This window comes from Schistocerca nitens, chromosome 4, assembly GCF_023898315.1.
Source record: "Schistocerca nitens isolate TAMUIC-IGC-003100 chromosome 4, iqSchNite1.1, whole genome shotgun sequence".
Taxonomy (NCBI): domain Eukaryota; kingdom Metazoa; phylum Arthropoda; class Insecta; order Orthoptera; family Acrididae; genus Schistocerca; species Schistocerca nitens.
In genome coordinates this window covers 659,440,457-659,512,545 of record NC_064617.1, presented here as the reverse complement: position 1 = coordinate 659,512,545, position 72,089 = coordinate 659,440,457, and the positions used below count along the sequence as shown (strand labels likewise).

General features: G+C 42.9%; 1 protein-coding gene across 1 annotated transcript; it reads left to right on the top strand.

The window, feature by feature from the left end:
• The first annotated feature begins 45,974 nt into the window (after window positions 1-45,974).
• LOC126252493 (uncharacterized) lies at window positions 45,975-62,519 on the top strand. Its single transcript, XM_049953389.1, has 3 exons — window positions 45,975-46,611; window positions 53,808-54,247; window positions 61,294-62,519. The coding sequence occupies exons 1-2, from the start codon at window positions 45,975-45,977 to the stop codon at window positions 54,212-54,214; spliced, it is 1,044 nt and encodes a 347-aa protein (XP_049809346.1). The 3' UTR covers window positions 54,215-54,247; window positions 61,294-62,519.
• The last annotated feature ends 9,570 nt before the right edge of the window (window positions 62,520-72,089 follow it).

The window sequence follows — 72,089 nt, the reverse complement described above, 5'->3', positions numbered from 1 at the left end:
AAAAATTTCAAAGTTCGTTTTCTGGAGACTTCATCAGAGTAGCACCGAACTGCTTTGGGAAATTGATGTGTGTTCTGAACTTCAGATACTATAAATATAAAAAATTACAAAAAATTGATTCCCGTGTGATATGGTTGTTAGTGTTGGATGACATGATTTGAAGCCTTTTCGTATCTGGCGAGCGGCTCTTTTACGAGCCGAAAATTGTTGGAACCTATTTCTTTCTATCGTCTATATTTTCACCCGTATCAGATATTGCTGTTAATTATGATACTTCCTGTATGCTAAATGTGTCGTTTCAGTTTAGTGACACAGACACACATCATTCAACATCCAACTAGAGGCGAAAACGAGAGAAATGTGCCGACGCATATTCGAGAAAACAAGGCGAAAGGGGACCGTTAGTCCCAAAAAATTTCTCTCGGGCGGACCAGTGTGGTGGCAGGTGCTAAAAGTGTTTGCCGAGAGCGGCGAGGTGGGCAAGTGTTAGAAAGCTGGGAGACCGCTGACCTAGTAACTGCGGCAACCCGCGGGTCACACAGCGGGACGCACGCAGTAAAGACGTCGCGCAATTGGGTGGACGCCGCTGCCCGGGACCGCGACCGGACACACTGCGCCGCGCCGAGCCGCGCCGCGCCGATAGCCTGGAATGCTGGAATGCTGGAAGGCTGTCTGCTCGCGGCGGCCCTAGGGTCCTGGACCTGGGGTCGCTGGCGTCACCCGTGCGGTGGGCGTGCGTGTGGTGTCCACCACTACCATTCCCGTTGCCTAAACAGTTATTATTACTGCTTCTTACCTGGATGCAGAACACTGTATGACGAACATCACTAGACTCCGAGAATACGCCGATTAAAATTTACTGACACTGTGCCTCTTGGCCTGTGGGCAGCTGTCTCAAAACAGGAGGAGCGAAGATCGGGGTTCACATCCAGACGACGGCGAGTTTGTGTTGATAGCATTAGATAGTCGCATTAGATAGCCTTGCAACAGTTAATCGGTTTCGACTACTGTGAATCAGTACCTCCTAGTAGAAGTAAAACGTCGCATAGTCATCTAACACCAATCTTTGCCACTTGACATTAACTCAAAAATGGTCGTCATATGATGACTGTTTCACGTTTTACACTTCATCAAGAGATTTTGGTTGTCATGATAACTTATACGGGTGGAACCAGTAAACTGTTACGAGTCCGCCCAATCCGATAAACAGTTCTGACTACAAAGGTATTTTCCAAAATGAAACGTGTGTTCCGTTGGCATAGAGATCATTAATCAAAACAATAGCCATATTAGCTTAGGGTACCTCAAGAAACGGCTTTGTTGAAAGCAGCATCCCACAGTGTACCTCCAGCAAGTCAGAGAAACCAATGAAAATCTGAATCATGATTATCGGATTGAGATTAGAACACCACCCGTCCAGAATACGAATCCAGGGCAAGGTAGCAACTGCATCACCTGGTCATATTCAATCAAAGTACGGTGCGAATAATCTCACATCGCTGGACTTTGTCAATCATAACATCACGGCAGTGACATTCCACATAACTATTGACAGTCATGTAGTAGGTATTACACGCTAGCCGTCAAACTGTGATTGCATTCCGGTGACGAACGCATTTCTTGTAATTATTCGAACAGCGAGATGACGGTAGGTGCTGCCGTGCACTTAAAGTTTAACATTTCGGGTTGTATCAGACGCGGATTGCCAGTCATCTCATTAGAATCTGTATGAGTTTTGCGTTATCACTGACGATAGCTTCTCTGAATGGTAACAGGTGTGATGACGTCATTGGCTCAGCTACATTGACTTTAGCGTCCTACATACACTCTCTGCACAGTTTTCGTAGTCCTACACTGACAACTCTTACAGTCAGCGCATAGTGGCATATACCATTACAGGTGACAGACTTAATACTTACGAATATGAGAAGTATTTTTATGTTGTCGGAAGATCAGTTAGCGGTTTGGGAAAACGTGTTGTTGAAAAAGAGCTTGTGACTGATATAATTTTTGGTCACTTTTTATCAACAATGATTGGAGAATCGTAAAATCAGAGGCGTGGCTTTCATAGACCTCTCCACCGTCTACGGAACGGTTTATCTCAGATCCCTTCCGAATGACCGCGAACTTCATATACGATGAGGACTGAGTGGTGACCGTCCTGGGTCACGCGTCTGAAGAAGCTGTAACGAAGTTCGCTGAAGCCTATGGATGCTCGCACAGTGTCATGGCACTAACCCCACAGAAACCCATATAGAGAAGGCGCTAAGGAAGCCAATGGAGCACTGTCTCAACACCAAATTCTTGGATATTATCCTAGACAGGACACTGACATATTGGCAGCACGGTGGTACCCAGTGACAGTAATCACATCCTCCCTAAAATTGTAGATTCAAATTAAAGAGCATAACGCTGACAGTCTCCGTTGTACAGGAGAGTATTCCTCTCCCTCTAGTACAACATCGCCTACGATGACGAAGTTGATTCCAGACTCACTGATACATGCAGACACATCATGTGCTATGCGTAACTTACTCTCACGAGATATGCCACCTAGTAATAATCGCTCCACCGACAATTCGGTGAAAGGCAGCTGCCTACAATGCGAGACTTAACAACACCCACTATACGGCATTAGACCGTGCACCTAGAGGCTAAAATCATAACTTTCTCATAAACCTGAGGACTAAATCTAGTAATGTCTCACCTGGGAAATTATGGTGAGCTGAAGAGAAGCCAACACATGTATTGCTACTTTGATTGCACCATACAGTGGAATCTCGATGACCCCACGTCCGGTGTTGTGAGCGTAATTGACGTCACCCGCTTCTGGGTTAGATAGCCTGGTTCCGTTCTGTGCATATTTAGTTTTCTTAACATTGTTTACAAAACATATTGTAGACGCTATGAGTGTACTCGTTTGCTCCGTTCCCGTAACATGTACTCCATTTTTTTAATTATGTAACCTAATACAAACAATTATTAAACAAAATTGGCGAACACTATTACTTTCATCAGCTCGCCACTAATTGGTTTCTACTACCATTATTCATATTCAGATAAACAAGAATACGAAATAACTGTACATAGGAACATTACTTTCCTATGGGTTATTTCTCGTTTTACGCGGTTCATGTGTTTTGAGTAGTTATTAATGAATAATCTAATTATAGCACGTTTAGAATTCCATATTAAGCACAACTAACTAATGATCTGTCTCATGCATCTGCAGAAGTGTAGGGTATACCATCAGCAATTGGGTCATGCTTAGTTTTCCATTGCCCTCTGCTGAGTAACAGTGTTTCCTGTTCGCGCTATTAAAAAAAATCTACAAATTCTAGTCCCCTGTATTACTTTGTAAATCTCCTACTCTCGAACTATCTCCACTTATATTAATGATTTTTCACCTTTCACGTGGCTACGTGTGGTTTCTACATCGCTTTGTCCCGACAGATTTGTTACAAGTAATCGATATTCTTCTTCAGAAAAATTTTCTTTCGATATGTATCTGACTTGACATTAAAGCGTAATGTGCTCTTATCTGCTTAGAATTATTAAATTTTTCGTCGAACTGCTTCTACAAACCATCATAGCAATAATCTATCCCATACTTCTTCCTTGAATAATCATATCTGAGTATGGTTTTTTATATATAAATGTAGACAGTGACTGTTAATGTTGCAGATTTCTGAGACAAGGACTACCTAGTGTTAATAAACAATACTATACATTTATAAGAGTATCAAGTACAAGCTAACCTTGAGGTACTGCTTCTCCTGGGATATTTGTTAAAGCTTCGACGTTCCCAAACGCATAACTTGCATTTATTACGTGGTTAGAGTGTGTAGCCCATTCTTCTTTAATTTCATAAGTTTACTGTTCCTTGTCGTTTGGAATGGTTGCCTTTAATGTTTTGGAGGGGATACATCAAGACAGTTGAAGAAAATCATTCTCAGCTTCACCTGTAGATTTTTGTTACATACAAATGTTTGCCATTCAAATTTTCAAGGATTTCTGATTTCTTGCAAAACTTTCTGCTCTTACCATCCTTTCCCATTTTCCTAATATAATCACAGTTACCTATTTTATCTTTATATTCGGCGAGCTTCATCCGTAGAAGGTACACAAAAATATGGAAAGTTTACATACCGAACCACAATTCTTTGTTTGAAAGTTACAGTCACTTAGAAGTGAAGTATGTGGGAGGCTGGTAATGATGGAAGACACTGTTCTACAAAACAGCCTTCAAGTTCAATATTTAGACTCGCTCCTGCGTGGCAAGGGAAGATACCAGACATCGTCTGCTTACTATGAAACACAAGAGTCGACAAAACCACTTCAATGAAATGAAATATTAATGTTTTCCAAAAGTTGTGTAATCTGGGAGATTCATCTCCTGTACCATCGGCGGAATGTGGTCCTTAAAAACGGTAACATTAATCTTGATTAGACCTTGCAAATGGGACTGCCGGATTTCCATGACATTAAAGCCCAGATTATGACGCAAGCCACCTCCGCCCCACTCCGAACATGCTTTACTTACGCTACAAACAGTTCGCACCAAAAGCTTGGTTCCTGATGCCTACAAATATAACAGCTGACAGTTTTCCAGGTCATCTGCGGTCTTAAAACTGCAGCTACTAAAAAAGCACATTTTTCTGTAGTTCCCTCCTCAACAGATTTGAAACACTAAAATATAATTCAAATTTACGGGATGAAATTTTCACCCGCGTTGGAGTGTGCACTGATATGAAACTTTCTGACAAATTAAAACTGTGTTCCGGACTGAGATTCGAAATCTGGGTCTTTGCCTCTTGAAGGGCAAGTGCTCTATCAACTTTTTTCTATGTTTTTTCTTTCATTTTTTTACCTGACACAAAAAAATGAGTCATGACGGGGAGGGCAGGAGGGCGAAGCGGTCGGGGGTCGTAATCTGAGGCCTGGCCACGAAGTCCCTAGCCCTCACCCCCACGACGAATGTTACGGGGAAGGAATTAGCCAAGGTAACGAGAGCTATAGATTTTTAATTTTTTGTTGTTCAGTTTTTATTTTATTTTGTTATTTTTTTTTAGTATGCCTTGACCAGACAAGAATGGGTCAGCGTATCAGGCCGTTCCTAGGACGGTGGCGGAGCCATATGGTGGATCGCGATATCAAGGGCAGACAGACAAAGGGACTAAAATCTGAATCCAGGAAAAAAGAAAAAGTAATAAAAAAATAAGAAAATAAGATGCATTCGGCCACACCATTCCATAATGCCCGAACACATGTCAAGAACGTGGGAGGTTGGACACTCCACAAGTAATGTGGGGGTGGGGAGGGGGGGGAGGTCGAGGTTGTTGATCACACTGCGCACATAGTTGGCAAAGGGACGACATATGTGGTTGAATGTTCGAACATACTGTGAGATTCCAGCATATGGCACCAAAAATCAAGTGTGGACTATGAGTGATCACGGGAAAGCTAGGTAATCTCTTGACCTGGGAACCAAGTGATAGCGTAGTGTGTAGATGGGGGAAAATGGGAATTGTGTGGGAGAAGTAGGAGATTGGGATGGATCGTAGTAGGCAGGGCGCGGAGATAGCAGGCCAGTATGCGTTATAATAGGAACCACACGTTGTGTTTGGCAGTGTGTGTACGGCATAGACAACTTGTGCAAAGTGGCGATGCAACCAGGCAGATACGGTGTATTCGTTGGTTGTTGGGAAGCTTGGTACCAAAACGTCCTGATGTCAGTCGGAAGGAAAGGTGCATGGGCAGTCTTCCACACCATCGACCATTGGACGTAATGCTGTTGTGCCTCCAGCGCGTCGCAGGAGGTTGTGTATGAACAACAATTTATAAAAATTCTTCTCCCACGGCGGGCGCGTTTATGGACGAGAGTCGGGTACATCTACATCTACATCCATACTCCGCAAGCCACCTGTTGGTGTGTGGCGGATGGTACCTTGAGTACCTCTATCGGTTCTTCCTTCTACTCCAGTCTCGTATTGTTCGTGGAAAGAAGGATTGTCGGTATGCTTCTGTGTGGGCTCTAATCTCTCTGATTTTATCCTCATGGTCTCTTCGCGAGATATACGTAGGAGGGAGCAATATACTGCTTGACTCTTCGGTGAAGGTATGTTCGCGAAACTTTAACAAAAGCCCGTACCGAGCTACTGAGCGTCTCTCCTGCAGAGTCTTCCACTGGAGTTTATCTATCATCTCCGTAACGCTTTCGCGATTACTAAATGATCCTGTAACAAAGCGCGCTGCTCTCCGTTGGATCCTCTCTATCTCTTCTATCAACCCTATCTGGCACGGATCCCACACTGCTGAGCAGTATTCAAGCAGTGGGCGAACAAGCGTACTGTAACCTACTTCCTTTGTTTTCGGATTGCATTTCCTTAGGATTCTTCCAATGAATCTCAGTCTGGCATCTGCTTCACCGACGATCAACTTTATATGATCATTCCATTTTAAATCATTCCTAATGCGTACTCCCAGATAATTTATGGATTTAACTGCTTCCAGTTGCTGACCTGCTATTTTGTAGCTAAATGATAAGGGATCTATCTTTCTATGTATTCGCAGCACATTACACTTGTCTACATTCAGATTCAATTGCCATTCTCTGAACCATGCGTCAATTCGCTGCAGATCCTCCTGCATTTCAGTACAATTTTCAATTGTTACAACCTCTCGATACACCACAGCATCATCTGCAAAAAGCCTCAGTGAACTTCCGATGTCATCCACCAGGTCATTTATGTATATTGTGAACAGCAACGGTCCCGTGACACTCCCCTGCGGCACACCTGAAATCACTCTTACTTCGGAAGACTTCTCTCCATTGAGAATGACATGCTGCGTTCTGTTATCTAGGAACTCTTCAATCCAATCACACAATTGGTCTGATACTCCATATGCTCTTACTTTGTTCATTAAACGACTGTGGGGAACTGTATCGAACGCCTTGCGGAAGTCAAGAAACACGGAATCCACCTGTGAACCCGTGTCTATGGCCATCTGAGTCTCGTGGACGAATAGCGCGAGCTGGGTTTCACACGACCGTCTTTATCGAAACCCATGCTGATTCCTACAGAGTAGATTTCTAGTCTCCACAAAAGTCATTATACTCGAACAAAATACGTGTTCCAAAATTCTACAACTGATCGACGTTAGAGATATAAGTCTATAATTCTCACATCTGTTCGATGTCCCTTCTTGAAAACGGGGATGACCTGTGCCATTTTCCAATCCTTTGGAACGCTACGCTCTTCTAGAGACCTACTGTACACCGCTGCAAGAAGAGGGGACAAGTTCCTTCGCGTACTCAGTGTAAAATCGAACTGGTATCCCATCAGGTCCAGCGGCCTTTCCTCTTTTGAGCGATTTTAATTGTCTTTCTATCCCTCTGTCGTCTATTTCGATATCTACCATTTTGTCATCTGTGCGACAATCTAGAGAAGGAAGTACAGTGCAGTCTTCCTCTGTGAAACAGCTTTCGAAAAAGACATTTAGTATTTCGGCCTTTAGTCTGTCATCCTCTGTTTCAGTACCATTTTGGTCACAGAGTGTCTGGACATTTTGTTTTGATCCACCTACCTCTTTGACATAAGACCAAAATTTCTTAGGATTTTCTGCCAAGTCAGTACATAGAACTTTACTTTCGAATTCATTGAACGCCTCTCGCATAGCCCTCCTCACATTACATTTCGCTTCGCGTAATTTTTCTTTGCCTGCAAGGCTTTGGCTATGTTTATGTTTGCTGTGAAGTTCCCTTTGCTTCCGCAGCAGTTTTCTAACTCGGTTGTTGTAAGTAAGTTTGAGAAAATGCGTGGAAATGTGAGACAGCGCAGGAGCGATGTGCGCTACATTGACTGGTGGGGTAGTTAAGTCTGGCATGATGAATTCCAAGATGCTTTGCGTAAGGAGTGGTGAAGGTTACCGTCGGCCTCTCAGTATGGTGAATATATACGTAATTCCGTGACCGTGGCCCCAACACGGATAAGAACGCGACCTCCTTTTGAACACGGTGCTAACTGAAATGAAGTACCCAAGGGCCTGTTCGAGTTGACGTTCAGGATCAATGACAGAGGGAGTACTTGGGCGGCTTGGATCAATTTAGGCGCCACTATTTGTTTGCATAAGACACAGTTGGTTCAGACGGAGCTGGAGCTTGTGGCGGACTCCAGCAAACGACGGACTGAGCCATCTGAACACGACTGAAGACCTGACCTCACAGTGTGACTTCCGCCAGTATCTCGCCTCCTACCTTCCAGACTTCACAGAAATTTTATTTCAAATTTAATTTGTGGAAGTTTCCTTGACATTATCTCGATAAAATGAACACATGTAGGTATCATTTGGCTAATCTAGGTCTGTTTAGGAAATGTGAATACCTGGGTTGTCCAGAAGCGGCCATGGGACCACTCTGACGCTATCGATAATACTCTCGTCATTTGTGAGATCATACGCCGGGTTTTGTCGCCACCATAAATCCTATACTACTACCAAATAGTTGTTGCAAGAAAGATAATTTTGATTCCCTTAGGCGGTGTTCTTTCCTGAAAAGTTGTCATTACTTAATATGGCAATGGTAAAATAGTGTATGAATTACTCAGTAAAATAAGGTACAGCAAAAGACATTAAAAATACGATATGAGCAAGAACCTATAGGGGTTAATAAGAATGAAGGCCGAGAGAAGTTCCGGGAAGACTGGGAAGTCATCTACCTGCCCTACTGTTGAATCAGTCCATCAAATAAGGAGTGACGAAATTAAGTGAACGTTTCAGGAATGATATTAAATGCAGGATTAAAGGATGTGAACAATAAGATTGTCTAATTACTTAGCTATCCCCAGTGAAAGATCTACAGGGACTGTTGAATGGAATGAACAGTCTAATGAACGTGGAATATAAACTGAAAGTAAACCAAAGAAAGACGAAAGTAATGATGAGTACTAGACACTAAATTAGTGATACACTTAACATCAAAATTGGGAACTATGTGGCAAAATAGGTAAACGAATCATGCTACCTTGAAACCAACATAAAGCGTGACGGAAGAAGGCAGAGGAAAAAATAAGCAGTGCAACGTACGTGATGCAAAGCATTCATCGCTGTAAGAGGGGTCTGCTACTGTCAAAAATTGGTCTTAATTTGAGAAATAAATTTAAAGAAGAGAACCGAAGCATTTGAGATTTGATGTTACACAAGGGCAGTGAACATTGAGTGGACTGTGAGGAGGTACGTCTGAAATATTGCTTTAGGTAAAGGACATGTTTTTCTTTTTTTAAATTTTAAGTAAGAACCTGTTTTTCGCGCGTATGTGGGTTTTATTTAATTTCAGTACATGTTTTGTTAAAATCTTTCCATTCAAGAACCAAATAACTTAATTCTAAGGAAATCAGCGATGTGATATCAGACTGTGAATGAAATAAAACACATTTTTCGCTTGTCTTTTGTAAGAGCGCACCTCTGTTTGTTTTTCAAACATCTTTTGCTCGGACTGCAGGCGCGTATTGTAGTTATTCGATGTTAGCTGTCTATATTCTTAGAATTAAATATGAAACTTATATGAAAACCGTTTCGTTATTATTCTTACCGAAGGTTCTCCCATTGCTGATATTTACATGTTTGTGTGAAAATTAAAATTATTCCGTATCGGTTTGGCTGAAATAACAAAGTCGGCAGACCATTATGAAAGGACGTAACGGCGGAACGCGCATTGCGATCAGTCATTATTCTGATACTGCTTTTAGCAAATTTCGGTCCTCAGATTTGACGCAGAACATTTTAGAGCTTCTTGCGCCTATTACGTGCAATAAATTATTGACAGTGATTAGGTCATTCGTCTCTGATCAGTGATTCCATCGGGCCTCGATCCCTTCCGATACAAGTCCCACTACAGATGGATGGCGGGTCACGAAAAGCAGGTCACATATTTGATAGTAACACATCTAAAACTGAACAATTTACGAGGTCATAGCAAGCACTATAGCGGTGCATTATTGTTGAAGGATTCCATTATGTCTACATCTGTTAAATTAAATTGATCACAACATTCATGACCATTAAGTCGAATCCACGTGCCGTAATAATATGAGATTAACACGTCACTTCGCAAAATAGACGAGGAAAGCAGTCTGAGGGCAGGATCATATACGCTGGGGCATGGGGGAAATAGCTTCCATGGCTTTAGAAAGAGCCCTAGAGGCCTAAAACTTCAGGAGCAGCAGAGATTCTAACAAGAAATCATGGACGGTTAAGTGCTACTCGGAGATGAAGAGGCTGTCAAAGATGTGTAATAGTGACTGGTCACTTCAAACCCGTCAGGAGAGTGCTGATTTAAAAAAAAGTTTCGTAATTACCTAAGAGTCACTTAGTCAAGAAATGGATTAGGTTCTCGACGCGATGATTTATAACTGAAGCAGTGTGTGGAGATGGGTTGACAGGTTTGCAAATTTTCGTTGACTGAAACGAAACTCTGGAGCGGAAGTAAACATGACAGATAAAAGATGTCAGCTGCCAGTCATTTCTGCGAACGTGAACGCGGTGAGACAATGGGCACGTCTCGCATTCCGCCGGAGTCAGCGGTTGGCGTTCATTCGGTGCCGGTCTGCGTCTCGCCTTTGACCCTCGGCCCACTAGTCACAGCCGGAGCTGTTCAGGCGGCATACTTGCGGGAAAAACTCGTCTTTGTCCTCGAAACGGACGCCAACCCAAATCTGAAACGGTCCCTGTTACGTGGGCTCGAACTATGGACGAATACTGATTCATCAGTGCCCCGTTAGGGGCTCACGTCACGCAAGTTTGCTATAGAACATTGGTCTTCTATTTCTTTGCATTATTGCTTCAGAATCGAAATAAATGAAAACACCGTTTTCCAAGAAATTTTAAAGCCTCACTATAATCCGTGCTATAATGAACTGCTACGTCGTAAAGAAAAATTAATTAGCTTGACCTTTGACCTTCACACGGATAAGACAGGTACTGCGTTTAAACTCTTTTGATTTTTTGCCTAGACGCATAGATTTTAAAATTTTTTCTCTGTCTAATATAAAAACCTGTGAAAGAAATTGACTACAGATGAAATTTGTTTTCTTCGTGGCTGCTGCAGGGAGATAACGGGTAAGGTACAGGATGAGTTGGCGGTCAGAGGTTTCCGTTCCTCTGGTTCTCAGGGAACGCCAGGCGAAGTCGGAGAAAACTGATACAACTCGCGATGAAAACTCCGTCTCTCGTGGCAGCTAAAGTACTCACAGTCGCCGTAAGATTTTCTGGAAACACTTTCGGGATGAGAAGGTTGAACAACAGTAGCAGTATGACATCTTATCTTCTAACAAACTGGTCGCTTAGGGAACGTCTTTAACACGCAAGCTGACTGTGAAATATTTCGCGTTGTTCGGACCGTGATAGTAGCAGATTCGCCCAGTATGGTTAATTTGCTAGGAAGTCACACTGCACTAGATTGCTATGCACACTAATCGTTTTATTAAGATCCGGGGACCCACCATCGAATAAAAGTCGCAGACGATATTTACCTTCTTTTTCACTAATTAAATTTTCTATCCTTGATAATTGTTACTACAAGTTGTATCTCATCTGCACTTCAAATTAAGTCTATATGCAAACTTATCTGCCCCCCCCCCCCCCCCGGTCCAAAAAAAAGAAAGAAAAAAAAACAATGTCCCCATCGGCATTCCTTATCTCCAACAATAACAAAAAGCATAGATGCTCTCTTTTCACAGCAAAGAGCGTTGTAGTCTCAATTACGGTAGCGCATCATCGCTGGTACTCGCAGCCGGAATGTTACAATAATGTTCACGTAGGGACATTACAGTAATGGGATTGAAGTAATATATTAACCGAAAACTAGCTGTAACGACTTAATTGATGGTTCAGCTAACGGAAGATTGAACCCAACGCCAACAGAACAACTTATTCTCTTTACACATAGATAGGCTCGCAAGCGCCATCTTAAACGAGAAGGTTGCAAGCAGCAACTCTGGGGACAAACTACAATGGCGAAGGACAACGCAAGGTGTCTGGGGATCACCCTAGACAAATATATGTCATGGCAGCCACATGCAAAGGACATCACGACAAAAGCCAAAACGAGACTAAACCCACTCCGCCTACTTAGAGGCCAGATGAATCCCAGGACACTAAATGATTTAGTCTACCAAAATACAGAAGTACAACCATTAAGGAAAAGCTGACACAAACTAACCGCCAAAACTGGAGCCAACCGATTGCAGAACACAACAGCAACAACAGAGCTTCTGCAAAAAAATTACACAGTCCTAAGTTACCCTAAAACAAAACAGTCCTGTTCATCTACAATAATTAAAACTAGCATATAGGCAATAGATACTAAAACAGCAACAAATTTTACCAACTCCGACATACAAGAAGACATGATAAAACACCTTCTAGGGGACGAACCTGAAGAGGAAGACGACTCTTAAAAACGAGAACGCAAAAACGTTGACCACACACCGAACAGACGCTGAAGAAGACAAATAACACAGACATAAGGAACGGAAAACTCAATAAATCCTTGCTGAGGTTTAGGGAGGTTTCCCTCAGCACTCGGGCAGATGCCAGGATCTTCTCACCCTCCCACGCTACAGATAGCGATCAGATATGAGTAGATTACTCGGACTAACAGTAGAAAAATCGTATCCCTATTCCAAATAAAAAGCGTCAAAACAGCATACCATAAGTTTATATGAGGCACCAAAGAGCAATAGGCTCTCCATGTGCCCGCCTCTCCCGTTCTGGGAGGGGAATGAAAAAAAAAAAAAAAAACAAGAAACAAGTAAATGCCCAGATATTGACAACACATAGTGTACTACAAGAGAGAACTGCGCTACTGTCGATCAGGGGCTACAACTTTCTATGCAGAGGGTACCCGCCATCGAGGGAGCCACGAATAAAAAACTACTAATTTATGTACTATGGAAGTTATTAACTAGTTTTGCAGAAACAGGTAAGCTTTAAATTTCAATAAAACAGCAATAAAGTTCCATTCTATTTCCTGTTAACAAAGAGCCTCCGCTTGCAATTAATGTTAATACCAAAAATAATCAATAAATTATAACCATCATAGGGCGTGCAGATTAATGAACTCCTAACCAGAAAATCATATAACATTTAGATTAGACCAATTTCGGCGTTAGAATAACTCGCAGACTTAAGAAGATAGAAATCATGGGTTAAAATATGTTGCAGAATTTCGTTCAGTCTAGTCACGTAGTACAATACTATGGGTTACCTCCTCAGTTCGCATAAAGGCCGCAAGGTGCAAACCAAAGTAATGGGAATTGTATGTGGGTTTCAAATACAGGGCAATTCAAATGATTGCGCCCAAATTGGAGTAGCTTATAGAGGAGCCTGGATACAGCAACTTTACAATAGAAACTTGTGGTCTTAGAAATAATCGTGAGCTGGCGAAAGCTTTTGAATGTCAGAAACAAGAAGGAAAATCAATGCAGACGCGCCTCAAGTTCAGCAAAAACAATGCACTGTTTATTCAACAATTTTGTGCTTTATGAAAGGGGTGACCACCATGTTCAGTACAGACATAACATCTTTGTAGCAAATTTTGGTGTACTCTTACCAAGTACACAAGGCTTCGCCAGAACCTCAACAGACGCTGCAGGTATATTGGCGACAAGTGTTTCTTCGTAAGGAACTGCTATCCTGTGAGGGAGACTTTTGTTTTGGAAAAAAAGGAACAACACCATGAGGCGAGCGATGTGACCATGCTATAGGACTTCCGTTCTGATTAAACACCTGAGATATGTAACACCGTCTTCATTGCGTGCTTGTAGAGTTAAGTGTAGGTTTTTTTTTTTTTTTTTTTTTTTTTTGCATCCAACCACACTTACAGAAAAAAAAGTGTGTTACCTTTGCCGAACTGCCTGAACATGGCTTCTAATGTCGTGCGAATAATTCTGTGCCTAAGATAGGTACGTATACCGATGAGTATTTCCACAAGAAAGCAATACACAGAAATAAATTATAAGTGAACAGTCGATAAGCCAATGATTCAGAGGACATATATATCTCACTATGGCAGTGAAAGTGACAAAGGTCAAAAAATCCCAACGTGCACAACAAACGTCACATCTGTATCTCATAATTTTTCCACTCCAGGGCAGTTGTGTTAGTTTTGTTGTAGGCTAGTTGATGATTCGTCACGGCAAAAACAGAGTTACCTCAGCGAAGCCACTGTCGGTTGTGCTTGGGCCATTCAAAAAGAGCGGCACATTATGAGTTGTGAAACTTTTCATGTATAACGTAAGTTGAATGTCATTTTTAATGTTATTGATTATTACAATGTCTGTGTTTAACCAGTGTAGAAGGACATCACAATGTCCTTCAGACATACATGCATGTCTAATGGAACAGACACTGTTTTGACGATTTGATGTGTTGTAAATATTGCTCAATTTCGTGCATTGAACCGCACACGAAATATAATGGCAATTTCTGCTAAAAGATGTGCTCATACTGACTCCCTTTTGTTGGTGAAATATATTCCTACATTATATAAGCCCATTTATGATTCTATGTTTCCGTAAATTATATTGCTTAAATTGTAAATATTTGATGTTCCTTACGAAATTGCATTACTTTTCATAAATTAGAACTTTGTAATTTGTATTTTTCTAATACAATAATTTCACCTTGTTTTTCATCTTTCATTTTAAATTATGGTACTAATCTTGCCTGATGGAGTTTCGAATGTCGTATTACAGCGAGTAAAAAAAGTATTATTTTTGGTGGAAAAGTGGCAAAAGTGAGTGGTCCTAACAAAAATAAAACAGATTTTAGAAAACAAAAAAATTGATAACACCTCACATTCAAGAGAACAGAACTATATGTCCATATTACTGTTGTACAGACCATAATGGAATTTACTATAAAAATTATTTAGTTGAAATTTAAAGGAAGATAATACTATTTCAATATAAGTTTTATTGGCTTATCTAAGTCGATTTTACTCAAGTATTGCCTTTTTGAGTTGAGTCACTATTATTGCCGGGGTGTGATGTGTGTCTGTTGTTATCATCTAGCGAGAAAAAGGTTTTTTTTCTGTACTAATGTCAGTACAAAATTACTGAATTATTGTACTAATATTGTTGTTTTCGTACTTAATAAACAAAAACATTTACTATCAAGAAATGCATCGGTGTACGCCAGAGCCGGCCGCGGTGGTCTAGCGGTTCTGGCGCTGCAGTCCGGAACCGCGGGACTGCTACGGTCGCAGGTTCGAATCCTGCCTCGGGCATGGGTGTGTGTGATGTCCTTAGGTTAGTTAGGTTTAAGTAGTTCTAAGTTCTAGGGGACTTATGACCTAAGATGTTGAGTCCCATAGTGCTCAGAGCCATTTGAACCATTTTTGGTGTACGCCAATCTTACAATTACAGTCATTGTGTTGAAATCAACCATCCATAACAAATAAACTCGGCGCAGGTAAAGAATAAAAAGAGTAGTAACGTTTTGGGGATTTCCAACAGCAAACTTCCTGCTACATAAAATTACGGGAGAAAATTCACAACAACTTTCTGTTCTTTCCCACGCATCAGTTGCATGCGCAGGAAGTAACTCATGTTTGCGGAAGCAGTACAGTTGAAAATCCGTACCGTGACGAATACTGTGACCTATAAGATAGCTTCCAGCTGGACTCGTGGCTTGATAGACAATTCTAGCATAATATCCGGAACACAGGTACCAGAGGAAACAAAACTGGGAAAAGAAGCCAGACGCATTTCTCCGTCATTGGCAGAATACACTAACGGCCATTCTTCCTCACGCAATCCCCTAAACTAGGCCGGTAACGCTTCATAATCGCTCGTGTGCGTGATCCAAGTAGTCGCTCCAACGCCTACGCTAGTTGTGCTACGCTTGCTGGAATCGCATTATTACTGCTTTTAAGTGGTGAATTCAGTGATAATGGTGAGGAGGCGAGAATTTCGTAACTAATTGGCGTAGAATGACGGCTCCAATTACATTTTGTGCTATTTATAGGTTTTGATTAACGTAACTGTACTGTTATGTTAACCTCATCGGTAATTGGGGAAAAGATATCAACGTTTGAACATCTGAGTAAATTAACTAGGAACAGTGACATAAATATCCGTTATTTGATTTAGATTACAGCAGGACGTTTACTTTATTCCGGCACGCCAAGTTAGAAGCCATATTTCCTGTTCCTTCCTGGCTCCTTTGAGGCTGCACAAGAGATTCCGTAGACGACAGGTTTTTGAAACAATGTATGTGAAGAAAAAACTATGTTTTCTTGTTACGAAATCAGGAGTAGTTAACACTTACATCAGTTTTTGTAATAACTGTTAAATGTTCAGCTTCGTAAGAGCTGCACAGATATTAGCCTATTATCACGTTAGGACACAAACGCCTCTTTTTAAGTTATTTGTGTGATGAAGCAATTTGATGATGAACAAATATTCGAAACCGGTAAACAGGGAACAATAAAATGTGTTACACAAGAAAGTCTTATATTAGCGCTTGTTAGATATTTCTATAACATATAATACCACCACAATATCCTCACAACAGCAACTACTGACAGAATTAGCATTATCTTAATCTTTCCATTTCTTATCCTAAACGTAATTAAGGAAAATGGCAGCCATTCTAGTCATCGTTAATTTCTTTCTTTCTGTAACAATACCTAAACAAAGCTATGGCCAACGGTAGAAAATAAAACTTCGAGTCTACATCGAAGAGTGGTTTTCCAAGTCTAACGACTATCTCTGTGAAGTGGAAGGCGTTTCTGGCACAGTGGATACACTGTGACAAAATCGGTAGCACGATTTATAAGCCGATCTCATAATGGGGAGAGCTTAGCTACAGGTCCCATCTTGATTTCTAATTTTGTCTTATGTACGGATTCAAAGTCGTTTTATGAGAAAACAAGCATAAGGGATGCATTTAACCCCCCCCCCCCTCCGTTTTACATATGTACTATCATGCTCAATTGCGTTTTGCCCCATTTGTAGATAGCGCACATAACAAAGCAGTTTTACAAGTCCTGTAATCTCTTTCCTGTACAGTCGTTTGACTGTACAGAAGTCATCACAAGAGACCACAAGATGGAACTGCTAATTAACACCAACATATTGTATATATTAGGATATGTGTTATTAGAGATGAGACAGTCCCTAACGCTTGGAAAATCAATGTTATTAGTGAGTGACATTTCAAGAGTATTACCACACTCACTAGTATCTGAGACGACTAATACCAGTAATCTGTCACATACATCATTCAGTAGTGTTTAGTAAAAACTAAATGTTTCTGCGAAGAAGAGATTTTGAAAGAATTTATGGACTTCCATAGTTCTTTGACGATTCGGAGTAGTTTTGCTCTCTCAGAGGTTTTCCAGCCACCAACTGCCGTCGTTCGTGTGGCGAGTGGTTTTTCTCGAGCTTGTGAATAAACCAACCAGTAGGAAAACCTGCGATTAACAACAGCAAGCACTCTATGGAAACCTCATCGTCAACATCATATCACTATCAATTTAACTGTACTCCTAATGGTACGTGGATCCTTGTGCAGTTCGAAAGACACCTATTGCTCTTGTTATCTAGCCTAAAGAGAGGCTAAATAATTAAGGAACTTGTGCGTATCTGTGAACTTTCAACGTAATCCCGAATTTTTTAGTAGCACCTGTAGCCACTGCTAACCAAGCAACTCTTCCGTGTCCGGCCGTGACACTATAAAGGCAACGATCGTCATTGCTGTCGAGGCATAAAGGGGCGTGAGGTGTCCAAGTTTACTAGTATCAGCTAGTCTGAACTTGAGAATAAATTGTGCAAATATTTGTGCCGCACTGGGAATTCTTTCAAGTACGTTCTGTCACTGTTGACTACCCACGAATCATATTTAACATAGTTTAATGCCCAAGCAACAAACTGTGCTCGTGTTCAACATTGGAATGCCATGATTTAAAATTTAGTGATGGACGGGGATTCTAAAGTAATACTTACTGAGATCCTTATCTAAGAACAATTACATGTTGGAGTTGAAATTTTTCACCACTAGCAAGATGTTCGAACGTAAACTGACAGTATCAATTTTTTTCGCATCTGGCGCAACCTTTGTTTCCTAGCTACAAATAGACATCAAATATCGACTTTTTTAGTCAGCACTATCGAGATGAGCATGTGCTAGTGCTTGAAATGAACAATATTTCAGTGCCGCACCAGGATTAGAAGACTGACATTTGCCTCTTCTGGAGTTTTTAATCTTGGGGAAACCAACGAAATTATGGAACTATATTGTCCCTAGAGGGTGAAATCCCGCGAAAGGGGAGATCCGAATTCGAATCTCAGAGCAACAATGAAATGTTGTGGCGTCTCAAGTTGAAAAAAAATTAGAAATATATGCCCTGTGATATTAACTGATGACTGGTTCATTAAACAAATCAAAATTTACAATGTCCGAATGCCGACTAAGAAACTACAGTTTCTTTTAATTTGCCCCATGAACCATGGACCTTGCCATTGGTGAGGAGGCTTGCGTGCCTCAACGATACAGATAGCCGTACCGTAGGTGCAACCACGACGGAGGGGTATCTGTTGAGAGGCCAGACAAACGTGTGGTTCCTGAAGAGGGGCAGCAGCCTTTTCAGTAGTTGCAGGGGCAACAGTCTAGATGATTGACCTGGCCCTGTAACACTAACCAAAACGGCCTTGCTGTCGTGGTGATGCGAACGGCTGCAAGCAAGGGGAAACTACAGCCGTAATTTTTCCCGAGGGCATGCAACTTTACTGTATCGGATCTCCGGGAGGGGACTACTCAAGAGGACGTCGTTATCAGGAGAAGGAAAACTGGCATTCTACGGATCTGAGCGTGTAATGTCAGATCCCTTAATCGAGCAGGTAGGTTAGAAAATTTAAAAAGGGAAATGGATAGGTTAAAGTTAGATATAGTGAGAATTAGTGAAGTTAGATGGCAGGAGGAACAAGACTTTTGGTCAGGTGAATACAGGGTAATGCAGGAGTAGGTTTAATAATGAATAAAAAAAATAGGAGTGCGGGTAAGCTACTGCAAACAGCATAGTCATCCCATCATTGTGGCCAAGACAGACACGAAGCCCACGCCTACTACAGTAGTACAAGTTTATATGCCAACTAGCTCTGCAGATGATGAAGAAATTGATGAAATGAATGATGAGATAAAAGAAATTATTCAGGTGGTGAAGAGAGACGAAAATTTAAGTCATGGGTGACTGGAATTCGACAGTAGGAAAAGGAAGAGAAGGAAAGGTAGTATGTGAATACGGATTGGGGCTAAGAAATGAAAGAGGAAGCCGCCTGGTAGAATTCTGCACAAAGCATAACTTAATCATAGCTAACACTTAGCTCAAGAATCATAAAAGAAGGTTGTATACATGGAATAACCCTAGAGCTACTAGAAGGTTTCAGATAGATTATATAATGGTAAGACAGATATTTAGGAACCAGATTCTAAATTGTAAGACATTTCCAGGGGCAGATGTGGACTCTGACCACAATCTTTTGGTTATGAACTGTAGATTAAAACTGAAGAAACTGCAAAAATGAGGGAATTTAAGGCGATGGGACCTGGAAAAAGTGAAAGAATCAGAGGTTGTACAGAGTTTCAGGGAGAGCATAAGTAAACAATTGTCATAAATTGGGGAAAGAAATACTGTAGAAGAGGAATGGGTAGCTTTGAGGAATGAAATAGTGATGGCAGCAGAGCGTCAAGTAGGTAAAAAGACGAGGGCTAGTATAAATCTTTGGGTAACAGAAGAGATACTGAATGTAACTGATGAAAGGAGAAAATACAAAAATGCCGTAAATGAAGCAGGCAAAAAGGAATACAAACGTCTCAAAAATGAGATTGACAGGAAGTGCAAAATGGCTAAGCAGGGATGGCTAGAGGACAAATGTAAGGATGCAGAGGCTTATCTCTCGAGGGGTAAGATAGATACTGCCTACAGGAAAATAAAAGAGACCTATGGAGAAAAGAGAACCACTTGTATGAATATCAAGAGCTCAGATGGAAACCAAGTTCTAAGCAAAGAAGGGAAAGCAGAAAGGTGGAAGGGGTACATAGAGTGTCTATACAGGGGCGATGTTCTTGAGGACAATATTATGGAAATGGAAGGGGATGTAGATGAAGATGAAATGGGAGATATGACACTGCGTGAAGAGTTTGACAGAGAACTGAAAGACCTAAGTCGAAACAAGGCCCCTGGAGTAGACAACATTCCATTAGAACTACTGACGGCCTTGGGATAGCCAGTCCTGACAAAACTGTACCATCTGGTGAGCAAGATGTATGAGACACGCGGAATTCCCTCAGACTTCAAGAAGAATATAATACATAGTTCCAATCCCAAAGAAAGCAGGTGTTGACAGATGTGAAAATTACCGAACTATCAATTTAATAAGTTACAGCTGTAAAATACAAACACAAATTCTTTACAGACGAATGGAAAAACTGGTAGAAGCCGACCTCGGGGAAGATCAGTTTGGATTCCGTAGAAGTGTTGGCACACGTAATGCAATACTGACCCTACGAATTGTCTTAGAAGAAAGATTAAGGAATTGCAAACCTACGTTTGTAGCATTTGTAGACTTAGAGAAAGCTTTTGACAATGTTGACTGGAATACTCTCTTTCAAATTCTGAAGGTGGCAGGGGTAAAATACAGGGAGTGAAAGGCTATTTACAATTTGTACAGAAATCAGATGGCAGTTATAAGAGTCGAGGGGCATGAAAGGGAAGCAGTGGTTGGGAAGGGAGTGAGACAGGGTTCTAACTTCTCCCCGATGCTATTCAATCTGTATATTGAGCAAGCAGTTAAGGAAACAAAAGATAAGGTCGGAGTAGGTATTAAAATCCATGGAGAAGAAATAAAAACTTTGAGGTTCGTCGATGACATTGTAATTCTGTCAGACACAGCAAAAGACTTGGAAGAGCACTTGAACGAAATGGACAGTGTCTTGAAAGGACGATATAGGATGAACATCAACTAAAGCAAAACGAGGGTAATGGAATGAAGTCGAATTAAGTAGGGTGATGCTGAGGGAATTAGATTAGGAAATTAGACACTTAAAGTAGTAAAGGAGTTTTGATATTTGGGGAGCAAAATAACAGATGATGGTCGAAGTAGAGAGGATATAAAATGTAGACTGGCAATGGCAAGGAAAGCGTTTCTGAAGAAGAGAAATTTGTTAACGTAGAGTATAGATTTAAGTGTCAGGAAGTCGTTTCTGAAAGTATTTGTATGGAGTGTAGCCATGTATGGAAGTGAAACATGGACGATAAATAGTTTAGACAAGAAGAGAATAGAAGCTTTCGAAATGTGGTGCTACAGAAGAATGCTGAAGATTAGATGGGCAGATCACATAACTAATGAGGAGGTATTGAATAGAATTGGGGAGAAGAGGAGTTTGTGACACAACTTGACTAGAAGAAGGGATCGGTTGGTAGGACATGTTCTGAGGCATTAAGGATCACCAATTTAGTAATGTCGGGCAGCGTGGAGGGTAAAAATCGTAGAGGGAGACCAAGAGATCAGTACACTAAGCAGATTCAGAAGGAAGTAGGCTGCAGTAGGTACTGGGAGATGAAGAAGCTTGCACAGGATAGAGTAGCATGGAGACCACAACAACAACACAGTTTCTATTTGCCACTTTTTCCGCCTTTCTCGTGGCCTAACCTCAACCAGCACCAGCCGCTAGCGAGGGACGTCATGTTTAGTACGGATTTCGAATCACAGGGCAATCCGACGTTCTTCACTTAGTTTTACGAGAGGTGAATGAGCTCAGTTTGTGTGTGTAACAAATGGGTTCTTGCAGCGGGAATAGATACCATGTCTGTCGCATACAAGACAAGTATGAACCTGCCAGACCACAGATGTCCACATTTGCGAGGTAGTTATTGAGTTGTAATGGAAGGTGCAACGCTTAGTATGAGAGTGGCCTCCCTGGAGGCGGATTCAAGCCTCTTGAATACATTGATTTCCTGGCTTTGTTATACTCTTGTTCGAAACTATCGTCATTCACCGGCTGCTTCTACTGCTCATGCCTAATGCATTCACAAATCGGACAATCGAATTATGTTTTATATTGTATTGAAATAGGCGTCAAAACAATTTATATCCGGCTTTAACCGATGATTCAATGTGGTTAACTGCTGACACTAATATTGAAAAGAGCTTGCATATTAGACGTGGTGAAGGAAAACCATGTCTCTGTTTATTAACAGGTAATTATCAGCGAGGCTCTGATACGGAAATTATTCTGGTCATAGCTCCGTTTCGAAACCGTTTTGCAATTTTGAATATTTCAACAGATTTCTTAGTTCGAAAAAAAAGCCATTTCAAAGTAGAGGTTAGCAGATAATTCGATTATTACCATCATCATTAAAATTACTTTCTTTCAGCCTGTGGTACTAAGTTCTTTCCATTTCTAGGGAATACTTTTGAAGTTAACTGCAGACTTCTGCAAAGATTCATTGATCACACCTACACTACACTAGCAATAAACCTCTAAAACTGTCATTTCTGCCTGTTTGTCTCTTTGAACAAGCTAATCCCCACAACTGCTAGAAGAATGTTCGTTGGCTTTTCACAGGTAACTTGAGCGTATCTTGGTGCACGTAGAGGATTTATTTAACCAAAGGGGAACACGGTAAAGAAGATACCGTAATTTAAAGTTTTGTCCACAATAGTGTGCTCATCTTGATGTTGGGATTTTGAATAATCACTGGATAACACCAAAGAACCTACGGAAAGCGCTGCAACATTTTTTTTTAATCAGTAACGGATGTGCTTTTGGGAGTTTATGTCAGCGCCAACTCCGCAATCTAATCTTTGCGAATACAACTAACAGGGAATTTACTTGGCTGTGACATACAGATTTTCTGATTTCACTTTGTGTATTAAAAACTTAATGCATCTGCCTTGCCGCAGTGGTAACTTCGTTTACTGTCAGATCACCGAAGTTAAACGCTGTCGGGCTTAGCTAGGACCATGATGAGGGACCGCCCGGCCTGCCGAGTGCTGTTGGCAACCGAGGTTCACCCAGTCCTTGTGAGGGCTGTCGAGGAGCTACTTGACTGACAAGTAGCGGCTCTGGTCACGAAAACTGACAACGGCCGGGAGAGCGGTGTGCTGACCACATGCCCCTCCATACCCGCATCCAGTGACACCTATCGGCTTAGGGTAACACAGCTCACGGTCGGTGCCGTTCGGGCTTCCAACGCACCTTCGGACGGGGTTTATTTTAGTTTATTTATCTTTCCTAGGAAAGGTTTTTCACCTCAGCAGTAAAGTGTGTTCGGATGTTCACGTCAGTGACAAAATTAATTTCCGCACCATCATTTTTACGAGTAGAAAATAACATTCAATTTTTCGCAATGTGGATTAAAGACTTAATATTTCTTTGTTTCTTTCGATAGGTTTTATTTACATTCTTTGCTAGGAAATAAAAATTTATTAAGTTTTGGGTGCCTGCTCATTATATTATGGTTTCGTTTTGTTCACAAAGGAAACGGTCGATACGTTGTGAATACACCAGAGCGGCTAAAAGACTGAGAACTGCGCGGTCTCAAGGATTCAATCAAGATCGTGAGGTGAGACTTGCTGTGGCTCGAGAACAAGCTTTAACTCGCTCTATGGATAGCCCTTCCGAAAGCGGGACATGACGTACGCTTGATCGAGAGTTTCATGCATTAACTCGTTCCTCAGAAACCTCCACTAACAAGTACTTACTTCTCTGCCACGTAACATCACAGAAGAGGAAATTTTGATTCGAACTGTTATAAGCGAATGAGCTTTAAACAATAGATCCCCCCATAGTCCTAAAAATTCATTTCTCTTTAAACGTGTACAATTCCCGGTAAATTTATGCTATGCCAGCACCATAAACAAAGCAAAAGGTCAGAAGCCGCGTGTTGCAGACGTGAACGTTAGTTAAAATGGTTCAAATGGCTCTCAGCACTATGGGACCTAACTTCTGCGGTCATCAGTCCCCTAAAACTTAGAACTAGTTAAACCTAACTAACCTAAAGACATCACACACATCAATGCCCGAGGCAGAATTCGAACCTGCGGCCGTACAGATCGCGCGGATCCAGACTGAAGCGCCTACAACTGCTCGGCCACTCCGGCCGGCGTGGACGTTAATGTCAATTGCTTTCTTGCATGGCCAGCTTTAAATGGCTCTCCCACGTCTTAGTGAAACAAACAAGCTCTTCTCTCATGGAACCTTTATCAGACAAAAATAAATTTCAAGCGTACGAAGTCTTGGTCTCAGCTACAAATAAATACCTGGGAAATAATATTTTAGTCTTCTAGTTGAAACTAAATTTATTGATGAAGACGTTATTTGATAACAAAAGCCGCTTTGACGTCTTCATTTATTTGCTCTTAGCAAAGACACTTGTCAAAGGTTGAAACTGACGCTATACGCGAATCTAAAAGCCAGAAGATGATAATGTCTTCCATTTAACATCATCGTCATTCTTTCGAGGTAACTTGTTCGACCTGATCAACGTCATCTACTTCAAGTAGTATAAAGAGGGAAAAGATGCAAAAGAGCAGATGTTTTAGTGGCAGTAAACCCAAATTCTGTCATTCCACCTGGGCCAAGGTAAAACTTCCAGTAACTAGCTTAAACTGAGTGTGCACTTCAACAATGTAGAAAAACATTGCACAGCTGGAAACTACACATTCGACTCAGCGGTCTTGATTCAATCGCTAACCAGAAACTCTAACTACTGAACACCAGTATCAAGTCTCAGTAATAAGATTTAGTAACGACTGTAATTTCCAGTCTTCTTTAAAGCAAGGAAATACGCATTTCACTTATTGGACTCCATAATTACGCTATAACAGTAATTTTGTCTGATAGCACTATGGAAGTACCATGCCTAATAGTTATCATTAGTTGTCTTTGTGTATCTGAGGATATCATTAGTTAAAACCATGTTTCCATGTTTAACACATGAGTTTATTGTAATCCTAAGAAATTGTGAACGATTATCAACCGAAGCTAAAGCTCACCTTCAGGCAGAGACGTATTTATAATACCGCATTTAGTGGAGACAGTTTTTCCCTGCCTAGATCCAGCGAGCGTTCGAAGCCACGTACAGAAATGTACACAATACTGTTGAACCCTACAACAATGGACAAAAACTTCCAGTTCCTTTGTTTTTAAGGGTATGTGTAATGTCCTTTCCTATTTTAATGTTATGACAGCCATCAAGGCGAGAAATGAGACTAATCCATTGACACCAACTACTACGAATGTCAAGACGGTCATCACCATTTGAATCATTTCACAACTTTGACTGAAACAATATGTTTTCTAATCCATTTCATCGTAGTGAAATTTTCATAGTAAGTGCATAATTCAGTTCAGTGCAATATTGAGTACATTTTAATCGTAGTAGTAGATTATATGATTCAAAATTCTCATGCCAAGTCCTCCACAAGCAATTGTATCATAAGTAACCTTGATGTTTTACGACACTTGCGTTAGCAATTTTCAATTACTCATCCCCACCCTCTCCGCGCGCGCACACACAAACGCACACACACACACACACACACACACTCTTCGCATCTCCACCAAAAGCAGTTGTGGTAATATCTAGTAGAATTTAAAAATTACGCTAAACAAAACGAAAGCTACAGCATACACCGTAAATCGAAAGTCGCCGCTCCGACACGCATTTATTCGTTCAGACACAGACATCCAGCCTGGAACTCAATCACGAAAATGCTTTTGCAGTTGACTGCCTTTAGTGGAGCGCCAGAATGTCAAATGACGACTGTAAATGTAGATATATAATTTTAATATACAGATGAAATGCAGTTTAATCAGTGCATTTCGACGCAGCCTTAGCGCCATTTATCACCAGATCACCACCAGACACAGCACTGGATACCTCTAGTCCCCGAAATGATAACGTTTCCTCTAGCAACTCCTGCATCCTGCAGTGGCCGGTTTGTGTAGACTGCCAGGTATAGATAAGTGAAGATGGTCTTGTTTATTTCTTACTAACGAATCGTTTCGACGGTAGCAGCTGCGAGGGTGCTCTACGGCCCTGTGTTTTGTGTGACACTAGTATTTCAAATATCTTCAGAGTGTTTACAAGTTAAATTTAGATTGACAAAGTGATTCGCGCTATGTTTCTTCATCTATCGTACGTAGGATTATGAGAAAGTAACGCACAATAATTTTTTTCTCCCCTGGTATAGCAGCTGGAATGTCGAAATTCCATGAGGACATAGTTTGAAGTTTGCGCTACAGATGATCTTTTGTTTTCATGTGCCGCTCTAGCGGAAGATGCCTGAAATTACGAAACGAACATGGCGCGTTTGTTACTATCGTCAGTTTCTGTAGAGCAGTGAACTGTAGTTCGATATTTGTGGACCAAGTGACATAAAACCGAGCGAAATTCACAGGGACGTGCATGAGGTATATGGGGGGACGACTGTCTGGACAATAGGAATGTCTCCGGGTGGTTATTCGCGACGCTCCGGGCAGCCGGTTACAACTGCAACCCAGCAGTGTGTTGCAGCCATTGACGCAGCAATTTTGAACGACCGGCGTGTGCAACTGTGAACCTTTATGCAGCATGCGAAAATTTTCTGTGGTGCGCTGTACGATATTGTTCATGACACGTTGAAAGTGCTCGCTCGGTGCATAAGAACCTGACGGACAACCATAAGGGCCAGCGAATGATCGCAAGCTTGGACCGCTTAACTCGTTACACCGCAGAAACGCGTGACTTTATGAAAGAAATCGTCACTGATGATGAATCGTGGGCGTACGACTACAAGCCCGAAACCATGCAGGGCTCTGTCCAGTGGAAATATGCTGGTACCACACTACGAAAAAGTGACTCAATCTGCTAGGATAGTGCTTGTGACGGTGTTCGGGGATATTCATGGTGTGTTATTGGTGGACGCTGCTGAACAAACACAGGACCACTGCGAATGCTGCAGCCTATTTAAAACTTGGTTAAGTTCTGCCACGCCCTTCGTGACAGAGACCACAACATTAATGCTGACGGTTTCAAACTTCATCATGACAGTGCTTCCCCCCCCCCCCCCCCCCCCCAACCCCCCATGTCTCTGCTCTGTGAGAAAATCGCCAAATTTGGGTAAGAGATACTCCAGTTCTCCAGTATCCACCTTAGTCAGGATCTTGCTCCAACGGACTTTTATCTGTTTGGTCCCTTAAAGAATTTCTTGGGCGTCCAACGCTTTTCGACAGATGCAGAAGTGAAATCGGTAGTTCGCAGATGGCTATAGTCCAACCAAACGGACTTCTATGAACATGGTATATTATAATTAGTGCCAACTTGGGAGAAATGTTTTGAGAACATTGGTGACTATGTAGAAAAGTAGGTAACAGATATATGTACATCTGTGTTTCTATTTTTATTACCTATTAAACTTTTGGGTAGTAAAATTATTGTGCGTTACATTCCGATCTTCCCTCGTATGTGTTTATGCACAGATGTGATCTCACAGACCAAATCACACTACTCGGTCATATCACTGTTTGTGGGTGCTCTGTCGGAACGGGATGGAATCCCGTCAGTATTGCTAATTTTGTTCGTTGTAAATAATACGAGGTGTGGCTAGAAAAAAACCGGACTAGTACTGGTGAAACAATAAAACGAATGCAATAAGGCTGAAGGTCGCGTGGCCTGTCACGCGACTCTCGCTCCGCCTACTGCTCGAGTTTCATCTGCATCCTGCACTCAGTCTGCCCGTGGCGTCTGTTTTAAGTAGTTGACGTTTTCTCTGTGCGTCGGAAAATGTTGACTGTACAGAAAGAACAGCGTGTTAACATCAAATTTTGTTTCAAACTAGGAAAATCTGCAAGTGAAACGTTTGTAATGTTACAACAAGTGTACGGCGATGATTGTTTATCGCGAACACAAGTGTTTGAGTGGTTTAAACGATTTAAAGATGGCCGCGAAGACACCAGTGATGACACTCGCACTGGCAGACCATTGTCAGCAAAAACTGATGCAAACATTGAAAAAATCGGTAAACTTGTTCGACAAGATCGCCGTTTAACAATCAGAGCAGTGTCTGAGTTAACAGGAGTTGACAAGGAAAGTGTTAGGCAGTTTCTTCATGAAAGTTTCAACATGAACAAAGTGTGTTCAAAAATGGTTCCAAAGTGTCTCACAATTGAACAGAAGGAACGCCGAAGAATGATTTGTTCTGACATCCTGGAAAACATTGAAAGTGATCCCACCTTCTTACAAAATGTTATTACTTGCGATGAATCGTGGTTTTTTACTTACGATCCCGAAACTAAACGCCAAACGATGCATTGGAAAACTCCTGGTTCTCCACGACAAAAGAAAGCACGAATGTCAAAATCGAAATTCAAGGCAATGATGATTGTTTTTTTTTTTTTTTTTTTTTTTTTGACATCAAAGGGATTGTGCACATTGATTGGGTACCAGAGGGACAAACAGTGAATCAGCATTACTACATTAGCGTTCTGGCTACCCTACGTGAGCGAGTACGGAGAAAACGGAACGATTTGTGGAGAAAAAAGTCATGGATCCTTCACCAAGACAATGCCCCAGCTCACAGTGCGTTGTCAGTGAAGACGTTTTTGGCAAAACACAACATTCCCATCTTAGATCATCCACCCTACTCACCTGATTTGGCCCCCTGTGACTTTTTTCTTTTCCCTAAAGTCAAGTCAGCTTTGAAAGGAACTAGATTTGAGACTGTTGAAGCAGTAAAAGAAAAAGCGACGGAAGTAATGTATGGACTTACCGAAAATGATCTGCAGCATTGCTATGAACAGTGGAAAATTCGTATGGAGCGGTGTAGAGACCGAGGAGGAGAGTACATTGAAGGAGATAACATGAAATTGTAAATAATTGTAAATAAATGTTTTTTCCAGCATCAGTCCGGTTTTTTTCTAGCCGCACCTCGTAAATTATTACTTTAGGGACCGGCAATTAACTGTAGTGTTCAAAGCATGCATAAAATAGTGTACATTTCTATGTATGGCCTCGAAAGCTTGTTGGAGCAAGGCAGGGACAAAGAGTCTCTATTAAACTGCATATTGTAACTAAGTCTCTGTTTCAGGATAGACTTCATTTAGCTAGATAATCGATCCGAAATTTTTTAGGACTACTATACCTCATGTGTTAAACATGGTTTTAACTAATGACTTCCACCGCTATCGAAAGACAAATAATGACAACTATTAGGAAGACTGAAATTACTGTCATGGCTTCGTTATGGTAGTTATGGAAGCCAGTAAAACCATTTAAGTGAAAATGTGACCTTGGCCCACGTGAAAATGAGTTACTCCGACCAAGATAAAAAGTTATGTGGAAAGAATGAAAATGATATTTAATGGAGAACAATTAAATCTTCTTCGTCTTGAAATATCCTTTAACGTCAATTAAGGGTGTTTGTTAAGGGAAAATAAAAAAGTACTACAATACGACTTCTGTTATCAAGTAACGTCTTCATCAATAAATTTAGTTTTGATGTGACCAATGAATAATTATTGATGTTCAGTATTAACTTTAAAAATATTGCCTAGAAATGGGGGCTGCTGAATATTACCAGAAAGCATCGCTAAACTCCAGCATCAGCTGACTGAAAAAGAGTAATAGTATTGATGACAGTAATAATCTGATAACAACGCTCTGAAGTGGGATTTTTCGAACTAAGAAATTATCTTAAGTAGAAAAAATTTCCAAAATTCTCCGAATTACAGCTATGATGGCGAGATGAGTCTTTCCATCCAGTTGACAAGAGACCAGCACTATTTCCGCGTCAGAGTCTCGCTGATGGTACATAACATTGTGATAGTTATGCCACACCTACTGTACTGTGGGAAGCGCGTAAAGTGACGTCATCACGTTTCTTATTCTCATGTTGATGTCTGGATCACAACATACTGTACGAATTAAAATCTGTATTTGTATGCAGCTTGATAATGTCCAAGGGATTGAAATTAGCTAATTGCTAATGTCCAAGGGATTGAAATTACCTAATTGCTAAATAATGAAATGAAGCTTACAGCCTACACAGTGAAACGGATTGCTGTAAGGAATTTAAATTTTGATTTACCGTGTTCTGCTTGATTACACTTTATTATACATTTGTTCTCGAGACTTGTTAAAATAAGTTAGCGCACCGTCTCTAATAACATCTACGTCAGCAACACACTTAATTTTAATATTTTTATTCATTTTTTCTGCCACACAAAGACGCGGCATACTCGGTTTGACTAAACAGGCAGCGCACAATTGTAGCATGCCTTGTTTGTATACCTTTCTATGGACGTAGTCCGTTGGAATCTAGAAAGGTGGAGTACGTTTGTTAATACATCCATTGAAATCTCTGGCAAAATGGCAAAAAATCTTTCTGAATATGACTGTTATGCATGAATGCACAGAGCACGATTACCTCAACACACCATTCACATTTAGATTTTCACGAGCTTCCCTTAATAAATTACGAAAAATTCCAGGAGACTTGCTTAGAAAAAGACAGCCGATTTTTTTCTTCGCACATTGGCGGTTCTAGCTTCTGCACTGTCTCCCCGTAATCGACGCGACGTTAAATGCCCATCTCCCTTCCTTCCTACAACTGCTGCTAGCTATCATCAGACAGCGCTATGAGTTCCTATATTTTTGCGCGATGAATGTAGTTCCGCAGCACTACCATACATAACGAACTGTGATCATCAGGCAACAAACCCACGTAATATTTCCGACAACAGAGTAGCTCAGAGAATTACACTTAAAAGATTTTGCGGTTGCTCACCTCGCTTCCTTTTCCTGCAGTCTAGCGAGGCTAATCGAAATTAATGTCAGCTTCAAAGAGAATACTGAAGCTCGCATTACGTAAATTACTTTACAAGACACAATCGAGTCAGACTTCGTATTTCATAAGTTAATTACCTGTGTGCAACCTGCTTTTGGATACACTTTGAAGTTGTTACATTCCTGATCATGTAATTCTACAAGAAAGTAGCAACATCAGAAGACTCGTACGTACTCCAGGAAGACCTGCAGAGGATTAATGAATGGTGCGACAGCTGGCAGCTTTCCCTAAACGTAGATAAATGTAATATAATGCGCATACATAGGGGCAGAAATCCATTCCAGTACGATTATGCCATAGGTGGTAAATCATTGGAAGCGGTAACGACCGTAAAATACTTAGGAGTTACTATCCGGAGCGATCTGAAGTGGAATGATCACATAAAACAAATAGTGGGAAAAGCAGGCGCCAGGTTGAGATTCATAGGAAGAATTCTAAGAAAATGTGACTCATCGACGAAAGAAGTAGCTTACAAAACGCTTGTTCGTCCGATTCTTGAGTATTGCTCATCAGTATGGGACCCTTACCAGGTTGGATTAATAGAAGAGATAGACATGATCCAGCGAAAAGCAGCGCGATTCGTCATGGGGACATTTAGTCAGCGCGAGAGCGTTACGGAGATGCTGAACAAGCTCCAGTGGCGGACACTTCAAGAAAGGCGTTACGCAATACGGAGAGGTTTATTATCGAAATTACGAGAGAGCACATTCCGGGAAGAGATGGGCAACATATTACTACCGCCCACATATATCTCGCGTAATGATCACAACGAAAAGATCCGAGAAATTAGAGCAAATACGGAGACTTACAAGCAGTCGTTCTTCCCACGCACAATTCGTGAATGGAACAGGGAAGGGGGGATCAGATAGTGGTACAATAAGTACCCTCCGCCACACACCGTAAGGTGGCTCGCGGGGTATAGATGTAGATGTAGATGTAGATCTTGATAACGATAGAGTTTTCCACCGTTTTTAACCAAAGTAAGATTTAAAATTTTTTCTTTGTATATGTTTCACAGAATCCAAACAATGTTTCAGATTAGTAGGAGCACTTAAAACGGTTAGTATGATTGTATGGTAATTCATATACTACAGAAATTGCGTGCGGTTCCTTCACAAAGAAGCGATGAACTTTTGCTAGGCAAAAGTGTCGTAACACTAGTGTATAAACTGTTAATGTTTGTATTCACATTTCTTGCAAAAGTAGCCATGAATGATTCTGAGCATTAATGCAGAAAGCTTAAGAAACGCTTACCAGATTCGCGCATAAACGCATAAGAAATATGTACCTATCACTTGGCTCTCTAAGAAATTACTTGGCTATATTTGCAGGTACATTCACAACAGGCACTGACAAATGTGATATCGTTATATTTCTCATTTAAAGCGCATTCCATTAAAAATGTAGTCACTTGAGCAACTCGTTGGATTAAAAGCATCGCTAAAACAACCGTAATATTTATATTATTTTCTGCGTACTGTCACTTACCGAAAATAAGGCGAGGAACTCTGAAATTTATGTGTTTATGTGAAGTGTCTGGCTAGCTAGCAACAGATGACAATAATGACAATGTCTCCACAACATATAAGTGCGTACCTGGGAGACTATATTAAGACACAATCTTACAATAGAGATGGACTGCAATAGGAACATACACGATATTTTTTGTAACTTATACAGAACTAGGAAAAAATATCTCGAAATGAAAATAAAATTTCGTAATGTGGTGCGCTTTACAGCGCTACAATCTCTAAAATGAACTATTTAATTGTTCGGTAGGAATTAGAACCACAATAAGAACATTCATGGACACAAGAAAATTCATGGACATACTTCAAATCCAATGAACAATCATTTTAGCTGTTGATAAACTACTTGCCTGTATCGCGACACCGCAGCAGTAGTCAGGACAACTTGATACTTTATATTAATGTATATCAGGGAATTAACCAAACGTGTTGAATACACTGAAAACTGACCACAATCTTCAGCGTAGGTAAATTAAGTACTTGGGTCATTCTGGAGTAACGGAAAATACCGTAAAAATAGCTATGGAGAGGAACGGAGTGAAAGATGTGATTACCTGAGTGTTTTGCGGATAGAGGGTAGAAGACTGAACGCCAGAAACGGCTTTATCGTCTGAAGATTTGTTGTGTGAATTTCGGGACACTTTATAGTGACACACGATGTGCTAAATATAATCTGTCAAACATTATTGCAGTAAAGAGACTATACGTCAGTAATACCAGTAATAGGCTCATCGAGCCAAAGAAGAAAAATCGTCTAACGGTTTACGTTTATTTTGATTTTAATGAGGGAACCCACTTTAGATATTTAACGTAAAGTAACATAAAGGTTAGTAATTTTTGTTCAAATGACAATGAGTCTTCGATTAACTAACCTGTTTCTAAATAAAAATTTACTGTGTTAGTTCTTGCCAATTTGAAAATGGCGTGGTATTACTAACTAGGAGAGAGTGAGTAAAGCTGGGTGCAATTACAGTCTGGAATATACCAGCTAGAGACAAGTACACAGCGTTGCACACGTGTAAGGCCAGAGGCAGAGGAAAGTAAGTTTACCCCATATAGACACACTTGCAGCGTTAAAATTTCCAAACTACTGGCTTAGCGACGAGTAGGATTTAGGTCCCGTCTATTGCAGCCTACGTGTTGATAACGTTACATCCTCCTTCATAGTTTGCTGAGCAGACATCGTTTTGATGGAGTATGTCCTGCGGTTAACATTTGTGACTAGTTAAGCCTGTGTACGAAAATAGTAAGGAATAGTGGGAACAGCAATAAACGTAACATCATAACTAGAGAGGAAGAGAAGATGACATAAGAAATAGACTAGCACAGGCGAAGAGAGATTTCCTCGCTAACAGGAGTTTACCGTATGAAATGTAGGCCTTATATGACGAATAAACTCTTGAGAATGTGTATCTGGAGAGCAGCTTAGTATGCGAGTGAATTATAGACTACGGGAAGCTGCATAAAAGGAGCGTTTGAAACATGCTGTAGAGGATGCTGCAAATTAAGCTGTGTGATGAAAGGTACAGAGTTTCTCCGTAAAATACGCTGCAGATATTGTCTAGAAGTCTTGGCCAGATGACAAGGACATAAGTTAAGACATTATGGAATAACTTCCGTGATGAGAGAGGCTGTTGCAGAGGCTAAAAACTGTGTGGGAAGGCAGAGATTGGAATACATCCTACAAATAATTGAATTACATGTAAGTGCTACTCTGAAATAAATAGGTGGGCACAGGCGTGAAAGGGTGCCGGACCGCCTCAAAACAGTCATAAGACTGGAGAAGAAGGAAATTCTGCGGGTGCATGGAAGGCATAAAGACAGCACTATATCCGCAAAATTCAGCGTATCGCATTCCATTCCCAGCCACAATGTAGTTTCCAGACGGCGAAAACTGTAACCTGACGTGACCTAGGTGGAATACTGAGATAATTGTAAAATTGTGATTACCAGATTGTTCTAAATATTTAAGGTCAAAATTGTTCAGATGATAGAGATTCTTAAGCTAAATACTTTAGACGAAACGCTATCTTAATACATTGTCCAGTCACATCTGTGTGACCACCTGTCAAAAATTTCAACAACCAACTTTTGGTACGTGGACCGCTGCGAGACGTGTAGGAAGAGAGTCAATGAGATTCAGGAAGGTACTGAAAGGGATGTGGGGCCATGATGACGTAAGTGCTGTGACCAGCTGTGCTAGGTTTCTCGGTGGAGGATCCATGGCGCAAAGAGGGTTTAAATACGGGGCGTTTGGTGGCCAGGGGTGTACGGAAAACTTATCCTCGGGCTCTTCGAACCACGCACGCACACTGCGAGCTGTGTGTCATGTTGCATTATCCTGTTGGTAGATGTCATCATGCAGAGGTAAAACAAACTAAGAGTGGATATGGTTCCCAAGGATAGATTCATATTTGAGTTATTCCACTGTGCCTTCCAGAAGGGCGAGATCAACCAGAGAATCCCACAAAACATTTCTCTGACCTTAACCTTCCTTCTTGTTTCCTTTAGACGTTTCATGCTTTACACGACAACGGCCATCTGTCCGATGGAGTATGAAAATTGATTTATCTGAAAAGGCTACCTATCGCCACTCTGTGGACGTTCAGTTTCGGTTTCGGCTTGGCGTGCGAATTCCAGCCTTCGTCACCGATGACCGACAGTCAGCATGGGTGCATGAGCTAGTCATCTTCTCCGGAGACCCGCACACAGCAACGTTCGCTAAATGGTCGTTGAAGAGACACTGTTGGTAGCTTGTTGGTACATCTGGGTGTCAGCTTCTCAACACGTCTATTCGCCTGTAAATATCCACGCAGCCGTCGTTCATCCCCGTCATTTATGGCACTGGTGGACCACAGTTGCCTCGGCGCCGACTTTTTGATAGCGTCATTTTGCCATGCACGGCGTGCTGTAATCACAGCGGCATGCGAACCGTTTAGAAACTTAGCCGTTTCGGAAATACTTCCATCCCTGGCCCGAAAACCAATGACAATGCCGTCTGTTTTCCGCATCCCCCGACACCCTTCATGCAATCTCCACTGCAAGTAATGGCGTCTGCCGTCTGTGAGTGATTACTGCACATTGACGTCGAATGTATATGGTGGTCTCATTAATGCGACTAGACCGTGTATTAGCAGCGTACGTGAGGCTCATACGTGTATCCTGTTTGCGTGCCGTAATACATTTGCGAAGATTGTACAATGGTTGTAATCTTCAAATACACTCCTGGAAATGGAAAAAAGAACACATTGACACCGGTGTGTCAGACCCACCATACTTGCTCCGGACACTGCGAGAGGGCTGTACAAGCAATGATCACACGCACGGCACAGCGGACACACCAGGGACCGCGGTGTTGGCCGTCGAATGGCGCTAGCTGCGCAGCATTTGTGCACCGCCGCCGTCAGTGTCAGCCAGTTTGCCGTGGCATACGGAGCTCCATCGCAGTCTTTAACACTGGTAGCATGCCGCGACAGCGTGGACGTGAACCGTATGTGCAGTTGACGGACTTTGAGCGAGGGCGTATAGTGGGCATGCGGGAGGCCGGGTGGACGTACCGCCGAATTGCTCAACACGTGGGGCGTGAGGTCTCCACAGTACATCGATGTTGTCGCCAGTGGTCGGCGGAAGGTGCACGTGCCCGTCGACCTGGGACCGGACCGCAGCGACGCACGGATGCACGCCAAGACTGTAGGATCCTACGCAGTGCCGTAGGGGACCGCACCGCCACTTCCCAGCAAATTAGGGACACTGTTGCTCCTGGGGTATCGGCGAGGACCATTCGCAACCGTCTCCATGAAGCTGGGCTACGGTCCCGCACACCGTTAGGCCGTCTTCCGCTCACGCCCCAACATCGTGCAGCCCGCCTCCAGTGGTGTCGCGACAGGCGTGAATGGAGGGACGAATGGAGACGTGTCGTCTTCAGCGATGAGAGTCGCTTCTGCCTTGGTGCCAATGATGGTCGTATGCGTGTTTGGCACCGTGCAGGTGAGCGCCACAATCAGGACTGCATACGACCGAGGCACACAGGGCCAACACCCGGCATCATGGTGTGGGGAGCGATCTCCTACACTGGCCGTACACCACTGGTGATCGTCGAGGGGACACTGAATAGTGCACGGTACATCCAAACCGTCATCGAACCCATCGTTCTACCATTCCTAGACCGGCAAGGGAACTTGCTGTTCCAACAGGACAATGCACGTCCGCATGTATCCCGTGCCACCCAACGTGCTCTAGAAGGTGTAAGTCAACTACCCTGGCCAGCAAGATCTCCGGATCTGTCCCCCATTGAGCATGTTTGGGACTGGATGAAGCGTCGTCTCACGCGGTCTGCACGTCCAGCACGAACGCTGGTCCAACTGAGGCGCCAGGTGGAAATGGCATGGCAAGCCGTTCCACAGGACTACATCCAGCATCTCTACGATCGTCTCCATGGGAGAATAGCAGCCTGCATTGCTGCGAAAGGTGGATATACACTGTACTAGTGCCGACATTGTGCATGCTCTGTTGCCTGTGTCTATGTGCCTGTGGTTCTATCAGTGTGACCATGTGATGTATCTGACCCCAGGAATGTGTCAATAAAGTTTCCCCTTCCTGGGACAATGAATTCACGGTGTTCTTATTTCAATTTCCAGGAGTGTAGTTCACTATGACTGGGACACCATTCAAAAGGTAATTATTGCAATAGTCAATCGTATGTGATATGTTTGCTGCGGAATTGACCACTGTCATAGTCCCCTTTAAATTTTGTCGAGGATGGAGCATGATTCGCTACAAGAAACTGATAGGATCGCGTCAGGAGTTATCCTAACTGGAGGAAATTTGTTGCCAATGGTAGACGCTAACGAGTAACTCAGTCGTCCATGTTACGGAGTGCTGGACACATTTCTCGACAAACAAATATCGTTTTGCATAAGATCCATCAGTAAGCATTCGTCAACTTTCTGGTTAAATGCACACTTCGAAAAACACAGTGTGGAGAGAACTATTGGAGTAGCAATTACTCTTTCACTAACACTGTGCATAATTAACGGGGCTCAAAATGTTGAACACAGTTCTATCTATGAATTATCCAGCGCAGTACTGCAGTGCCGAAAATTCTATATTTTTTACTGTTCACGGTCGACACCTGTTTCCTCTGTGATGGAGTTGTAATTTCTGGAATAGCCATGGCTGAAGCGATGGAATTCCGTCCGCCACGGTCGTCTGGAATAACAAAGATTTTCTATCAATTCGTAGGCTCCAAATGTACAAGACGAACTGATGGAACAGTATTTGTCTCCACTCACCGTCTGAATTGTTCACATTACTTGACGCTCATTGAAGATTTTCTGCCCCAGTTGTAAGAATACTCCTTCATCTTTCGGGCTTATATCCTGTATAGTACTATTTGTTATTCCAATATTTTGGCTGATAAGCTTACAGCCATCTGCAGTGTGAGGCTCTGTCAGAATTTAAACGACTTGACACAATATAAGCATTATATAGCATCCTAAAGGCGTTTCGTACGATTCATGTCGGAACTCCGAAAGGGCCTGTCCATTTCAAGAATGTTCTGGTACACAGGCCATTGCCTCATAGATGCAGCTTTATGGCAGATGCACGTGTGTGTGCGTCAAAGATAACAACGTTGTCAACAAGAGCGCCAGTCATAGACAAAACTAATGCGTCTAAGAACAAAGCAAAGCAAGCGCAGAGTCAGCAAATCCACAGTGCTTACCAATTACGTGGTAGTTTATTGAAATGGCGATTCCTTCGTTTTATATCCATAAAACCTCACGTCGACCCTCTGTTTCCGTCCTCCCACCTTCGTTCGACGGTCCGCTCCTCTGATTTTTATGTAAGTATTAATCTCTCTAAGCATAGCACGGGCATGCAACGGAAAATATACATATGCAATACTTAAATGCTTACCAATTTACACATTTCACGTAACACAGATAATATTAATCAGAAGAAGAAAAAAAATATAAAACAGGTCTCCTTGGGAATGTATGGCTGCATTTGCCCAAAATATGTTTATTAACTGTTTATCGATGATTTATATTCGTCCTCCCACTAATGGTTTGCTTTTTTATACTCTATCTGGTCAAGTATCCGTGTGTGTCCACCTTTCGCCTACTTGACTGCTCCGTTGTCACGCTTTCTGTGGGGTATGTGAATCTACGTGGATGAATTGCTTCCCATTCTTTCTCAAGAGCCGAAACCCGAGGCACTAAGATTTGGATCGAAGTTGGCATTCTAACTCAGTCTAGAGAAGTAGCGACATTGGACACTAATGTTTGGGTCGAAGTTGGCATTATAACGCATCCTAAAGGCGTTTCGTACTATTCATGTCGGGACTCCGAAAGGGCCTGTCCATTTCAAAAATGTTCTGGGAACATTGCCTCATAGATGCAGTTTTATGGCAGATGCATTGTCATTCTGATACTAACTATCATCGTCTCCGAATTGCTCCTTTAATGTAGCAAGACTGCTGTAAAATGTGTTCACACCTTTCGCACTTGGCGATTTCTTAAGAGTAATGATGGGACCACATCCTTACTACGAGAAACACCCCCACACTGTAACACCAACTCCTCTGCACTTCATTATTGCCACTACACAAAATGCCGTATGTCATTCTCGAGGCATTTGCCAAACCCAAACCCTACCATCGGACTGCTGCTGGGTATAGCGTGGTTCATCACCCAAAATCCTCCTGGCGTCGCTCTTTAGACTACCTCAAACGTAGCTTAGCACTCACAATAGAGATGTTGGTTTATGATTAACTTTCTTTTTAGCTCTGTACGTGAAGTCATTATGCTAGCTGGATGACTAGTAGCATTTTGGAACTCGCGGTTGGTTCTTTCCGCTGATTTCATGCAACGTTTCACAAACATCCTCCACAATGCTAGACGGTCCTTGTTCGTCGGTACAAGAGGTCTGCCTGGTATTGCTTTAGCTGCGGTTGCTCCTTCGCGTTTCCACTTCAGTCATTTTACCAACATGTGGCTTGGACTGCTTTAGAAGGACTGAAAAGTCCCTCATGGATTTGTCACTTATGTGACATCCAGTGACTGGTCCACGTTCGAAGACACTGACCTCTTCCGACCGACCCATTCTTTTGTGATTGCCCCTCTACTGATAATTCCGGGCGTCTCGAAAGGTGCGCTACAGTTTTAATACGCTATACCATCCAAACTAATGAAGATATTCAATCCATGTTTGGCTTATGTGACACTACATCACAAATATTTTATGCCATTACATCAATTTCAACATGTTAGTTTTTGGTGGCACGCATAACATCCAGTCTGTGCTCAAGCTCTAAACACACTCGGTGCAACATATCAGCATCAGCTGTGACAATGGCAGCAACTGCGACACATTGACGAGGTTGATTAATGTGGGGCAGACTCTGTCCTTGAGATCCCCCCATAGATAGAACCTCAACGGTGTAATGTCAGACGACCAAGGAAGCCAGGGATTAGGACTGCTGCTACCAGTCCACCGACCTAGAAACAACCTCATGTAGAACATCTCGCACAGTCTGAGCCCAATTGGCGGTGCGGCGGTGCACCATCTTGGTAAATCACTGTGCCTTGGCCGTCAGCCTGCTTTTGAAACACAACGGCTCCAGCAGTAGCTATTATCATTAACTGTTTTTTTCCGAGAAAAATATGGTCCCACAATACGATTCACCATCAAACAGCACTGGCCTTTCACGTACATCTTCCGTCACATTATGAGGACTGGTTGCGCCCCGGATGTGAACATTGTGTTTCTTTACCTTATCGCTAACGTGGAATGCTGTTTCGTCAAAAAACGCTTGGTTGTTTAGAAAATTTCCATCTCCTTCTGAATGATGAAGAACAACCACAGCGAGTTGTGTACTTATACATCTGTAAACGTTTTCGAATCACCCAGTACACGGTCGGTCAGATTAGGGATTTGCAGCTCTTACGTCGCCAACAGAACAGACTTCTGAGATGAACGTTGAAAAGCCAATCGTATACGTTCTGCGACGGCTTCACATGTTCCACTCGTCCAGTATGATGCTTCTCATCAACGCTTCCTATTTACATAAAATTCTTTTACCACCGCCTTATCGACATCCACCAGGCTGGTTGCTTCCTATACCGTTTTTTGAAGTTCCTTTGAACGTGCCTGACCGATTTGGTCTGAATAAACCGTTCCCCACATTGAACCTTCTCTTGAATCGACAATCTGGAACATACACAAACAAAACTTTGTCTGTGACATAAATCAAACATAGTTTGAATACCTTAATTAGTTTCGGCGTTATGACACAATGAAGTTGTAGTGACCTTTTAGGACACCCTGTGCCATACTTACCGCCTCCTGTAATACTGGACACTGCGCTGCTAGTGACATCTAGTGGTCAGTTCCTCTTACGTAGGGGTGTCCGGGTTTTTGTGATCATACAGTGCGCAACCTAGTCGTCAGATGACGGTAATAACACGTTTTTAAGTGTACAGTTTCATAGTGTTCTTCGCAAAGCCATGGACTATTTCACCGTCATTAATGTTAGCATATCTCTCGATCCACGTAATTTTCACCTTCTTCCCAAAATTTTCGCTTTTTCTTGGTGTCTTTCGTAATGACCATTGCTTAAGTTATTCTGAAAAGACCTTCTATGTTACGTTGTAGTAAGCTTCTAAAATCCGTTGAAATAATAATACTTTTACTGCAAGACTCTGCAACTAAGGCAAACCTATACTTTCGTGGTATGGACAGTCCTGATTAGCGCCATGAGAATACTCCATATTAGGGTAATCTGCCTAAGTTCTTATGTTTATCGGCATTAGCTTATGACTTCAGTGGAATAACACAAGAGAACGCTGTCCAATTTGTGAGCCGGCCCCTCGCCGCCTTGCGGCCCGGTAAGTCGCGACTCTCCCACAGAATGAAACTCCTGCGGTGATTCACACGGCGGTTTGTAGGTCGCTTTTGCTGCACAGCATACCCACTTCTCCGGGAATAAGCTGCCCCTTTGTAAACAAGCGCAGTTCAGGCTGTGGGAACCAGGTGTTCTTAACAGTGGCGAGTCCCAGAGATTCCGCTACAGCAAGTCATGCATCGTTGCGAGGGTGTTATGATGCGTTGTAAAACCAGGAGCTACAGCGCTGACTGCAGTAAACGGACGTGGCGACTACATTTGATTACAAATGAAAGAATCTCATCGCTACAGGAGCACCACTCTACGTTGAAAGAGCTGTGGTTCTGCACTAATTGGTTATGATAGCCTCATTACGTTTCCAGTGTAGAAGATAATTTGTTCACTGAATTGACTGCAAGTCCATGAAGAAATATAAAGTTCCAATTTCCACACACTTAGTAATTAATTGAGTAGTTAGTAACTAGGGATTAAATAACATTACGAAGTGGGCTGTGGTATTAAATACTGGACTTAAAATTCTACCTAATTAGGAACTACTTGAAACTCATTCATAGAGAACGTATTCTCTTACACAACTAATTCAGTCTTTCGAGGAAGAAAAATGTATTTGTAGAAAGATACTCCTGCAGCAACATTTCACTGTTGGTAATATACGTTTCAAGGACAACTTTTGCTCTGAGGCACTGTGTACACTACATAAAACAGACTGGATATGCTCTTGACTTTACGTGATATTTTACACGGTTTCATTTTACATGCCTCATGTAATTGTGAAGTGTACGGGTAGTTACCATCAGTATGCAGTACGTATTTCGTTCTTCTTTACCTGAAGAGACGAAACGTGATCCGTTTTTCAATTGACCTGCTGCTGTAAAAATAAGTGTGTGCTCCCAACTAATAGCAGAAATGTACAATTGTTTTGTTTGTGACACTATGAAATTCTCTGAAGCTTATTTTCTTGCATCTTTTGAACAATGTGGTTAACGTTGTTCTTATTTGCTGAGAACACTCTTAGTTGAAGTTTATAATAAGCATTACTACCAAGACGCTATTCCAAGCAATAATTTTTTTTTTATTTCTGTACTTGCTCGAGAAGTGAAATTAAAAATTAGACTATTCAGTAATGACAAATAACGGGGATTTGTCTGTTCAAAGTAATTTTTTTGATTCCAGTTGAGAGTAATGTGGTGGTAACCTCCTGATAAATGTTTAAATGTTCCATTACATCTGTTTCACGTCTCTGAGTGCTGTTGTACAACGTAATTATGGTTCTATAAAGCCATGTCGTACCAAGCTCACGTGGTGTGCTGCAGTTTGCAAGGTTTACTAAAGAATGAAGAGTTTATTACAGGTACGAATAAAACGAATGCAGCGCCTGCCGACGATGATGGAGGCAGTCATTGGAAGGTCGTGGCTTTATCCGAATTTTTTATGCGACAATTATTCTAGATATTTGCAAAGAAACAGAGATAAAGTTGGAAATTTTCTGGATATCGATCAAGGTTAATTAGTTAATTAAGAACATGGTGAGTCTAAGCTGCTTCTACTGCCTTCCAAATCAATCGTTTGGCCTAGGCGATTTTCGTTCTTAACACGTAAATCAAGTTCAGAGAGTGAAAATGTGTATCCTTTGCTGTACCAGACTCGATTCATTTGCGTAGGCATGGTAGAAAATGTTATGGAAGATGTTGACGACGGTTGATTCATAGCATATAAAAGTTTAAACTATGCTCCGCATCATACCGAGAATATCCATCTTACAATTGTATGTAACAGGAAATAAAAAATGAATGCAGGACCATACGATTTAAATGATTTCAGTCAGCATATAGATCTATTACTGTGTCCATGGACGTCTGCATGTCAAAACGCTCTGCATTCTGAAATACACTCCTGGAAATGGAAAAAAGAACACATTGACACCGGTGTGTCAGACCCACCATACTTGCTCCGGACACTGCGAGAGGGCTGTACAAGCAATGATCACACGCACGGCACAGCGGACACACCAGGAACCGCGGTGTTGGCCGTCGAATGGCACTAGCTGCGCAGCATTTGTGCACCGCCGCCGTCAGTGTCAGCCAGTTTGCCGTGGCATACGGAGCTCCATCGCAGTCTTTAACACTGGTAGCATGCCGCGACAGCGTGGACGTGAACCGTATGTGCAGTTGACGGACTTTGAGCGAGGGCGTATAGTGGGCATGCGGGAGGCCGGGTGGACGTACCGCCGAATTGCTCAACACGTGGGGCGTGAGGTCTCCACAGTACATCGATGTTGTCGCCAGTGGTCGGCGGAAGGTGCACGTGCCCGTCGACCTGGGACCGGACCGCAGCGACGCACGGATGCACGCCAAGACCGTAGGATCCTACGCAGTGCCGTAGGGGACCGCACCGCCACTTCCCAGCAAATTAGGGACACTGTTGCTCCTGGGGTATCGGCGAGGACGATTCGCAACCGTCTCCATGAAGCTGGGCTACGGTCACGCACACCGTTAGGCCGTCTTCCGCTCACGCCCCAACATCGTGCAGCCCGCCTCCAGTGGTGTCGCGACAGGCGTGAATGGAGGGACGAATGGAGACGTGTCGTCTTCAGCGATGAGAGTCGCTTCTGCCTTGGTGCCAATGATGGTCGTATGCGTGTTTGGCGCCGTGCAGGTGAGTGCCACAATCAGGACTGCATACGACCGAGGCACACAGGGCCAACACCCGGCATCATGGTGTGGGGAGCGATCTCCTACACTGGCCGTACACCACTGGTGATCGTCGAGGGGACACTGAATAGTGCACGGTACATCCAAACCGTCATCGAACCCATCGTTCTACCATTCCTAGACCGGCAAGGGAACTTGCTGTTCCAACAGGACAATGCACGTCCGCATGTATCCCGTGCCACCCAACGTGCTCTAGAAGGTGTAAGTCAACTACCCTGGCCAGCAAGATCTCCGGATCTGTCCCCCATTGAGCATGTTTGGGACTGGATGAAGCGTCGTCTCACGCGGTCTGCACGTCCAGCACGAACGCTGGTCCAACTGAGGCGCCAGGTGGAAATGGCATGGCAAGCCGTTCCACAGGACTACATCCAGCATCTCTACGATCGTCTCCGTGGGAGAATAGCAGCCTGCATTGCTGCGAAAGGTGGATATACACTGTACTAGTGCCGACATTGTGCATGCTCTGTTGCCTGTGTCTATGTGCCTGTGGTTCTGTCAGTGTGATCATGTGATGTATCTGACCCCAGGAATGTGTCAATAAAGTTTCCCCTTCCTGGGACAATGAATTCACGGTGTTCTTATTTCAATTTCCAGGAGTGTAGTTTCATGTATGCTAACTAGACTAACTTCGGCTGCGACGGCCTATGAATGTGGAAGACACAAGATGATACAAAACCAGATGACCGCGATTCAGTGCCAGCTTAACGCAGCAGAAGCTCGTACATTACATCAGTGACATTGCAAACGGCAATGAAATATTGATGGAACACAACAGTCCATCATCAACAAATTCGACTGAGATACAAATATTCCCTTCATTTAAAACAGTTTAGACTACCTAATAGCTCGCCATTGATGAAGGAAGTTCACAACAAGAAGTGCTTACGAATATGATTGGCAAACTCAATGCGGCTATTAAAATGTGGAATGGAAATGATGAAGGTGTAAACCCCTACCGTCAGAAGTTTAGAGCTTGAAAGGAACTTCAGGGATTGCGAATGATAACACGATGTTGCTGGTAACAGCGAGCGGCTTGGCCTGACGAGGTAAGGAGATTTCGGTTTCAGCGGCACGATACGATCTCTCCTCTTCTCCGCTCACAGCCCGTTAAGTCGGCCCGCGGCGCGGTTCCTACACATGTGCGTCGTGCGTGCGTCCTACTGCGCGCAGGGCCGCACCTTTCTACGGCCATTGATTGAGGTGGGCAGGTTTTCACGTCTTGTTTGAAGACGTCTGGTTTTGGCGTTGGCTGTCGCGCTGGCCGCGGAGGAGGTGGGAGGGGAAGGGATGTGGAGAGGGCCCACCTGGGAGGAAGAAGGTGCACCACGGAGCTTTAATAATGAGGTTAGGCGCGCCGCAACGAGAGTTCCAGCAAGAGAGAGTGGGGGGAGGTAATTGGTCTGAATGGAAACGCTGTGTGGGCAAAGTGATCAAACACGAGCCGCAGCGCACCGACAGGTTCAGAATCGTCGAGGTGGGGGGGGGGGGGGGGGAATGGAACGGGGAGGAGAGTAAACTACTCCGGCGACTCGCAAATACTGTACGCACCTGCTCCAGGGAGCGCTTTTCCTGTCTCCGCTGTGTCCTGCGGCCGAGCCGGCCTCGACCCCCCTCCACGCTACGGCACTTCCCATGTCATTACCATGCCTCGGAAGTTTTCTCCTGCTGTGGCACTGGAAGCTGTCCGGGCGGCGACGCTGGAGGGGAGAGGGGAAGGGGGGAGCGCGCCGGCTCTGGGTGGAGGATGCGTTGCCCGCTTCCACCGCCGCCAGAGCTGCTTTATATAAAGACGCAGGTACCGCTGACCGGATGAATCACAACGACACACGCTGAGCCGAGAGAGGTAGTCGGACAGCAGCCAGCAACAGCAGCAGCAGCAGCAGCAGCAAGAGCAGTTGTTGTACCACTGTAGCAGACCCGCGCCGCTGGAACAACCATGGGCTGGTGGAACGTGTGCTTTGCCGTCATTGCGGGCGCCGCCCTCGTGCGGTCTTCGGCCTTGCCAGCCATAGCGGCGCCGCAGCCACAAGTGCAGCCTCCGGTTGCCCAACAGCAGCAGCAGCAGGAGCCGGCCGCGTCGCCTGCCGTCGCGACGCCCGACGTCGGCACCGGCAGAGGCCTGGGCCAGCATAGTAGGAACTCCATCCAGACGGGTGACAGCCTCATGGACGCCATCTATAACGACTGCCTTCGCAAGGACTCAGTGTCGTGCGTCAAGTACAAGCTGTTCTCGTTCGTGGACAAGGTGCTCGCTTCCAAGGACTCGTTCAGCCTGACGGAGGGCGTCACCGTCGTTAAGTCCCCGGGCGTCGGCGACGGCGGCCCGCGCGCCCTCGACCAGGAAGCCGCCGACTCGCAGTCCACCGACGTCGAGTCGATGCTGGTCAGCCGTGTTGACCGCTTCCTGCGCACACACACGCTCAAGATCGACTTGAACGGCAACGATGTCGTGAACGCTGTCACGTCAGCAGGGCGCGCGCTCGGAGACGTCGCCGAGGGTTTGGGTCTCACTTCCGAGGACGACACTGCCGCAGCTTCTGCCGCTGGTGACGCCGAGGGCAGAGGAAAGAAGAGTGAGTACATCACGCCCTATTACATGTTTCTTACCAACATTATACTTCTCAGTGTACTTCTTCAGGCTTTAGTAACCATTTTCACTAAAGTTAAAATCTTCTTGGTTGTTACGCTCTTCATATTTCTTCTAAAAGATTGACATTTCGACCCCTCTGCTGGGATCTTCTTCGGAATATCACTCAACCAATGGTGAACACCACAAGATCCTGAAGAAGATACCGGCAGAGGGGTCGAAAAGTCGACCGTTTAGAAGAAACGTGACGTGACCTAACAGCCCAGAAGATCTTATATCCGTGTTGCTCTGTGTTTTTAACTTTGCTCACATGTTTACCAACAGCAAATCAGCTGCTCTGCGTGGTTACTAAGATACTGAGTTCACAAACACACTTCCCTAGTTCTCTAGAAAAACCAAGCCGGTTACAACTCTCAAAATTGTCTGTTAGTAACATGTCGTTGAACGTTTCTCATTTCGGTCACCGTTTCACTATCACTCGCTGTCTTTACAATGTAACTAACAGTTTAAGACAAGTAATAACCAATCTTTTCATTTTAAATTATGTTTAGGCCGTAATCCTGTAAAATGTGCCTTAATAGTTACAAGATTTTGTTTATAATGACTGTTGTATCTTTATTAATAAGCAAACTGATACTTTATAGACAATAAATCATTAATAACCACTTCTTAGCTCTCAAATACTTGAAAGCGTTAATTTTGTCTAGTAACTGTGACGCAGACCAAACGTAATTAGTGCACGTTTAAAAGCATCACATAAGAAAACTGATAAAACACTTATAATAGATCCTGGTGAACTTATAACCTCTTACTTTATTTTGCAGAATTTTCCATTGGGTAATTCAGTTTTTATTGTAATAATTATCTCTTCTAACTCTATTACACTAAAAGGCAGGTGGGTGGGGGGGAGAGGGGAAGTTACATTCTTAGGTTCTTACTAAACCACTGTAAATTCTACCATATTTTAGTCAAAGGGAGTCATTTTTATAGTTTATGCATTAGTTAATTATAATTATAGGGTCTCTAATGGTATGTCACTTACAAAATAAGTACAAAATGTCCTGTTTTGCATCATACAGCCACAGTACCAGATTGGTTTGTACCACGAATAGTACCAACTGCAATCGTAGGGTTAAATATGTTTATGGAAAGATGTTTGCTAAATTAAAACTTGTGATAGCAACAATATAGTTTTTGACAACTGAGCTTTGACAACTGTTAGCAATTTCAGTAGGTACAATTTTTTTTAACCCGATCTACATGTAGTCAATGAAATGTGTCGAGATTACTCATTTGCTTGAGAAAACCATCCCCAAAAGTCAGGATTCTAGTCCGAATATCGCTACTGCACTCATTTTCCATTTTTCTCTAAGAAATTTCATAGTATGATCTACTTATTGAATTACACGCGAGAGATAACTACATTTCATAAGAAATATATCTGATGAATAATGTGGATGTTCTTTCCAGGTATTTCAGAAGGTAATATAGAGCAGCATTTCGGTCCATTGAAGTATTTTACCGTTAAGAGCAGTACATTAAAATTCGTGTAACTCCCGTTGCCGTAGTCAGCGAAGGTAAAATTTTATGGGCTGTTAGACCCTGTCGTATTCGTCTTAAAACTTCTTGTTCAGTTGTCGACGTTTTCGGGCAACCGGGGATAACGGAAGAGTACTGAAATAGACCCCAGCAGGACCGAATGTGGACCACTGAAGAAGATATCTGAAGTGGGTCCTGAGGCGGTTTAACAACAAAAAATATACACCCTTCAGATTAAACTTTCTTGCTCCCAGTCAGCTCCAAGGTTAACAGAGCCCATCATGGCTGCTCCCGACGCAAACCGTTCGCTCGCCACGCCTCGTGGTGATAACAACCCGCGGAGAAAGCGTGGTATCTGGCGTGTCCCCGGCTTCCCGTCCGGTGGCGGCGGGTCACATAGGGATGGAGGTGCTGACCCCGGACAAGTAGGTGAGCCGGACAGCGGAGGGGCGGCCTACTTGCCGCTCGCAGGCCAGGCCGGTCTGTACTTTATGGTCGAAACCTGTTTTACTTCCCTCCACGCTCAACGCATTCCGGCCAGCGCGCCTGTAATGACGCCAGCTCTCGGCTATTGGTCGATTTCCAGGGCGTCATTTAGGTGCGTCGCGCACTCGCTTCACCTCTAGGTCTTCGTGACTTGTCTTGAGGGCATTCACAGCAATACATAGGCGCTTACACAGAACAAACTTGTACGTTATCCAACTGCAGCGTTACAGGCACCGCATTCTTTTTTGTGCGAAAGACTTGTACCTCGGAGCTGTGCTGTGTGACTTTAGACACGTGCGTGGTCGGGGTTAAGAGTTAACGTCATTTCAACGCCATAGTAGACAGAATACAATTTGTGAGTTAACAGGGAGAATTTTGTGGCCCTTTGAAACGTAACTTCCCGGTTTTCATTACAAGTAGTTAAGAGGGAACAACGGAATAGCTGAATCTGGATAGTCGGACGAGGATGTGAACCCGATTCGTTGCGTCCTGTGTCTTAAACTCATGCGCACCTCCCAGTACTTGGAATGCTTGTTAGAGTCTTTAATGAAATGTAGTACAGAAAGGTAACACGTGATTCAATTCTAGCCAGACTACTTCCAGTCTGCTGTTAGTAGATGTTCACCGTCTTGTCTCATCGAAGGTTAGGAAGCACAGGCTTTTCTCTACACGCTGATGTACTCTGAATAAAGAAAATTTATGTTAAGCTAAGATTTAACGTCCTACAGATAACGAGCTCCGTAGGAAATGAGCGGAGAATCCGTTTGCAGAGACTAAAAGCTGTAGCCGTAGATGTAGTTAAGAAACTCACGGCATTCGTCTGAAGCTGTATAGCTAATACCAAATAGAGATGATTCTGTCCGCTCCAAATGCAGGTGAGGGCGAGTCTCTTACCTGCGAAGCTACTCACAGAAGATACTAGAAGCTCTACGAACTGTAGCTGAAATCAGTGCAGGAAGCATCACAGAGGACACAGCATAATATTGCTGCACTATCACTGAAAACAGTTTCGTATGCAGCTGTAACACTCCAAAAACAACGCTTCACTATGTCATTACCACACCAGATGTAAAAAGGCACGTTATCAAAAACTCTTTGGAACTACGTTTTGATGTTATCAACGCTACGACGAGCCGCGATACACGTCGGCTCTTCCGATAAAAGCGAGACCAACAAACTGCCACAAGCAGTCTAACAGACAAACTGAGGTAAAATATTCAATTGGTGCCAAAGGTAATGTTTCACGTCCTCCTGAATAGAACAGATGATCGCAATAACAAATGACTCACGTTACGCAACAGATATCTAACACTTTCTAACGTCCATAGTGGCTCGATCATTACACCACTAAATGCCGATTTCCACTGACAGAATTCGTCCATTCTAGAGCAAAATTTAACATGTAGCAACAGGTAGAGAAAGAGTTTCTATTGGAGAAAGCTTCAGGAGGTCTCTGGCAGCGCACAAAAGTGCCAACAAGAAACCCTGATGGCGTAACTGACTGTCGTTTTCGTTCTCTAGAAGCATTATCGCAATGAAAAGACATCCTCATAATGGGATGTGCTTCAGCGACTGCTGTCCGTTCACTCGGCGGGAGAAAGCCTTTCTCTGCTCTGGCTATTGTATAACGACGGTGCCGGTGAGAGCAAACTAAAGCATAGAGTGAACTTGACTTCTGTCGTCCTTATGCTTGGCAGACTGTAAGTGTCACTAGGTCACAAGATGCAATGCAATCACCGATGCCTTCGCGGATACTTATGAAATATCGCCTGGAGGTGTCTATTTCGGGTTGTCCGGGCGATTAATCTCTACTTTATTGCCGGAGAACAAACACATACCCTCGTATGTCCTTTAACCCTAGGAACATATAGTGACTCACGTGGACACTGCCAAACGTTGCATTCTCCAGGAGAAACTTTAGTGCTACATGAAACGTTTTGATAACATCCAGACTTTCATAGATAGAGGAAATAAATATACAGTACATACACATTCAGTTTCGGCCCAGAAGTTTAAATGGGGTTTTGTAACAACAATCGTGCTCTGAGTTTTCAGAAAACGGCCCACCCTTGTAAGAAGACAAGGAGGGCTGGAGACGTCTTAAATTTACCGATGAGTGCAGTAATTTACGTTTATCGTTCGATTCACGCTACTGTGAGCACACTCTTCATCCCTGGTAAAAGGCATGTTATCATATATTATAAACAAGGCCATGAGCAAAAATAGTTTAACTGACTACAGACGTCACAGAGAGAGAAAATGTAGAGATGTCTGATAATGTAGGTGCAACTGCACTCCTAAAAGTCTCGCGAACCAGGTCTTAGGTAGGAGAGAAAAGAAACATTATTGCCAGAATATGCTGCAAGCCAAAACAACAAACTTATGGTAGATCTTAGAATGATGGTAACGAACGGTATATGATTCCCAGTTCTATTTGATACTTAAAAGGGAACACCGTTACTCGGCCTGCTGAAGAATCTCATTTCCTTAGCACAAATATACTTCACGCTTGAAAAAATTTTGACGACTTCGACTTCACTCTTGATGACACACTGTGAACGAAGACATGACTGGCCTGAGTCACTGTTTTCCATTGGTATGCAAGACTATAGCCGTAACGGGTTGTAAGTCTCGCACTTGCATGAAGAGTGTAACGGTTCGCAAGAATTAACCGTTGGCCTATTAGACTTATGAATAATAACGCATTTTGTTACAGCTACCTCATAGACAGCCTACGTACTCACAACGAACGTTGTACGAAACAGTCGCCCACCTCTTGGGCCACAGTATTTCTCGAGAGACAAAACGTTTTCTCACGGACAACAGGCGGTGCTGTTTCACACTAGTAATAATCGAAATGGATAGATAAAGCGAACACTAAATGCGTACGTACGTTGACCCAATGCGGAGCAGACACCCGATTACAGGTCACTCTCAAAAACATTAACCAACATGATAGTGACATTAAACTATACATTTCAGGAGAAACTACACTGTTTTCAATAGTATACAGTATAAGGAACGAATCAATTTTGCCACAGCCGGTGACCTATTATGAACTCCTTAACTGTCAGAACTGACATTCATCTTCTTACACTCGGGTTGATAGAACGGTATGTTAGCTAACTGTTATTATTAAATCTTCATTTTTGGTTAACAGTGGACCTACAAATACTGCAAGGTTTCCATTGCAGCAGAGGAAATGTTACGCACTGTGTGAGGTGCTACGTGGTAGAGAAACAGGTCACCATAAACGAGACTTGTGTTCCTACGGATACGGGAATTCTAATGTACGGTGTTAGCTCCATCGGAGGACGTTGAAGACAGATCTTAGCGATACGGTAGAAGAAAAATGGTGGAGCAGTCTTCTGTATCAACCCGAAAGTGTTAGACGTGGAACATTGCAAACATTTTCCGTTTTAATTTCTTCTCGCTGTTAGTACCCTCGATTATGTAGACTGCTATCAGATACATTTGATTTATCCCGCATTTACCGAATATTTGAGTTTCCCAGAGTCTTTATACGTCCAATATTCGCTTAAAACTTATAAATGGAACTATAAAAGACAAAAAGATCAAATATTACTTCTCTGTGGTTTTATAGGCATTCGCGTCTCATATCAGAGCGGACTGGTGAAACACAGCAGTACTTCTCCTCCGATTTCTGACAAGTGATAACTGCAATTACCAGAGTCTTAGACTCATTGTCTCATAACTTATACGATGTAAGAGCATGCATTTCCACTGAATGTTCTCGGTATCTCATTGGCTTCGTGAATTCATGTTTCGGACAAGAACGAAGTCAATTTTCATTAAGTCCCAAGTCAAAACTTCACTTTTTGTTTTTCATGCTTTTAGAGGAAGTTGTGTAAATATGTTCAAATGGGTGTGAAATCTTATTGGACTTAACTGCTAAGGTCATCAGTCCCTAAGCTTACACACTACATAACCTAAATTATCCTAAGGATAAACACACACACCCATGCCCGAGGCAGGACTCGAACCTCCGCCGGGACCAGCCGCACAGTCCAAGACTGCCGCGCCAGACCGCTCGGCTAATCCCGCGCGGCGGAAGTCGTGTAACATTCTTCCTGCTGTATAATGTCAAGTTGGGGTAACGATTATGGAGGTCGGTAGCGATTGCGCATCCTTCTCTAAAATGCCAGAAGAGACGTGACAATTCAACGTCGTGCTCATAAAACCAGTCCTTACAATGTGAGATGTGTGAACAGCGCCCATGTCCTCTTGGATTACAGCACCACAATTGGGGAAGAAATATTGTACCATGGGATGGGCCAGATTACCCAAAATCCTCACGTAGTCCCTGGCAGCAATGACACCTTGCTGAATGACCATGTGGTTCGTACTCAAATCTTCACCGAATCCCCGCTATGTTTCATTATTGGACCTAAACTCGACCAGAAGTTAGTTTTGGAATTGCAGCTCGCACTGCAATTCCCTGCAGGTGGAGCACCCTTTGCGTTGTTTTTGTGATTATAGGGTTAGTGAGTGCGACATTTAGTTCTGTATGATTTTTGCAGCTGTCCTCTTCCATTATCGTCTGTCACAGTCATTCAACAGACACATTGGTCCGTGGTGGAACGTAGTGTCTGATGTTTTTCAGGCTTCCCTGCATGCGGTATAAATCGCCTATATGCTGCATCTTGAATCACCAGATGCTTCCATTGTGTTAGTTACGGAAGCATGTGCCATACGAGTAACAACAATTTGCCGACGGTCGAATGCACTGAGATCCGAAATAATGCACTCACAACTACACAGATCATTGTTCTGTCCACAACTGACATATGTAGTGTATTGTTGAAATAGCACAGGTGCCGTTCGTGATCAAATACTACAGCGCCAACTGCACGCTTGGCTAGCATCAGCATTTATGTCCAAGCACTGCCTCAGATGCTGTTCAGAGTTTCCTTGACAGTGTTCTGAAGTGGAAGTAAGATCAAAAGCTTGCTGCACAAGCTTAGCCAGCCTGCAGTTGGCAGAGAACATTGAATCGGTCCCGGCCAGCAGTTCCTCCACTGCTGGGAGAGTAGGTTATTCTGTACACATTTCATTTGCACGTCACGATAGCCGCGATATGATCGGCGGCGCAGAGCCACTAACCTGGAACCGGCGCGGTCACCTTGCTCGTTGCAGAGAAAGCGGCCAAGATCCTGCTGCCGCTGCTGCTGGCGCTGAAGGTGAAGGGCGCGGCGCTGGTGGCCCTCGCCCTGGGGGCCATCGCCCTCATCGCCGGCAAGGCGCTGCTCATCGGCAAGATCGCGCTGCTGCTCGCGGCCATCATCGGCCTCAAGAAGCTGCTGTCGCAGCAGCAGAAGACCGTCACCTACGAAATTGTGGCGCACCCGCACCACACGTCATCGCACGTCAGCGGTCACGAGTACTCGGCGGTGGGCGGCGGCGGCGGCTACGGCGGCGGCGACATCGGCGGCGGCTACGCCAGCAGCGGCAGCGGCGGACACGGCGGCTGGGGACGCAGCCTCGAGGACGCCCACCAGATCGCGTACCGCGCGTACGCGCCTCAGCAGGCGGCTCAGCAGTAGGGCGGCCGGCGGCCGGCGCGTCTGCTGCTCAAGGTTGGTGCACACTCGTACTCGCTAAACTCCAGACTCAGGGGCCACAGATGCTTCGTTGGAAATTTATCTCACATGATTATCCGCAGAAAAAATGGTCCTCTACATTTACATGTATGTACATGCTCTCCTCTCTTGCTTTGCTTGCATGGCATAGTTAATCATACTTTCGAAGACGATCCCTAAGTGCTGCCTCCAGTACTTTGTTCACCACTCAAAACAGCGTAAAATTCACCAGCCTGTCCCCAATTTAAAACCGATCATCAATCCAACATACTACTATAAGTGCAAGGCCCAGCCCCTTCCACAGAATCTTCAACTCACTATGCCAATCCACTTAGTTGATACCCCAGTTCACCCTAGTTACTCTCCAACCCTCTCTCTTACAGCTCAACACTTATTTGTTTTCATAGTCCTCCAAAACATCCGCACTTTCTAAAGTCGCCACACCCTACACCCAATTCCCATAGTTTCACATTCTATTTTGCCCTGAGCGTAATCACCACATACTCACACAACCAAACCTACTTTTTCTGAGACTGTTGATCAAGAAGTTCTTTAAGAACTATAAATGGCACGATGGCAATGCAAGATGGTTGTTTGTTGCTCCTGTATCAACTCGTCTAAGGATAAATTCAGTATCCGTCCCTTCACAGACATGAACTCATCCCCAAAAATCTACTATTTCTTCCAGCCATAGCCTAACCTACCCATTCCACCCAAATGAAGCCTCTATGCCACTCTTTCCTGCCCCAGTGGGCATTCCACGCACACCTGCATCCCATCTGTCGACTTGTTCCCACATAAACATGCTACACTATTTTCCATATAACATCCTCTCCAAAACTTCCCACAACCCACTCCCTACTCAGTTACCTGGAGCTCCCAACACATAATTCTCATACTAAAAAGAATGTACATCACATCACCATCATCTTATCATTATTCTATATTAACCCAGAAAATTTATGTAATGCAGTTCTTGAAGAATGGTAGCTTGACCACAGTTAGCTAGCTCTTAGTAAGGAGAATCTAAAAAGCTGTTAAAAAATAGACAGTCGCTGCCAGGGCAGCTTTCTTAAGCATTTTTCCACCAGTAGATAATCTGCATTCCTTAGGTACTGAGGAATCGCTGACATTTTTGCTGTGCTGTGTGCTGCTCCTCTTGCACTACACCGTATAGGCGGAACAAAGTATTATATGTTGTTTGGGTTTGGGACGCTCAGTATGTATAATAGTAGCACCTGAGCGAAGTATGTAAGTAGCGACGAGCTCAACAATGCGCCATGTTTTGCTCGTAAAATAACCTCCACAGCCCGTGTTCGTAGCTGGAGTTCCTTCTTTTGGTAATAGTTATCCGCAAATTTATTTACCTGCCTGATCCATCTAAGACAATTTCATTTCTCCTTTCAATGAGTCTTAACGCATTTAAAACCGATACTCTCCCTTAAAGCTAACCAAGGTGGTAGTAGCTATGTATTTCTTAGTCTTATCTTGTAATTAACTTTGCTTTCTGAAATGGCGTTTAGAAATTTCTATTTGAATACGATTTCCATCTGTGAATGTGTGTATGCAACTGTTCATAATGTGAACTCCAATTGAAAGTATACCGCTATTTACACACTGACTTCTTTTTGTTAGCGGTGGAGGAGATAGGTTCTTCCTTTTGTATTTAAATTAACATGAAACTACACAAAAGATAAAATTCTTTATTATTTTTTTACTTATTTCTGTTTCTTTTTCATTTGACTTACTCGTTAAAGATTTTGTGTGGTAAATTCGAAATAATAAAAAATTAGCTGAATATTTAAAAATCCCTCTGATAGATTAACACGTTCAAACCAGCCGTACAATCCTAGAGCTGCCCACAAACTGGCGACCGGTAATGAATTTATGCCACTATTTGATTGTCACAGAGCCGTCTTATGACCTGTTTTTCTAGTAATCTTCCTTTTCATCTTGTTGTTTCTAAAATTATTTTGCTCACTTAAAAACCTGAATAGTTATGTATACTGCACAAAGACATGCGTAGGATTACATTAACATACTGGTTTTATTGTTTGATTATTGGCGATGTTCTGTTATTATTAAGATTTATCACTGTAAATTGTGGATGTGCTAGTTGCTCAAGAGTTTTAAATTGTTTGCCATTTCTAGGGATCCTAAGTAGATTGTGGACGAACTCTGAGATAGCCTTTAATTGCTTCGGTAAGTCATCATCTGCAGTGAAAATACTTTTAAATTTTTTAAGCCGTCAAGAAGTTTTGACATTCCGACTAATGCTTCAAGTTAGCAGAACAAGATATGGCCGTTTAATTATCTCTTTTTAGATCACTACCTATGCCAGAGAAACTAGTAATGATAATCCGTCCAGTTTTGACATTGAGCGCTGCTAGGAATACATCCATCAATAAAAATTAAATACGTAAATCATTCCTCTCAGCTCAGTATATCGAATGGAAGGAGAAACACATGTGAATGTTTCATTAGAAATGTATAACAGCACTTAACTTTTAATCAGTTAAAACGTCATTCGCAGAGTCGCTGTCACTTGGTAACAGCAGATTATTTATAGCAACGATAGCATGAGTTACGATTTTGGTTTTAATACCCCCTTCAAGATTCATACCAATATGTGCATAGAACGAAAGTTTATCATTACAAAACGACCAAACTATGTACACAGGCAGTTCACAGATGCGGCACATACACCTCCGCTCCCCCCCCCCCCCCCACTTTCCAAACAAATTTGCAAAGAGGAGACTATGTATTAACGGTAAGCAGCCCTAAACACATGAATTTACAAGGCAGAGTGGATTGCTATTTGTCACTGTATCCCTCCTCCAGAAAAGTATGAGAAATTTTTAGACAACAACGGTGCTTGTCCATATAAGATCTAATGATATAAATATCTCGACAGAGCTACATTAAAAAATTAAGTCAGACATGTAGAAAAACATCTTAAGCTTCCCCAGGAAAGTTAACTAATTTGGATTTAGTTATCTCTGATGTGGAAATGGTAATATCCAAACGCAATATCTCGGGGCACTACTTAGTATCTTCTTCTATCGAGGCACAGGTTTCCCTCATTTCACTAGTCCCAGTTAATATGAACCAACTTTTGTTTTGAAAGAAAAAGATTAATTTGTAAAATATGAAATGTAATGAAAATAAAGGTAAAGAGAAATTAAATTTAAGTAGCCCGCCAGGGTAGCCGAGAGCGCTAATGCGCTGCTTCCTGGACTCGGGTAGGCGCGTTGGCCTGACTAGAATCTCCTCAGCGGATGTGGTTTTTACGCGGTTTTCCACATCCCAGGAGGTGAATACTGGGCTGGTCCCCACATTCCGCTTCAGTTGCACGATTCGCAGACATTTGAAAACGTTCGGATTATTCCATGGCTTACACTAGACGCAGGGAGCTGGGGTACACTATGTCCATGCCGGGGGGGCTTAGGGTGGTGGCAGGAAGGGCATCTGGCCACCTTCTACAATTAACACTGCCAAATCAATAGTAACAGGCCGACTCCGTGTGATGCAGACAAAGGCCCCAAGGAGGAAAGAAGGAAAAGAAATTGAATTTAAGTACTAATTCTAAATGACTTCGCTTTTTTCCGTTAATTGTTTAAGAGCTGAAGGCTGTGTTAGAAATCTTTTGATAACTGGAGGTTTATATCACATGAGAAAGTGGTTCTCATCGTTAACGGACACTAACTTCCAGTCCCTTAAAAGTTGTTTCATCGCAATAATTAATCTATCAGTGAAATCTAAAAACTACCACTGTGAATGTTATCGGCCAGGCATACTTCTGAAAGCTCATACAGGACTGCTCCGCTGGCTAGAGCAGCAAGGAGTAGAATGTGATCCGTGTGACAAGAAGTCTGGGTAAATTATAGATTACAAAATAAAATATTCATTCTGCAAATAGACGGGTACATTTTTTCGACCATCATTAATGTGTAACCCTTCGCAGTGCTGCACGGGGGGCGCAACAGCTTCGCTCCCTTGTTTTCTGTTTGACAGCTTGCGCTGCAAAGTAGCTGTTTTGAGTAGTCAGAGATTGTCTGTATCAATCTGTAAGATAGACGTGCTTTCAGTTTGCGAAGAAAGTGATCATTGCCTAACATCGCAAGTCAGACACAACTCGTTAGTCACAGATCACGTTCCTAGATGTCTTGGAGGCAAAGGAAATCTGCGATGTAGCACACAGAACGAATAACACAAAGAAGCTATGTGCCTTGAAGAATACTACCTTCCTTCAGTGTCAGAAACTGAATAATCTATTTTGAGCTTCGATTTTAATGGAGACCGATTTTTTAGTTTTGAGCGTATTTTGTACATGCGTGTTATTTACATGCAGGTCCTTGAAAGCAAACTTCTTAAGCATTTTGAGAACCAGCTTACATTTACTAAGAAGCGTGATCTGAGGGGCAGGAACCTTCTACCTAGTGGTTAGACCATCATAACGACAGAGTCGAAGTTGAGCCATCTTGCATCTCACTGTATTCATGGGATCCGTGCAATTAACCAGCGTGTTTGTAGCTGCTCGATTGTTTAGATTTTCATTCTTCTCTGTGAAGGCTTGCGTCAGAAAAGCATTTAAAGAATGTTTCGTGTTTTCAAAAAAACACTGATTTCCTCTGTTCATTTGTTCCAACAGATACGGGTATATTCATTCTCCATCATTAGCATAACCGAATCAGAGTACATTAAAACATGTAGGTTCTGAAATACCCAATTTGCAACAGTACAGTGGATTTATAGATACTAAAGAGACGCAGATAATATACGGCGAATGTTCAGCCCGGCCCAAGGCGTTAAAGAAGAGGCACTGTTCATCTTAAAAATAAATCAATAAAGGGTAACGGGATCGTCAGCTCGGACGTTCATATGAGTATCACAGTTCCTTGTAGGAGGAGGCCGTGTCAGGGTTTGAATGTTATTTGGCCACACAAACTTTAAAATGATTTAGTCAACAAGTTAAAGAATAGCCTTAATTTTTAAACTGGAATTCAAACCGAGGTGCAACTGAGATATTTTTCTCTTATTCCAAGCATTTCCATTTTAGTATAAAGTGAAAAATGATTTGTTTCTGCCGCTAGTTTGCTTTGCCCTAGCTGTTTGGGTCTATAATTTTTATTCCGTTACTTTCCGTTTACGTTGCTGGGTTTCTACATTTCGAAAGGACGTCATTTCGCTGTGCAAACACAGAGCTGATTAACGGCTTGCATCAAGCACACTGATAGTGTTACCCTGGCTTGATAGCATTATTTCCTCAATAACTGTCTTTCCGTGTTTGGACTCGGATCATGTGAAGTAAAATATCAGTCGTCAGTCGTCACAGTAAATAAGCACATTCCCAAAAAAAAAAAACAACAAATTGTCAGTACCTTACCCAGCGGAAGCTGATTGTTGGTTATTGTTTACCATAGATGTATAAAATTGAGGGGATGTTTACTGCTGTGTTCTACACGCAGTTGTAATTAGTCTCTGACATTTTGTGAGGGATGTATAGGATGTAACAGATGTAAGAGCAGATATTTTTATATGTGGTACCTTAATATGTACACACATCAGTGTATTGTTTGTTTGATCTCTGCTTTAAACAGTCTTCCCACAAACACGTCACAAATTCTACGACCTGATATTTCCCGCATTGCTTTACCTGGGCCGCTAAATGAACAACTCCTGCTAGTATATATTAACCGTTTTGCGTCTAAGCTATCACGCTTCGATACCTGACCAGCGGAAAATAAGCATTAAGACTTGCTCTTGCCCCAAGTATTTGCAGACACAAACCAACCTAAAAGCATACTACTCGTAACATCTATAATTATTAGCCCGCAAATGACATAAATGCTGATGTAATGTTGTTCTGTACACCATTCCTAGTCACTAATAGAAATATATGCTCTTATACACCTAAGACTCTGAATGTCAGGTGCTGCTACACCTAACACCGTGCAGGTCAGGTGACGCAAGGGGCAAGTAGTGCAATAGAAAGACTAAGTGAAAATGAATCAGGGACGTAATCTCCCGGTGAACATGGCTGTTGTCCTGCATGATGGTAGATTCTGCAGCATACTTATCACGACTTTGAAAAAAGGGCAGTACCTAGCTACGAAGAATTTTGAAATAAACCTGTTGCTTCATGCCTACAGTAACGTGAATGAATCAGCCCAAGGCATGATACGAAAAACACCTCCGAAAGATCACTGCCCTACCTCTGGAACTAACTACACCCACATCATACGGCAAGTTAAAGGCTTCAATGGACAGTATGTGCCGTTGACGCGTTGCATGCTGTGAAAAGAGGCAACATTGCGACTAATTAGTCCACAATATATGCGTCTAGTAAGCTACTCTCCAGTTTTTGAGTTTTTGGCCTATAGAGACTTGCAGCTTAATGTGCCACTGTGAGCTTTGGATTTTTGTGACATATCCGATTGCACACGTCCAAAATATCGAGTTCCGTTCGCAATGATCGCTCAGAAACAGATCGATATGGGCCTTGCAACTGAATTCACTGGCAGCAAGTCCCTGTCGGGTTTGAAACCGACTGTCATTAAACAGACGTGACGCTTGTCTCGGGTTCTTTTCTGTTCGGAAGTTTCTACAGCCACTATTCTTACGCCGCGTTACAAGGCTGCGAGTGTCATTTATTGTAGAGACGTCGGACAGTCTGCATTGTACACCAGTAAATCGCGCGATTTCATTCAAGGTGTGGCCATGGTCAATTAAAAAACATGAGAGCACTTTTCGACGGTTCTCCCACAGAATCGACTAGCACATACATATCACTTCACTATCGTAACTTACATCAAGGGTGGTGGGTCAGATGACCACCCGATATGGGTTCTACACTACCTACTGAGCTCCAAAGTGGACACGGTGCTCATTTAAGGATATAGTATTTTCCTTGATGAGCATAACAATAGAGTAATGAGATGTGCACCTATCAAAATGTTGACGCAATAGAAAATACTTCGGAGTTAATTTCGTGCACGTCCTGCCCAGTGCACCACTTTGTAACGTTCTCCACCTGTTCGCAGGCGACGGAGCCATCGCCGGCGCGCACCGGCAGCAGCAGACGCAGGCAGATACACCTCCGCCTACGCTCTTCGCTCGCTTCTTTACTGCCAATCCCTCGGTCTTTCCGCCGAGAACGCGCGCCTCTGCAACAGTACCGTAATACTCAGTGCGAGGAAAACCTAATTTATTGTGCAAGTTAACATGTTTCTCATGTTATTTATTATTCAGTTTTGGTTGTCCTCTTTTTTTTATAAGAAGTGTTGTTGTATTTATGCTCAGATGTGTATGTCTATGAGTGGTTATGCTGTTTTGCCGTATTTAATGTTTACGCTCTTTGTAGCGTTCATATATTCGTATTCATATTTAATATTCATTTGTAAGACAAGTGACTTCACACCCACTCGGGACGCGACACACTGCAACCTGTTTACGCGGATTACTGCATGAACCACTGAACGACATTAAGACGACAGACTCCTGCATCTTTCGATCACAACGCACTGCTACATAGGATATACCTGCTACATCTGACTGCATATTACTCCTTGCGACAGTTGACGACTTACCGACGGTAAAAAGACTTTGAACCTCTGAACAAAACATTAACGACTTTCAACTTTTCTGAAAATGGGAAAAAAAATCTCCTTTGGAAACTGATTTATTGAAACAATTTCACAGCATCGACGTCCTCCCTTTTAACTGCCTGACGATCTTCATCCTGACAGTGTATTAAATTACGCACATCTTTAAACTATTAACAATGTAACGAAACAATAATCACTGACGACGATTCTACCGTAGACGAGCCAGTAACGACACCACAAAGACGTCCACGCTAACGGTCATCACCTGTGCTCCCGAACCTACCGAACTGCTACCATCACCTTAACAAAGACCAAAGATTTTTCGTACGGCTTAGAAACCCGTAACAGACGCTAATCTGCGCTACAGATGACTGACAATAACTAGTTAATAACAACGTAATCTTTCCCCACTCTTACAATACTCACTATTCTCCAACTGCTCAACATGGCACCACCCCTTTTCTCCATGGGAGTCAACGACCATCTTCCACAAATCAAACAATTAATGTGCACGCTAGTGTGCACCCGTAAAGAAACCTAGTACATGACATAGATTTTGAACTGAATAGACTACGGAACGGTTCTACCTTTACAGACCAAAGACTTTGCATTGTATTAAGACGTCCTACGCTTAGACTACGAAGTAGAACTTATGTATTGACAAAGTGACGAGTAAACATAATATTTATGTTCAATTGTATTGTTATTGTTTGCAATAAAATAATTTTTCATATAAAATATAAAATGAGGTGTAAACTATTCGGTTGTACTTCCGCTTTCGTAAGAAGCAGTCATTAGACACAAACCCTCACAACCACACTCTTCGCAGAGACAACACGTGTATAAATCAAAACGCATGGAAAGAAGTGCGTGAGAGAATCTAAACAGTACACACCTACTTCAAATGTATGTCTAAAATTCAGAATGAGCTGGAACAGCACCGACAGATCGCTTTAATTCTGCACTGTAAAATTAAAATTGACAGTTTAGAGACAATTTTATAACTTAATTAACTACAATTAATTCCGCAAAGGACTTATCGCTATGTGACAATTTTGGAAGCACAACTTAAAGCGATGAATCAGGTGAGTACTCTCTACGTTTTAGGTGCGTCAGGTAATCCGTCTTTCCTTAGTCAGAGATTTGAATATTTCGTGTGGATATGAAAGTTATAATTCAATGGAGCAACATTTTCTCCCTTATGTCAGTCAGTGTGGAATTTAAATTACAAGAAACACATTTTACAAATCTGATTTTCACATTCTTGCCTACAACTCTAAATTTCACCTCCGAATGCCAATCTGCTGAGGATGATATGACCATCACAATAAAATAAGAGAAGCCAGAGCCCGTACGGAAAGATTCGATTGTCCATTTCTGGAACGGTAAGAAAACTGTCTGAAAGGGATCTTGGGAACCCTCTGCCAAACACGTGATTGTGAACTGAAGACAAATAATGTAGATGTAGATGTAAAAATATGTTGGAGAGAGTCCAGACGAAATATCGAAACCCCTCTGCAAATGACTCCGGTTAAATTGTAGCTAGTAATGCCATGACACATACAGAAGGTGAACCAAAATTTGGAAACATCAAAAACACAACATATTATCATACCCAGTACGGTGTAGGAAACCCATTGACGTTCAAATAAGCTTCCAGACTTCTCAGAATGGATTAAGACAGGTACTGTATGGGTTTCAGACGAACCTTGTACCATTCTTTCCGCAAAATAATTAGAAGCTCAGGTGACGATGGTGGATGTCGACAGCGATCACGCACCTTTCCCTCCAAATTAGATTTCAAAGGCTCAATAATACTGAGATCTGGTGACTGTGGCGTGCAGCGAAAATAAGACAGTCCATCTTTGCGCTTACAAAACCAGTCCGGAAGGATGCAAACTGTGCAAAGAGAGACTCTGTTGTGTTGGTACACGGCATCACTATTGGAGAACAAAAACTGTACTAAGGACCTGATCATCCAAAATGGCCACATAATTCTTAGCAGTAATGCGACTATGCAGTATAACCAAGGTGCCCATGCTGTACCACAATGTGGTTGCCCAAATCAGGAAAGCCCTGCCACGTTTCACTCTTGGGACATAAACTTAGCCAGAAGTCGGAAACAATGCGGAACAAGGCTCACCAGACCATATGATATTCTTCCATTGCTCCATAGTTCAGGTATTATTCCTTCAACATCACGTTTTCCTGTTACGGACATTTGCATCAGTGACTAGTGGTTTTGCACTTCCAACTCGAACTGCAATTCCCTGCTTCTGGAGCTCCATTTGTGTTGCTTTGGTGCTGACAGAGCACTGAATTTTCCATATGTAATCCCCTTCTTTTTTGTCACAATCCTCTTCAATAACCGCTTGCCACAATCACTCAACACACACCTTCGTCCATATCGTCACTTAGTGCGTGATGTTTTTCCACTTTCTGTGTATGCCAGAGCCAGACAAGATTTCGGCTCACGAGGCACGCCCTGGCATGAATGCCATAGCGCTCAACCTCACTGCACATTTCCCCCATTGCTACACAATGATATCTGAGCGAGAGGATTTGGGAAGGTGGGAAAGGCGAACACGCCGCATTTAAATGGCAGTGCAGTCTCACTGCATACGACTTAGTTTTATATTTCACATTTATCAGTAACGTAGCTCACAAAAAACGTATTTTAAGTAATATTTAATTATTTCTGGCGCACTGAAGACATAATAAAATTTTTATCTCGTACAAACTGTCGACATATGGACGAACGCAGACAGTTTCACAGATTTTCAAGCCAGTTTGCCATGTAATCATCACTTAGTTAGTTTCATAGTCGGAACAAGATCTTTCACAGAAATGTGACGACTGAAATATTGTAGCACTTTTGCAACGGTATTATGGAGAGTGGAACCTTTACTTGAGGGAAGCAATGTAGATATATTGGAAAGTTTTAACGTAAAAGGATTTGTCACTGAAAACGGGAATTATCTTGCAGGTCAATCGGTTACAACTCCACATGCGCAGGGGTGCTTCCATTGAAGTGGCAAACGGTCCCGAAAACATCTCTAAGGCAGATATGTCCTCAAAACCCTTAGAAAACTATCCTTGTAAGTCTTTCAAGGCCACGATGAATTCTTCAAACCTCGCGTTTTCTTTAAAGGCAGTGAACTTTGGGAACTGGACTATGTTTGTCAGAATTTGTCAGTTCCACAATGCATTTTTTTATAAATGCATCCCAGTTAGATCATAAAGAATTTGTTTCACCTTGAAGTACTTTACTGTGGGCAGTGTGCAGAAAAGTCCACTTACAATCCGAGATCTGCACCCATTCCGGGTGTTCTAATTTTCGTTCCTTCACTCCTTTTCCCTCATAAAACCAACAGCAGCATGTATCAAAGCGAAAAATCGTTCCAGGCATGCCCGTTGATTTAAACAACGTACTTCGCAATAATATGTAAAGTCTCCATACTCTGCTACACAATGCTATCCGAGCGAGAGGAGTTGGGAACGTGGAAAAGGCGAACACGCCGCATTTAAATGGCAGTGCAGTTACATTGCATACGACTTAGTTTTATATTTCACATTTCTCAGTTCAGCAGAAAACTGTTGAAGCTGATAGTGGAATAGTGCGTGCGACTTCGGAAGTTTTTCTGTTCACACTATCACTTTCTTCGGATGCTGCACGACTGCAGATCTATCACAAATTTCTTCTTGATGCACAGAAAAATGAATCCTGTGTGTTGATCGTTGTGATTTTCGTTCTTTCACTGTCAAGTAGATCTTTAAATTCTTTCTGCATGATATTGTGCAGTTTCATAGAAATTTGCACCACCCGCCGCCTCTGCAATGCGTAATATACATTGAGAATTCTCATCCCTCTCTTCTGTCATTCCCGTCCATTTTTAAAAGCTTGTGGTGATAGATCACTACACTGCCTCTTTTTGTGCAAATAGCCACTAGACCTGAAAACGTCCTTCACGAACAAACAGCGAAGGGTAAATGGCGCTTTCACCACGATTCTGCTGAACTAGAAAGAGTTGTACTGATTGAAGATGTCGAACCGTAATCTTAAATGAAATATCGCACTGTAGTGAGTATTTCGGGGTAAGCACTGAGCAAAGCCGAGTCTTGGCACCCACACGGCCCAGAGAGGTTTGGCGGGCCATGGTCGGCCCCGGTGTATGCGGTATAAAGATCGTACACGGTGCCTCTCGAAACGCCAAGTACTTCGGCTCCCTTGCTTACGGAAGCACCCAAAAAATTTCCCATTTTCGAATTCAATCAGCTTGGACATTATGTACCCACTGCGACGGAGTATTCGTTTCTGACCACTGCTGGTACTTCTAGCGTATTGAGGCTATTGCATAGGTACCGCTCGTGGTCAAATACATCAACGTAACATGCCGACTTAGCTAGCATCTGCACTTATGCTCATGTACGCATTACTCGGGGTGATTCCACACTTTTGTGCAATCCCTAAGTACGTTATGACTTCGGTAAACATACTGCTATACAGTAGTATATCGTTAAATAACGGAACCAATTATACATAATTCTGTTGTAAGCGGAAAAGTAGAAATTTCTCGATTTTCTCTTATACGAGAAGAGGTTTTACCAAAGCTGATGATAGCGTAGATGTTCCTGTTTACTGTAACAATATAACACCAAACTACGAGAGACACCCGCTTACTGCAATCCCACATCCTCTACGCTTCATTGTTGGCACTACACATGATGGCACGTAACATTCTCCAGACATTCGCCAAACCCAAACCCTTTCATCCAATTGTCGCAGTGTTAACATGGTTCATCACTCCAAATCACACATTTCATATCATACACTACACGGTGGCATCGAACTTTATATCACTTTCAGCTCGCTTAACATTCACTACAGAAATGTTTCGCTTATGAGGAACCGCTCGACCATTGTAGCCCTCTATTTTTAACAGCCTACGAAAAACCATTGTGCTAGCTGGATTACAGGTAGCACATTAAAATGCGCGAGTGATTCTTCCTGCTAACTGATTGTTATTTTTCACATCCACTCTGCCTAATGCTCAATGGTCCCTGTCTGCCAGTAGATGAGGGTTACCTGGTCTTGGTTCACTTGTGGCTATTTTTTCGGGTTCACTTCACAATTTCATCCCCAATAGTCATCTTTGGCGGCTTTAGAAGGGTTGGAAACTTACTGATGTATTTATTACTCAGGTGACATTCAATGACTATGGCATCGCCGTAGTGGTAACACCGGTTCCCGTCAGATCACCGAAGTTAAGCGCTATGGGGCTGGGATAGCACTTGGCTGGTTGACCATCCGGTCTGCCGAGCGCTGTGGCCAAAGGGAGTGCACTCAGACCTTGTGAAGCAAACTCAGGAGCTTCTTGATTTGGAAGTAACGGCTTCGGTCTCGTAAACTGACATACGGCCGGGACAGCGGAGTGCCGACCACATGTCCCTCCATATCCGCATTCAGGGACGCTTTCGGGATGATGATGACACGGCGGCCAGTCGGTACCGTTGGGCCTTCGTGGCCTGTTCGAGCGTAGTTTAGTTTTTACAACGACTAAGCTGTGTTAGAAGTTACTGAGCTCTTCCAACGTACCCCTTCTCCTGTTACTGCTTCTCTCCTGACAACACAACAACCCTCGACCCCCTTAATACTGATGGATATGCATCTCATGACATCTGGTAGTCAATTCAGCTTCACATAGGAGTATCCGTATATTTACGGTTACATTGTGAACAAGTCTATCCACACTATGCTGCTGTTATGTTGGATAATCATAGACGACCGTTTATACATAGCGTACTTGATCACTGACACCTCTTTGCATTAAAGATTACTGATAGCTACTTAATGACTGTATCTACACTATCGTGTCTGTTGGCACAGCAGAGCAATCTGTATTCCTCAGCCAGTTTAAATATCTTTTCTGTTTACTCTTGTCTCCTGTGCTACCTGACTGCAGGAGACGTTCCCTTGGGCCGAAATACTATGCGATATCCAATTCTTAACGACCCCAGTTGACAGCTCACATCATCCCAGTCTCTCGGATCCATAAGGTGCATAACAGGTACTTCAGCGGCAGTGTAAGCCTGTTGATTCAAAAAGTAAAATATCGCTCCCAATGCAACATGGACACTGCATCAGCGATATTGTGACATGTCTACCAGGCTGACTCATAGAGTCGAGTATCTGGAAATAATTATGTCCCGTTGAAGTGAAAATCTATTGGGTTGTTAGACTGCGTCATATTTCTCCACACAATCGGTGTTTCGACCCCTCTGCTGGGAACTTCTTCAGGGTCTTCTGTCGATCAGTACAGACTGACCACTCAATCTATAGAAGACAACAGAAGATCCCGCAAATGATCCTAGTGGAGGAGACGAATCGTCCACTGTTTGAAGAAATATAACGCGGCCTAACAACCAGAATATTTTAACTTCAGACCACAAAAGACTGCAGATTTACATAATTTGGTTTCATGTTGAGTCAGTTGTATTTGCTCAGTACTAGCAACATCCGCATACGAAGGAAATTCTCATGCAATGCCTTCTTTTCGGCAGGTACATTCTATTGCTGATTTCCTGCTGATTCAAAACAAGTACATAGTCTACGAAATGTGTTCCGCCAGAAACTGGATCAGTCAGCTTCAGGGATTCAGGTGTCGTAATCCTAAAACCGCTTGACGTTATGTAAGAAGCTGTACGTTAGTAGTAATAGTAGTAGTCGTTTTATTCATCCCTGTATATCTTTCACATATCTTGCTAATAAAATTTAAGTGCAACAAAAATAAAGTGCTTTACATATAGAGACAGATCTAGTTTGACAAGGATGGGAGAAGTACTTGAGCGCGTTTTTATAGTGGGAATCATCCCGGCATTTGACTGAAGTGATTTAGCGAAACCACGAAAAACCTAAATCAGGATGACTGGATGAAGACTGGAGCCTCCCCATTCAGAACACCAGGCCACTCTGTTTAAAATAATGCTGCCTCATTCGGTTTGTGTTCCTTTTTGGGTGTCATCTCAGAGTTCTTGCCAAGGGAGGAGGATCGAGTTTCTTCTTATATTTCTGTCTTTGGTATACGTTACTACTATATTCTGAAACTGTGTGGTCGTCATTCCTCTTCAAACAGTACAGAGCTCCTTTCTTACGTATTTTCAGTTGAAGTTGACATATTCTAAGAATCACTTGCTACGTTAACAAACAAAACGTGCCGAAAGCTCCTGACAACGTGAGGAGTTCTCATTGTTGTATTCTTTATACTGTTCGTGATCCCTTTACAAGTAGCAACTGTGAGCCCAGAAACGTGGACAATAATTTAGTGACACAATCGAATTGTCTCTATTGGCATCCAGCAATTACGTGTGACCAAGCTTATTATTTTTGCTTTATTTTTCCACCGAGTTTTTCGAATTCCGTAAGTTACACATTCTCTGTATGTGGCTGCAGTTCTCGGACATCCATCACTATTATTACGTTTGAGATATTTGCATCAAGTTAAAGTTAAGCTGCACTTATACACTGAAGAAAATGGTACACCTGTTTAATATCGTGTATGGCCCCCGCGAGCACGCAGAAATGCCGCGACCTGGCATGAGCTCGACTAATGTCTGAAGTAGTGCTGGAGGGTCTGACACCTTAAAACCTGCAGGGCTGTCCATAATTCAATAAGAGTACTAGGGGATGGAGATCTCTTCTGAACAGCACTTTGCAAGGCAACCCAGATGTGCTCAATAATGTTCATACCTGGGGATTTTGGTGGCCAGCAGGAGTGTTTAAAATCAGGTCTTGTTGGAGCTACTCTGTAGAAATTCTGGACGTGTGGGGTGTCGCATTGTCCTGCTGGAATAGCCCAAGTCTGTCGGAATGCGCAATGGACATGAATGGATGCAGGTTATCAGACAGGATGCTTATGTACGTGTCATTTGTCAGAATTGTGTCTAGACGTATGAACAGTCCCGTAGCACTCCACCTGTACACGTCCTACACCACTTCAAAGTCGTTACCAGTTTCAACAATCCCCTGGTGACATGCAGGGTCCATGGATTCATGAGGTTGTCTCCATACCCGTACACGTCCATCCGCTCGATACAATTTGAAACGAGACTCGTCCTACCGGGCAACATGTTTCCAGTCATCAGCAGTCCAAAGTCGGTGTTGACGGGCCTAGGCGGGTGTAGAGCTTTGTGTTGTGCAGTCATCGAGGGTACGCCAGTGGGCCTTCGTCTCGGAAAGCCCTTATCGATGATGTTTCGTTGAATGATTCGCTCGGTGACACTAGTTGATGGCCCCGAACTGAAATATGCAGCAATTTGCGGAAGGGTTCCACTTCTGTCACGTTGAACGATTCTCTTCAGTGGTCGTTGGTCCCTTTCTTGCAGGATCTTTTACCGATCGCAGTGATGTCGGAGATTTCATGTTTTAACGGATTCATCGTATTCACGGCACACTCGTGAAATGATCGTACGCGAAAATCCCCACTTCATCGCTACCTCGGAGTTGCTGTGTCCCATCGCTCGTGCGCCATCTGTAAAACTACGTTCAAACTCACTTAAATCTTGATAACCTGCCAGTGTAGCAGTAGTAAACAGTCTAACAACTGCGCCAGACACTTGTTGTTGCCGACCGCAGCGCTGTATTTCGCCTATTTATATACCTCTTTACTTGAGTACGCATGCCTATGCCAGTTTCTTTGGCACGTCGGTGTATTAATAGCTGAAAATGTGAGAGGTCTCCTCATTATAAGCATTCACAACTCTGGATGAATTCCTGTTGCCGACTGATAGACCAAAACAGAACCTTTTTTGCGGTAAAACGATACATTTCTGAACTGAAACAAACAACACTACTACTTTGAAAGTCCTACAAATAACTCTATTCTGCAAATTAATTAGGTAATTTATATATATTCTGCTCTGCGATTGCCAAGAAATATATTCCTTCTATTCGTACTCTAGTTTTCGTACATATAATCAGATCAGAATTTAGCGAAGATGAAGAGTCGACTGAAGTTTCAGAGACTGGTCAAGAAGAATCAACACGGAAAAGAAATGGGATACGGCAGTACTGCGGAATCAAAAGAACGCTTGAAACTCTCTGAAACTTTATATATTGCGATAGTCATTAGTTCAGTAGATAGATCTCTTGAGAAGGAATGGCCATCTCTAAAAAGGGCAACCATAGTTGTCGGAAAGGAAAATGTAGGTACAAAGGAGGTAACTGCGAAGAAACCACGAGAAACAGAAGAAATACTTCAGTTAACCGAAAAAAGAAGGAAGTATAAAACTCGACCGCTGGAACATCTGAAAACTGTATTCCTGAAAAACGGATACTCGGAATGGCAGATCAGACGCGCTCTCCTCCCCACCTCTACAGTTCAGCGTGTGGAGACGGAAGAAGTCACGGAGTAAGTGTAGTGGACTGTTAAGGCAGCCAGTCCACCGTGACGGGTTGCCGAAAGGGCACACGTACACACACGCCGACTGGCGCGAAGTCTGGAACAGGATTCGTAATGAATGTGATAAAGAAAAGAACGTAGCTACTAGAACACTTAACTTTTATATCGTCCTTTGGTATACAGCATTCTTGATGATACAAGTGAGACTCTATCTTGAGGTACATGCAACGTTACAAATGGTTAATGGCGCCTTGCTAGGTCGTAACCATTAACTTAGCTGAAGGCTATTCTAACTGTCTCTCGGCAAATGAGAGAAAGGCTTCGTCAGTGTAGTCGCTAGCAACGTCGTCGTACAACTGGGGCGAGTGCCAGTACGTCTCTCGAGACCTGCCGTGTGGTGGCGCTCGGTCTGCGATGCTGACAGTGGCGACACACGGGTCCGACATGTACTAATGGACCGCGGCCGATTTAAGCTACCACCTAGCAAGTGTGGTGTCTGGCGGTGACACCACAGTAAGAAATACCCACTGCCTATACACCGTATACTGGCGCACTATCGCGGAAAATAGGACGAATATTGAGGAAACACCGAGTAGGAACTGTCTTTTGATCACCAAATAGAACACGAGCATTATTGGAAAGTGTCAAAGGCTATCTCGGTTTGAGGAAGGCCGGCATATACCAGATTCCGTGTCAATGTGGGAAGACTTATACTGTACAGACAGTGTGCACCATCGAAGATCGTTGCCGCAATCATCAGAGGCACACTCGACTTGGGTACCCCAACAAGTCGGCGGTCGCAGAGCACTGTTTGTCCGAAAATCACGAAATGGA

What these genes read in the sequence shown, in the direction of transcription:
- LOC126252493 (XM_049953389.1), top strand. Translation starts at nt 45,975, where the DNA reads ATGGGCTGGTGGAACGTGTGCTTTGCCGTCATTGCGGGCGCCGCCCTC. An exon ending in CGAGGGCAGAGGAAAGAAGA is followed by an intron (nt 46,612 to 53,807) that starts GTGAGTACATCA and finishes TGCTCGTTGCAG; the next exon opens with AGAAAGCGGCCAAGATCCTG.